Raw genomic sequence first — 65844 nt, 5'->3', positions numbered from 1 at the left:
CACTCCCCCTCGCCCGCAAGGCTGCCAATTCGCCCGGCCATCGCAGCCCTCAGGCACGCTGCCAACCCACCGGGGGAAACACCCGAGTGGGGTTCCCAGGACCCCAGAAGAAGCTAAGATTCACATGAGAGAGGCAGGTCTCGCCTGACAGGCAGCCCAGGCTAGCCTTGCCCTCCACCAACCGGGGCTCCATCGCACCTGGCTGCCTGCCTGGCTCCACAGGCGGGGGTCTGGGAGGAGGACACTCCGGGTCCCGGCACGGGGGTGGGGTGGGGGGACAGATCCGCCCACCACCTCCACACAGCCCACCGCTTGGAAGCAGTCCCAGAGGAACCAGGCTCCCACCCGAGCCCTCCACCACGCCCACCTCCCCCACTAGGAGCCCCCACGGGATGGGGTGGTGGTGCCCAGGGGCGTGCCTACGGGCCTGCCTGCCTGCCTTCCTGCCTCCCTGAGTGTGTTTACTTTGGGTGCGTGCATTGCTGTGGATATTACTCTATGTAAATAAAACACTGATGGCCAGTGACCAGGCAGGAAGTATAGGCGGGACAAAGAGAGAGGAGAATTGGGGAAACAGGAAGAAGGAGGGAGAGACACTGCAGCCACCGCCAGGAGAAGAGCATGTAAAGAAGCCGGTAAGCCACCAGCCACGTGGCAAGCTATAGATTTATAAAAATGGGTTAATTTAAGATATAAGAACAGTTAACAAGAAGCCTGCCACGGCCATACAGTTTATAAGTGATACAAGCGTCTGAGTGATTATTTTATAAGTGGATTGTGGGACTGCGGGGCTTGGGGAACCTGGAGAGAAGCTCTCCAGCAACATGCACAGGTGAGTAGGCCCGTGTGGGAGTGCGTGTGGGCCTGTGTGCGTGTGTGCTTGTGTGCGTGTGTGCGTGTGTGTGTGTGTCTGTGTGTTCGGATCGGCCGCATTGTCATCTTGTGTGCCTGTGTAGCCTCATTCCTGCATCCTTGCATGTTTTGTGTGTTGGGGGGGGGATCTCACGCAAGTGTATGTGTGTGTGTGTGTGTGTGTGTGTGTGTGTGTGTGTTCCTGCGGGCGCACACGCACGCGGGCCTCTGTGCCTGCAGGCACCCTGGCTCGTGCGTGGGTGTCTGTGTGTGTGCGCGTGCGTGCGTGTGCGGGGGCACACATGCCCGAGTGTGTTTCCGTGTGGGCGAGCGTGTGTGTGGAGGTCTACGTGTGTGCGTGCATGAGTGTGAGTCCACGTGAAGCGGTGCCCTGGGGGGCTGCGACGTGTCCGTGGGTGTGGCTGCGCGTGTCGCCGGTGGGATGGGATGCCAGAGAGCCACAGTTGGTTGCTTCCCGAGCCCGACCCGAGGGGCCAAGGCCTGGGCGCAGGCCAGTAGAGGAGTCAGTCAGTAGTGCGGTGGCCGAGCAGAGGACCCGGGTCCAAGATGGGCCCGACCTGGAACCTAGTGGTCCCAGGGCAAGAGGAAGTCTCGGCTCAGGCGCTGTCCCACTAAGGCGCCGGCGTCGGAGGCGGTGGCGGCGGTGCGGGAATTCTCTGTCTGTCGCGGAAGCAGGTCCCCCAGAGCGGAGGGGTCCGTGCTGGGGTTTGAGAGGCCATCAGACCCCCGGCACACAGTCCGGTCCAGCCGCGCGACCTTCGTCGCGCCCGCTCAGACCCTTGGCTCTTCCGTGATGGAGGCAGCTTTGGATGGGTGCGTGGCCGGGTGGCCGCGGGGCAGTAAGAGAATTCTGGCCCCGTGACCCGCCTCTACCCCCAACGTCCACGGAGCTGAGCGCCAAAGAGACCCGTGTTCCAACCTGCCCTGGACATCCTTGCCCGTTTATGTGTGTGTGGCGAGGCTCGGGCTCCGTGTCTGGGTGTGGATGTGTGCACGAGTGTGCGCATGTTTGTGCCTCTGGTTTTGTACGCTCTGGCTTGGCTGTGCGGCCGTCCCTCCTTGCTAGAGCACGGGTGCTCGCTCCATCCAGTGAAGACAGACAGACAGACAGACAGACTTTGTGGCTGCAGGGCCCTGCCCGAGCTGTCTCATCCATTGGCAAGGGAAGATGTTCCCGAGGAGTCGGGGCCTAGACACACGCTTCCTTCCTCGTCCGGGACTCTCCAGAGGACAGTACTCTCCACAGGCAAGGTGGGAGGAGGCCCGCTGGCCGGGTGGGACCGAGGATAGATAGTCCAAGAGACGCCTGGCCCGGACGGGACCCGCCTCTGCCCCCACCGTGCACGCGCAGAGCGCCAAGACCCAAGTTCCAAGTTCGCTGGGACCCATGGGCGCAGGATCATCTTGCGCGCCTTCGCCTTCCAGCGAGACATTCTCCCTTCTCCCGGGCGGGCGGGCTGAGCGGGGCGGCTCATCATCATCGCTGCCGCCGCCGCCGCCGCCGCCGCCGCCGCCGCCGCCGCCGCCGCTTCCCGGGGAGGGAGGCTTCTGCCACGGAGGAATGGATGGACGGGTTCTCCGTGGGGGTGGGGTGGGGGTGGGGGCAGAACCTGGAGCCCACGAGCTGGCATTCCAAGTTCCAGAGAGGGAACCAAGGTCCATCCAGGAGGTAGGGAAGGGTGTGTGAATGGGCGTGCATGTGTGTGTGTGTGCGTGTGTGTTTGTGCATGCCTTTGTGTGTGTGTGTGTGTGTGTGTGTCTGTCTGTCTGTCTGTCTGTCTGTCTGTCTGTGTCTGTCTGTGTCTCCTGGGGAGAGGAGGAAGAGGAGTAGGAAGGAGCAACGGGGGGGAGGAGGAGGAGGAGGAGGAGGAGGAGAAGCCGACAGTTCCCCAAGGTGAGAGATGACAGTCGGTGCGAGCACCCCATCCGTCCAGGCACCACCTCGGGGCAGCACCGTCAGGAGGGTGAGCACCCTGTCTGGACGGGTGGATGACCCACCCGAAGGATCCGGCCGCCTTGCCTGCGCCTCCCTGGGCACCTCCCCTCCCCGGGAAGCCAGGAAAGAAAGTGGCAGAGCGCAGCCCGGGCAGGGCCACCCTCACCCCCACTCCCCACCCCCCCACCTCCACCTCCCCACCAGGACCCCCGAAGGCACAGAAATGGCCTGCAGGTCAGAGGAGGGCTCCAACCTGCTTGGCACAAAGACCAGGGGCTGGCTACCTGGCAACGGGTGGGGCGAGTCGCGGAACCAAGGCAGCCCCTGCCCTGGAAGGAAGAAGGTCCTGAGGCTTCAGCGCCCGCAGCCGTGGAAAGCCGAGCGGGGGAGCGGGAGGTGCGGGCGCGTGCACACCGGACCGGCCCGAGGCCCAGGGAGAGGGAGGAGCAGGCTTGCGGGCGAGCCAAGGTGCCAGGGGCCCGCCGGGTGTGCCCGGTGGGAGAGTGCGTCCGGCCGATGAAGCAGGACCGGGAGAGGAGAAGGTCCCGGGGAAACGCTGGCCACTGCCGGCCCTGGGCCCCCGCTGCGGGCCACGGACCACGGGCCACGGAGGCGGGCAGAGGGCTGAGGAGGGCCTCGCTGGCGTGCCGTCGCGTTGAGGGTGGGGCGCGAGCCGGGCTCAGGGGCGGCGGGTGGGTGGGTGAGCTGCTGAGGGCAGCGGCGGAGGTGAGGCTCTTGAGGCTCCGCGGGCCGGGCGCCATCGTCTACGGCCATACCACCCTGAACGCGCCCGATCTCGTCTGATCTCGGAAGCTAAGCAGGGTCCGGCCTGGTTAGTACTTGGATGGGAGACCGCCTGGGAATACCGGGTGCTGTAGGCTTTTTTTTTGCCTTTGCCCCTTTTGGCCTTTGAAAGGCAGGCCCTTTGCGGCCGCGGGCCCCCATGGGGCGGGCCCCCGGACCCCTCCGCCTCCGCCTCCGCCTCCCACTCCCCCTCGCCCGCAAGGCTGCCAATTCGCCCGGCCATCGCAGCCCTCAGGCACGCTGCCAACCCACCGGGGGAAACACCCGAGTGGGGTTCCCAGGACCCCAGAAGAAGCTAAGATTCACATGAGAGAGGCAGGTCTCGCCTGACAGGCAGCCCAGGCTAGCCTTGCCCTCCACCAACCGGGGCTCCATCGCACCTGGCTGCCTGCCTGGCTCCACAGGCGGGGGTCTGGGAGGAGGACACTCCGGGTCCCGGCACGGGGGTGGGGTGGGGGGACAGATCCGCCCACCACCTCCACACAGCCCACCGCTTGGAAGCAGTCCCAGAGGAACCAGGCTCCCACCCGAGCCCTCCACCACGCCCACCTCCCCCACTAGGAGCCCCCACGGGATGGGGTGGTGGTGCCCAGGGGCGTGCCTACGGGCCTGCCTGCCTGCCTTCCTGCCTCCCTGAGTGTGTTTACTTTGGGTGCGTGCATTGCTGTGGATATTACTCTATGTAAATAAAACACTGATGGCCAGTGACCAGGCAGGAAGTATAGGCGGGACAAAGAGAGAGGAGAATTGGGGAAACAGGAAGAAGGAGGGAGAGACACTGCAGCCACCGCCAGGAGAAGAGCATGTAAAGAAGCCGGTAAGCCACCAGCCACGTGGCAAGCTATAGATTTATAAAAATGGGTTAATTTAAGATATAAGAACAGTTAACAAGAAGCCTGCCACGGCCATACAGTTTATAAGTGATACAAGCGTCTGAGTGATTATTTTATAAGTGGATTGTGGGACTGCGGGGCTTGGGGAACCTGGAGAGAAGCTCTCCAGCAACATGCACAGGTGAGTAGGCCCGTGTGGGAGTGCGTGTGGGCCTGTGTGCGTGTGTGCTTGTGTGCGTGTGTGCGTGTGTGTGTGTGTCTGTGTGTTCGGATCGGCCGCATTGTCATCTTGTGTGCCTGTGTAGCCTCATTCCTGCATCCTTGCATGTTTTGTGTGTTGGGGGGGGGATCTCACGCAAGTGTATGTGTGTGTGTGTGTGTGTGTGTGTGTGTGTGTTCCTGCGGGCGCACACGCACGCGGGCCTCTGTGCCTGCAGGCACCCTGGCTCGTGCGTGGGTGTCTGTGTGTGTGCGCGTGCGTGCGTGTGCGGGGGCACACATGCCCGAGTGTGTTTCCGTGTGGGCGAGCGTGTGTGTGGAGGTCTACGTGTGTGCGTGCATGAGTGTGAGTCCACGTGAAGCGGTGCCCTGGGGGGCTGCGACGTGTCCGTGGGTGTGGCTGCGCGTGTCGCCGGTGGGATGGGATGCCAGAGAGCCACAGTTGGTTGCTTCCCGAGCCCGACCCGAGGGGCCAAGGCCTGGGCGCAGGCCAGTAGAGGAGTCAGTCAGTAGTGCGGTGGCCGAGCAGAGGACCCGGGTCCAAGATGGGCCCGACCTGGAACCTAGTGGTCCCAGGGCAAGAGGAAGTCACGGGTCAGGCGCTGTCCCACTGAGGCGCCGGCGTCGGAGGCGGTGGCGGCGGTGCCGGAATTCTCTGTCTGTCGCGGAAGCAGGTCCCCCAGAGCGGAGGGGTCCGTGCTGGGGTTTGAGAGGCCATCAGACCCCCGGCACACAGTCCGGTCCAGCCGCGCGACCTTCGTCGCGCCCGCTCAGACCCTTGGCTCTTCCGTGATGGAGGCAGCTTTGGATGGGTGCGTGGCCGGGTGGCCGCGGGGCAGTAAGAGAATTCTGGCCCCGTGACCCGCCTCTACCCCCAACGTCCACGGAGCTGAGCGCCAAAGAGACCCGTGTTCCAACCTGCCCTGGACATCCTTGCCCGTTTATGTGTGTGTGGCGAGGCTCGGGCTCCGTGTCTGGGTGTGGATGTGTGCACGAGTGTGCGCATGTTTGTGCCTCTGGTTTTGTACGCTCTGGCTTGGCTGTGCGGCCGTCCCTCCTTGCTAGAGCACGGGTGCTCGCTCCATCCAGTGAAGACAGACAGACAGACAGACAGACTTTGTGGCTGCAGGGCCCTGCCCGAGCTGTCTCATCCATTGGCAAGGGAAGATGTTCCCGAGGAGTCGGGGCCTAGACACACGCTTCCTTCCTCGTCCGGGACTCTCCAGAGGACAGTACTCTCCACAGGCAAGGTGGGAGGAGGCCCGCTGGCCGGGTGGGACCGAGGATAGATAGTCCAAGAGACGCCTGGCCCGGACGGGACCCGCCTCTGCCCCCACCGTGCACGCGCAGAGCGCCAAGACCCAAGTTCCAAGTTCGCTGGGACCCATGGGCGCAGGATCATCTTGCGCGCCTTCGCCTTCCAGCGAGACATTCTCCCTTCTCCCGGGCGGGCGGGCTGAGCGGGGCGGCTCATCATCATCGCTGCCGCCGCCGCCGCCGCCGCCGCCGCCGCCGCCGCCGCCGCCGCTTCCCGGGGAGGGAGGCTTCTGCCACGGAGGAATGGATGGACGGGTTCTCCGTGGGGGTGGGGTGGGGGTGGGGGCAGAACCTGGAGCCCACGAGCTGGCATTCCAAGTTCCAGAGAGGGAACCAAGGTCCATCCAGGAGGTAGGGAAGGGTGTGTGAATGGGCGTGCATGTGTGTGTGTGTGCGTGTGTGTTTGTGCATGCCTTTGTGTGTGTGTGTGTGTGTGTGTCTGTCTGTCTGTCTGTCTGTCTGTCTGTGTCTGTCTGTGTCTCCTGGGGAGAGGAGGAAGAGGAGTAGGAAGGAGCAACGGGGGGGAGGAGGAGGAGGAGGAGGAGGAGGAGGAGGAGAAGCCGACAGTTCCCCAAGGTGAGAGATGACAGTCGGTGCGAGCACCCCATCCGTCCAGGCACCACCTCGGGGCAGCACCGTCAGGAGGGTGAGCACCCTGTCTGGACGGGTGGATGACCCACCCGAAGGATCCGGCCGCCTTGCCTGCGCCTCCCTGGGCACCTCCCCTCCCCGGGAAGCCAGGAAAGAAAGTGGCAGAGCGCAGCCCGGGCAGGGCCACCCTCACCCCCACTCCCCACCCCCCCACCTCCACCTCCCCACCAGGACCCCCGAAGGCACAGAAATGGCCTGCAGGTCAGAGGAGGGCTCCAACCTGCTTGGCACAAAGACCAGGGGCTGGCTACCTGGCAACGGGTGGGGCGAGTCGCGGAACCAAGGCAGCCCCTGCCCTGGAAGGAAGAAGGTCCTGAGGCTTCAGCGCCCGCAGCCGTGGAAAGCCGAGCGGGGGAGCGGGAGGTGCGGGCGCGTGCACACCGGACCCGCCCGAGGCCCAGGGAGAGGGAGGAGCAGGCTTGCGGGCGAGCCAAGGTGCCAGGGGCCCGCCGGGTGTGCCCGGTGGGAGAGTGCGTCCGGCCGATGAAGCAGGACCGGGAGAGGAGAAGGTCCCGGGGAAACGCTGGCCACTGCCGGCCCTGGGCCCCCGCTGCGGGCCACGGACCACGGGCCACGGAGGCGGGCAGAGGGCTGAGGAGGGCCTCGCTGGCGTGCCGTCGCGTTGAGGGTGGGGCGCGAGCCGGGCTCAGGGGCGGCGGGTGGGTGGGTGAGCTGCTGAGGGCAGCGGCGGAGGTGAGGCTCTTGAGGCTCCGCGGGCCGGGCGCCATCGTCTACGGCCATACCACCCTGAACGCGCCCGATCTCGTCTGATCTCGGAAGCTAAGCAGGGTCCGGCCTGGTTAGTACTTGGATGGGAGACCGCCTGGGAATACCGGGTGCTGTAGGCTTTTTTTTTGCCTTTGCCCCTTTTGGCCTTTGAAAGGCAGGCCCTTTGCGGCCGCGGGCCCCCATGGGGCGGGCCCCCGGACCCCTCCGCCTCCGCCTCCGCCTCCCACTCCCCCTCGCCCGCAAGGCTGCCAATTCGCCCGGCCATCGCAGCCCTCAGGCACGCTGCCAACCCACCGGGGGAAACACCCGAGTGGGGTTCCCAGGACCCCAGAAGAAGCTAAGATTCACATGAGAGAGGCAGGTCTCGCCTGACAGGCAGCCCAGGCTAGCCTTGCCCTCCACCAACCGGGGCTCCATCGCACCTGGCTGCCTGCCTGGCTCCACAGGCGGGGGTCTGGGAGGAGGACACTCCGGGTCCCGGCACGGGGGTGGGGTGGGGGGACAGATCCGCCCACCACCTCCACACAGCCCACCGCTTGGAAGCAGTCCCAGAGGAACCAGGCTCCCACCCGAGCCCTCCACCACGCCCACCTCCCCCACTAGGAGCCCCCACGGGATGGGGTGGTGGTGCCCAGGGGCGTGCCTACGGGCCTGCCTGCCTGCCTTCCTGCCTCCCTGAGTGTGTTTACTTTGGGTGCGTGCATTGCTGTGGATATTACTCTATGTAAATAAAACACTGATGGCCAGTGACCAGGCAGGAAGTATAGGCGGGACAAAGAGAGAGGAGAATTGGGGAAACAGGAAGAAGGAGGGAGAGACACTGCAGCCACCGCCAGGAGAAGAGCATGTAAAGAAGCCGGTAAGCCACCAGCCACGTGGCAAGCTATAGATTTATAAAAATGGGTTAATTTAAGATATAAGAACAGTTAACAAGAAGCCTGCCACGGCCATACAGTTTATAAGTGATACAAGCGTCTGAGTGATTATTTTATAAGTGGATTGTGGGACTGCGGGGCTTGGGGAACCTGGAGAGAAGCTCTCCAGCAACATGCACAGGTGAGTAGGCCCGTGTGGGAGTGCGTGTGGGCCTGTGTGCGTGTGTGCTTGTGTGCGTGTGTGCGTGTGTGTGTGTGTCTGTGTGTTCGGATCGGCCGCATTGTCATCTTGTGTGCCTGTGTAGCCTCATTCCTGCATCCTTGCATGTTTTGTGTGTTGGGGGGGGGATCTCACGCAAGTGTATGTGTGTGTGTGTGTGTGTGTGTGTGTGTGTGTGTTCCTGCGGGCGCACACGCACGCGGGCCTCTGTGCCTGCAGGCACCCTGGCTCGTGCGTGGGTGTCTGTGTGTGTGCGCGTGCGTGCGTGTGCGGGGGCACACATGCCGAGTGTGTTTCCGTGTGGGCGAGCGTGTGTGTGGAGGTCTACGTGTGTGCGTGCATGAGTGTGAGTCCACGTGAAGCGGTGCCCTGGGGGGCTGCGACGTGTCCGTGGGTGTGGCTGCGCGTGTCGCCGGTGGGATGGGATGCCAGAGAGCCACAGTTGGTTGCTTCCCGAGCCCGACCCGAGGGGCCAAGGCCTGGGCGCAGGCCAGTAGAGGAGTCAGTCAGTAGTGCGGTGGCCGAGCAGAGGACCCGGGTCCAAGATGGGCCCGACCTGGAACCTAGTGGTCCCAGGGCAAGAGGAAGTCTCGGCTCAGGCGCTGTCCCACTAAGGCGCCGGCGTCGGAGGCGGTGGCGGCGGTGCGGGAATTCTCTGTCTGTCGCGGAAGCAGGTCCCCCAGAGCGGAGGGGTCCGTGCTGGGGTTTGAGAGGCCATCAGACCCCCGGCACACAGTCCGGTCCAGCCGCGCGACCTTCGTCGCGCCCGCTCAGACCCTTGGCTCTTCCGTGATGGAGGCAGCTTTGGATGGGTGCGTGGCCGGGTGGCCGCGGGGCAGTAAGAGAATTCTGGCCCCGTGACCCGCCTCTACCCCCAACGTCCACGGAGCTGAGCGCCAAAGAGACCCGTGTTCCAACCTGCCCTGGACATCCTTGCCCGTTTATGTGTGTGTGGCGAGGCTCGGGCTCCGTGTCTGGGTGTGGATGTGTGCACGAGTGTGCGCATGTTTGTGCCTCTGGTTTTGTACGCTCTGGCTTGGCTGTGCGGCCGTCCCTCCTTGCTAGAGCACGGGTGCTCGCTCCATCCAGTGAAGACAGACAGACAGACAGACAGACTTTGTGGCTGCAGGGCCCTGCCCGAGCTGTCTCATCCATTGGCAAGGGAAGATGTTCCCGAGGAGTCGGGGCCTAGACACACGCTTCCTTCCTCGTCCGGGACTCTCCAGAGGACAGTACTCTCCACAGGCAAGGTGGGAGGAGGCCCGCTGGCCGGGTGGGACCGAGGATAGATAGTCCAAGAGACGCCTGGCCCGGACGGGACCCGCCTCTGCCCCCACCGTGCACGCGCAGAGCGCCAAGACCCAAGTTCCAAGTTCGCTGGGACCCATGGGCGCAGGATCATCTTGCGCGCCTTCGCCTTCCAGCGAGACATTCTCCCTTCTCCCGGGCGGGCGGGCTGAGCGGGGCGGCTCATCATCATCGCTGCCGCCGCCGCCGCCGCCGCCGCCGCCGCCGCCGCCGCCGCCGCTTCCCGGGGAGGGAGGCTTCTGCCACGGAGGAATGGATGGACGGGTTCTCCGTGGGGGTGGGGTGGGGGTGGGGGCAGAACCTGGAGCCCACGAGCTGGCATTCCAAGTTCCAGAGAGGGAACCAAGGTCCATCCAGGAGGTAGGGAAGGGTGTGTGAATGGGCGTGCATGTGTGTGTGTGTGCGTGTGTGTTTGTGCATGCCTTTGTGTGTGTGTGTGTGTGTGTGTGTCTGTCTGTCTGTCTGTCTGTCTGTCTGTGTCTGTCTGTGTCTCCTGGGGAGAGGAGGAAGAGGAGTAGGAAGGAGCAACGGGGGGGAGGAGGAGGAGGAGGAGGAGGAGGAGGAGAAGCCGACAGTTCCCCAAGGTGAGAGATGACAGTCGGTGCGAGCACCCCATCCGTCCAGGCACCACCTCGGGGCAGCACCGTCAGGAGGGTGAGTACCCTGTCTGGACGGGTGGATGACCCACCCGAAGGATCCGGCCGCCTTGCCTGCGCCTCCCTGGGCACCTCCCCTCCCCGGGAAGCCAGGAAAGAAAGTGGCAGAGCGCAGCCCGGGCAGGGCCACCCTCACCCCCACTCCCCACCCCCCCACCTCCACCTCCCCACCAGGACCCCCGAAGGCACAGAAATGGCCTGCAGGTCAGAGGAGGGCTCCAACCTGCTTGGCACAAAGACCAGGGGCTGGCTACCTGGCAACGGGTGGGGCGAGTCGCGGAACCAAGGCAGCCCCTGCCCTGGAAGGAAGAAGGTCCTGAGGCTTCAGCGCCCGCAGCCGTGGAAAGCCGAGCGGGGGAGCGGGAGGTGCGGGCGCGTGCACACCGGACCGGCCCGAGGCCCAGGGAGAGGGAGGAGCAGGCTTGCGGGCGAGCCAAGGTGCCAGGGGCCCGCCGGGTGTGCCCGGTGGGAGAGTGCGTCCGGCCGATGAAGCAGGACCGGGAGAGGAGAAGGTCCCGGGGAAACGCTGGCCACTGCCGGCCCTGGGCCCCCGCTGCGGGCCACGGACCACGGGCCACGGAGGCGGGCAGAGGGCTGAGGAGGGCCTCGCTGGCGTGCCGTCGCGTTGAGGGTGGGGCGCGAGCCGGGCTCAGGGGCGGCGGGTGGGTGGGTGAGCTGCTGAGGGCAGCGGCGGAGGTGAGGCTCTTGAGGCTCCGCGGGCCGGGCGCCATCGTCTACGGCCATACCACCCTGAACGCGCCCGATCTCGTCTGATCTCGGAAGCTAAGCAGGGTCCGGCCTGGTTAGTACTTGGATGGGAGACCGCCTGGGAATACCGGGTGCTGTAGGCTTTTTTTTTGCCTTTGCCCCTTTTGGCCTTTGAAAGGCAGGCCCTTTGCGGCCGCGGGCCCCCATGGGGCGGGCCCCCGGACCCCTCCGCCTCCGCCTCCGCCTCCCACTCCCCCTCGCCCGCAAGGCTGCCAATTCGCCCGGCCATCGCAGCCCTCAGGCACGCTGCCAACCCACCGGGGGAAACACCCGAGTGGGGTTCCCAGGACCCCAGAAGAAGCTAAGATTCACATGAGAGAGGCAGGTCTCGCCTGACAGGCAGCCCAGGCTAGCCTTGCCCTCCACCAACCGGGGCTCCATCGCACCTGGCTGCCTGCCTGGCTCCACAGGCGGGGGTCTGGGAGGAGGACACTCCGGGTCCCGGCACGGGGGTGGGGTGGGGGGACAGATCCGCCCACCACCTCCACACAGCCCACCGCTTGGAAGCAGTCCCAGAGGAACCAGGCTCCCACCCGAGCCCTCCACCACGCCCACCTCCCCCACTAGGAGCCCCCACGGGATGGGGTGGTGGTGCCCAGGGGCGTGCCTACGGGCCTGCCTGCCTGCCTTCCTGCCTCCCTGAGTGTGTTTACTTTGGGTGCGTGCATTGCTGTGGATATTACTCTATGTAAATAAAACACTGATGGCCAGTGACCAGGCAGGAAGTATAGGCGGGACAAAGAGAGAGGAGAATTGGGGAAACAGGAAGAAGGAGGGAGAGACACTGCAGCCACCGCCAGGAGAAGAGCATGTAAAGAAGCCGGTAAGCCACCAGCCACGTGGCAAGCTATAGATTTATAAAAATGGGTTAATTTAAGATATAAGAACAGTTAACAAGAAGCCTGCCACGGCCATACAGTTTATAAGTGATACAAGCGTCTGAGTGATTATTTTATAAGTGGATTGTGGGACTGCGGGGCTTGGGGAACCTGGAGAGAAGCTCTCCAGCAACATGCACAGGTGAGTAGGCCCGTGTGGGAGTGCGTGTGGGCCTGTGTGCGTGTGTGCTTGTGTGCGTGTGTGCGTGTGTGTGTGTGTCTGTGTGTTCGGATCGGCCGCATTGTCATCTTGTGTGCCTGTGTAGCCTCATTCCTGCATCCTTGCATGTTTTGTGTGTTGGGGGGGGGATCTCACGCAAGTGTATGTGTGTGTGTGTGTGTGTGTGTGTGTGTGTGTTCCTGCGGGCGCACACGCACGCGGGCCTCTGTGCCTGCAGGCACCCTGGCTCGTGCGTGGGTGTCTGTGTGTGTGCGCGTGCGTGCGTGTGCGGGGGCACACATGCCCGAGTGTGTTTCCGTGTGGGCGAGCGTGTGTGTGGAGGTCTACGTGTGTGCGTGCATGAGTGTGAGTCCACGTGAAGCGGTGCCCTGGGGGGCTGCGACGTGTCCGTGGGTGTGGCTGCGCGTGTCGCCGGTGGGATGGGATGCCAGAGAGCCACAGTTGGTTGCTTCCCGAGCCCGACCCGAGGGGCCAAGGCCTGGGCGCAGGCCAGTAGAGGAGTCAGTCAGTAGTGCGGTGGCCGAGCAGAGGACCCGGGTCCAAGATGGGCCCGACCTGGAACCTAGTGGTCCCAGGGCAAGAGGAAGTCACGGGTCAGGCGCTGTCCCACTGAGGCGCCGGCGTCGGAGGCGGTGGCGGCGGTGCCGGAATTCTCTGTCTGTCGCGGAAGCAGGTCCCCCAGAGCGGAGGGGTCCGTGCTGGGGTTTGAGAGGCCATCAGACCCCCGGCACACAGTCCGGTCCAGCCGCGCGACCTTCGTCGCGCCCGCTCAGACCCTTGGCTCTTCCGTGATGGAGGCAGCTTTGGATGGGTGCGTGGCCGGGTGGCCGCGGGGCAGTAAGAGAATTCTGGCCCCGTGACCCGCCTCTACCCCCAACGTCCACGGAGCTGAGCGCCAAAGAGACCCGTGTTCCAACCTGCCCTGGACATCCTTGCCCGTTTATGTGTGTGTGGCGAGGCTCGGGCTCCGTGTCTGGGTGTGGATGTGTGCACGAGTGTGCGCATGTTTGTGCCTCTGGTTTTGTACGCTCTGGCTTGGCTGTGCGGCCGTCCCTCCTTGCTAGAGCACGGGTGCTCGCTCCATCCAGTGAAGACAGACAGACAGACAGACAGACTTTGTGGCTGCAGGGCCCTGCCCGAGCTGTCTCATCCATTGGCAAGGGAAGATGTTCCCGAGGAGTCGGGGCCTAGACACACGCTTCCTTCCTCGTCCGGGACTCTCCAGAGGACAGTACTCTCCACAGGCAAGGTGGGAGGAGGCCCGCTGGCCGGGTGGGACCGAGGATAGATAGTCCAAGAGACGCCTGGCCCGGACGGGACCCGCCTCTGCCCCCACCGTGCACGCGCAGAGCGCCAAGACCCAAGTTCCAAGTTCGCTGGGACCCATGGGCGCAGGATCATCTTGCGCGCCTTCGCCTTCCAGCGAGACATTCTCCCTTCTCCCGGGCGGGCGGGCTGAGCGGGGCGGCTCATCATCATCGCTGCCGCCGCCGCCGCCGCCGCCGCCGCCGCCGCCGCCGCCGCCGCTTCCCGGGGAGGGAGGCTTCTGCCACGGAGGAATGGATGGACGGGTTCTCCGTGGGGGTGGGGTGGGGGTGGGGGCAGAACCTGGAGCCCACGAGCTGGCATTCCAAGTTCCAGAGAGGGAACCAAGGTCCATCCAGGAGGTAGGGAAGGGTGTGTGAATGGGCGTGCATGTGTGTGTGTGTGCGTGTGTGTTTGTGCATGCCTTTGTGTGTGTGTGTGTGTGTGTGTGTGTCTGTCTGTCTGTCTGTCTGTCTGTCTGTCTGTGTCTGTCTGTGTCTCCTGGGGAGAGGAGGAAGAGGAGTAGGAAGGAGCAACGGGGGGGAGGAGGAGGAGGAGGAGGAGGAGAAGCCGACAGTTCCCCAAGGTGAGAGATGACAGTCGGTGCGAGCACCCCATCCGTCCAGGCACCACCTCGGGGCAGCACCGTCAGGAGGGTGAGCACCCTGTCTGGACGGGTGGATGACCCACCCGAAGGATCCGGCCGCCTTGCCTGCGCCTCCCTGGGCACCTCCCCTCCCCGGGAAGCCAGGAAAGAAAGTGGCAGAGCGCAGCCCGGGCAGGGCCACCCTCACCCCCACTCCCCACCCCCCCACCTCCACCTCCCCACCAGGACCCCCGAAGGCACAGAAATGGCCTGCAGGTCAGAGGAGGGCTCCAACCTGCTTGGCACAAAGACCAGGGGCTGGCTACCTGGCAACGGGTGGGGCGAGTCGCGGAACCAAGGCAGCCCCTGCCCTGGAAGGAAGAAGGTCCTGAGGCTTCAGCGCCCGCAGCCGTGGAAAGCCGAGCGGGGGAGCGGGAGGTGCGGGCGCGTGCACACCGGACCGGCCCGAGGCCCAGGGAGAGGGAGGAGCAGGCTTGCGGGCGAGCCAAGGTGCCAGGGGCCCGCCGGGTGTGCCCGGTGGGAGAGTGCGTCCGGCCGATGAAGCAGGACCGGGAGAGGAGAAGGTCCCGGGGAAACGCTGGCCACTGCCGGCCCTGGGCCCCCGCTGCGGGCCACGGACCACGGGCCACGGAGGCGGGCAGAGGGCTGAGGAGGGCCTCGCTGGCGTGCCGTCGCGTTGAGGGTGGGGCGCGAGCCGGGCTCAGGGGCGGCGGGTGGGTGGGTGAGCTGCTGAGGGCAGCGGCGGAGGTGAGGCTCTTGAGGCTCCGCGGGCCGGGCGCCATCGTCTACGGCCATACCACCCTGAACGCGCCCGATCTCGTCTGATCTCGGAAGCTAAGCAGGGTCCGGCCTGGTTAGTACTTGGATGGGAGACCGCCTGGGAATACCGGGTGCTGTAGGCTTTTTTTTTGCCTTTGCCCCTTTTGGCCTTTGAAAGGCAGGCCCTTTGCGGCCGCGGGCCCCCATGGGGCGGGCCCCCGGACCCCTCCGCCTCCGCCTCCGCCTCCCACTCCCCCTCGCCCGCAAGGCTGCCAATTCGCCCGGCCATCGCAGCCCTCAGGCACGCTGCCAACCCACCGGGGGAAACACCCGAGTGGGGTTCCCAGGACCCCAGAAGAAGCTAAGATTCACATGAGAGAGGCAGGTCTCGCCTGACAGGCAGCCCAGGCTAGCCTTGCCCTCCACCAACCGGGGCTCCATCGCACCTGGCTGCCTGCCTGGCTCCACAGGCGGGGGTCTGGGAGGAGGACACTCCGGGTCCCGGCACGGGGGTGGGGTGGGGGGACAGATCCGCCCACCACCTCCACACAGCCCACCGCTTGGAAGCAGTCCCAGAGGAACCAGGCTCCCACCCGAGCCCTCCACCACGCCCACCTCCCCCACTAGGAGCCCCCACGGGATGGGGTGGTGGTGCCCAGGGGCGTGCCTACGGGCCTGCCTGCCTGCCTTCCTGCCTCCCTGAGTGTGTTTACTTTGGGTGCGTGCATTGCTGTGGATATTACTCTATGTAAATAAAACACTGATGGCCAGTGACCAGGCAGGAAGTATAGGCGGGACAAAGAGAGAGGAGAATTGGGGAAACAGGAAGAAGGAGGGAGAGACACTGCAGCCACCGCCAGGAGAAGAGCATGTAAAGAAGCCGGTAAGCCACCAGCCACGTGGCAAGCTATAGATTTATAAAAATGGGTTAATTTAAGATATAAGAACAGTTAACAAGAAGCCTGCCACGGCCATACAGTTTATAAGTGATACAAGCGTCTGAGTGATTATTTTATAAGTGGATTGTGGGACTGCGGGGCTTGGGGAACCTGGAGAGAAGCTCTCCAGCAACATGCACAGGTGAGTAGGCCCGTGTGGGAGTGCGTGTGGGCCTGTGTGCGTGTGTGCTTGTGTGCGTGTGTGCGTGTGTGTGTGTGTCTGTGTGTTCGGATCGGCCGCATTGTCATCTTGTGTGCCTGTGTAGCCTCATTCCTGCATCCTTGCATGTTTTGTGTGTTGGGGGGGGGATCTCACGCAAGTGTATGTGTGTGTGTGTGTGTGTGTGTGTGTGTGTGTGTGTTCCTGCGGGCGCACACGCACGCGGGCCTCTGTGCCTGCAGGCACCCTGGCTCGTGCGTGGGTGTCTGTGTGTGTGCGCGTGCGTGCGTGTGCGGGGGCACACATGCCGAGTGTGTTTCCGTGTGGGCGAGCGTGTGTGTGGAGGTCTACGTGTGTGCGTGCATGAGTGTGAGTCCACGTGAAGCGGTGCCCTGGGGGGCTGCGACGTGTCCGTGGGTGTGGCTGCGCGTGTCGCCGGTGGGATGGGATGCCAGAGAGCCACAGTTGGTTGCTTCCCGAGCCCGACCCGAGGGGCCAAGGCCTGGGCGCAGGCCAGTAGAGGAGTCAGTCAGTAGTGCGGTGGCCGAGCAGAGGACCCGGGTCCAAGATGGGCCCGACCTGGAACCTAGTGGTCCCAGGGCAAGAGGAAGTCACGGGTCAGGCGCTGTCCCACTGAGGCGCCGGCGTCGGAGGCGGTGGCGGCGGTGCCGGAATTCTCTGTCTGTCGCGGAAGCAGGTCCCCCAGAGCGGAGGGGTCCGTGCTGGGGTTTGAGAGGCCATCAGACCCCCGGCACACAGTCCGGTCCAGCCGCGCGACCTTCGTCGCGCCCGCTCAGACCCTTGGCTCTTCCGTGATGGAGGCAGCTTTGGATGGGTGCGTGGCCGGGTGGCCGCGGGGCAGTAAGAGAATTCTGGCCCCGTGACCCGCCTCTACCCCCAACGTCCACGGAGCTGAGCGCCAAAGAGACCCGTGTTCCAACCTGCCCTGGACATCCTTGCCCGTTTATGTGTGTGTGGCGAGGCTCGGGCTCCGTGTCTGGGTGTGGATGTGTGCACGAGTGTGCGCATGTTTGTGCCTCTGGTTTTGTACGCTCTGGCTTGGCTGTGCGGCCGTCCCTCCTTGCTAGAGCACGGGTGCTCGCTCCATCCAGTGAAGACAGACAGACAGACAGACAGACTTTGTGGCTGCAGGGCCCTGCCCGAGCTGTCTCATCCATTGGCAAGGGAAGATGTTCCCGAGGAGTCGGGGCCTAGACACACGCTTCCTTCCTCGTCCGGGACTCTCCAGAGGACAGTACTCTCCACAGGCAAGGTGGGAGGAGGCCCGCTGGCCGGGTGGGACCGAGGATAGATAGTCCAAGAGACGCCTGGCCCGGACGGGACCCGCCTCTGCCCCCACCGTGCACGCGCAGAGCGCCAAGACCCAAGTTCCAAGTTCGCTGGGACCCATGGGCGCAGGATCATCTTGCGCGCCTTCGCCTTCCAGCGAGACATTCTCCCTTCTCCCGGGCGGGCGGGCTGAGCGGGGCGGCTCATCATCATCGCTGCCGCCGCCGCCGCCGCCGCCGCCGCCGCCGCCGCCGCCGCCGCTTCCCGGGGAGGGAGGCTTCTGCCACGGAGGAATGGATGGACGGGTTCTCCGTGGGGGTGGGGTGGGGGTGGGGGCAGAACCTGGAGCCCACGAGCTGGCATTCCAAGTTCCAGAGAGGGAACCAAGGTCCATCCAGGAGGTAGGGAAGGGTGTGTGAATGGGCGTGCATGTGTGTGTGTGTGCGTGTGTGTTTGTGCATGCCTTTGTGTGTGTGTGTGTGTGTGTGTCTGTCTGTCTGTCTGTCTGTCTGTCTGTGTCTGTCTGTGTCTCCTGGGGAGAGGAGGAAGAGGAGTAGGAAGGAGCAACGGGGGGGAGGAGGAGGAGGAGGAGGAGGAGGAGGAGGAGAAGCCGACAGTTCCCCAAGGTGAGAGATGACAGTCGGTGCGAGCACCCCATCCGTCCAGGCACCACCTCGGGGCAGCACCGTCAGGAGGGTGAGCACCCTGTCTGGACGGGTGGATGACCCACCCGAAGGATCCGGCCGCCTTGCCTGCGCCTCCCTGGGCACCTCCCCTCCCCGGGAAGCCAGGAAAGAAAGTGGCAGAGCGCAGCCCGGGCAGGGCCACCCTCACCCCCACTCCCCACCCCCCCACCTCCACCTCCCCACCAGGACCCCCGAAGGCACAGAAATGGCCTGCAGGTCAGAGGAGGGCTCCAACCTGCTTGGCACAAAGACCAGGGGCTGGCTACCTGGCAACGGGTGGGGCGAGTCGCGGAACCAAGGCAGCCCCTGCCCTGGAAGGAAGAAGGTCCTGAGGCTTCAGCGCCCGCAGCCGTGGAAAGCCGAGCGGGGGAGCGGGAGGTGCGGGCGCGTGCACACCGGACCGGCCCGAGGCCCAGGGAGAGGGAGGAGCAGGCTTGCGGGCGAGCCAAGGTGCCAGGGGCCCGCCGGGTGTGCCCGGTGGGAGAGTGCGTCCGGCCGATGAAGCAGGACCGGGAGAGGAGAAGGTCCCGGGGAAACGCTGGCCACTGCCGGCCCTGGGCCCCCGCTGCGGGCCACGGACCACGGGCCACGGAGGCGGGCAGAGGGCTGAGGAGGGCCTCGCTGGCGTGCCGTCGCGTTGAGGGTGGGGCGCGAGCCGGGCTCAGGGGCGGCGGGTGGGTGGGTGAGCTGCTGAGGGCAGCGGCGGAGGTGAGGCTCTTGAGGCTCCGCGGGCCGGGCGCCATCGTCTACGGCCATACCACCCTGAACGCGCCCGATCTCGTCTGATCTCGGAAGCTAAGCAGGGTCCGGCCTGGTTAGTACTTGGATGGGAGACCGCCTGGGAATACCGGGTGCTGTAGGCTTTTTTTTTGCCTTTGCCCCTTTTGGCCTTTGAAAGGCAGGCCCTTTGCGGCCGCGGGCCCCCATGGGGCGGGCCCCCGGACCCCTCCGCCTCCGCCTCCGCCTCCCACTCCCCCTCGCCCGCAAGGCTGCCAATTCGCCCGGCCATCGCAGCCCTCAGGCACGCTGCCAACCCACCGGGGGAAACACCCGAGTGGGGTTCCCAGGACCCCAGAAGAAGCTAAGATTCACATGAGAGAGGCAGGTCTCGCCTGACAGGCAGCCCAGGCTAGCCTTGCCCTCCACCAACCGGGGCTCCATCGCACCTGGCTGCCTGCCTGGCTCCACAGGCGGGGGTCTGGGAGGAGGACACTCCGGGTCCCGGCACGGGGGTGGGGTGGGGGGACAGATCCGCCCACCACCTCCACACAGCCCACCGCTTGGAAGCAGTCCCAGAGGAACCAGGCTCCCACCCGAGCCCTCCACCACGCCCACCTCCCCCACTAGGAGCCCCCACGGGATGGGGTGGTGGTGCCCAGGGGCGTGCCTACGGGCCTGCCTGCCTGCCTTCCTGCCTCCCTGAGTGTGTTTACTTTGGGTGCGTGCATTGCTGTGGATATTACTCTATGTAAATAAAACACTGATGGCCAGTGACCAGGCAGGAAGTATAGGCGGGACAAAGAGAGAGGAGAATTGGGGAAACAGGAAGAAGGAGGGAGAGACACTGCAGCCACCGCCAGGAGAAGAGCATGTAAAGAAGCCGGTAAGCCACCAGCCACGTGGCAAGCTATAGATTTATAAAAATGGGTTAATTTAAGATATAAGAACAGTTAACAAGAAGCCTGCCACGGCCATACAGTTTATAAGTGATACAAGCGTCTGAGTGATTATTTTATAAGTGGATTGTGGGACTGCGGGGCTTGGGGAACCTGGAGAGAAGCTCTCCAGCAACATGCACAGGTGAGTAGGCCCGTGTGGGAGTGCGTGTGGGCCTGTGTGCGTGTGTGCTTGTGTGCGTGTGTGCGTGTGTGTGTGTGTCTGTGTGTTCGGATCGGCCGCATTGTCATCTTGTGTGCCTGTGTAGCCTCATTCCTGCATCCTTGCATGTTTTGTGTGTTGGGGGGGGGATCTCACGCAAGTGTATGTGTGTGTGTGTGTGTGTGTGTGTGTGTGTGTGTGTTCCTGCGGGCGCACACGCACGCGGGCCTCTGTGCCTGCAGGCACCCTGGCTCGTGCGTGGGTGTCTGTGTGTGTGCGCGTGCGTGCGTGTGCGGGGGCACACATGCCCGAGTGTGTTTCCGTGTGGGCGAGCGTGTGTGTGGAGGTCTACGTGTGTGCGTGCATGAGTGTGAGTCCACGTGAAGCGGTGCCCTGGGGGGCTGCGACGTGTCCGTGGGTGTGGCTGCGCGTGTCGCCGGTGGGATGGGATGCCAGAGAGCCACAGTTGGTTGCTTCCCGAGCCCGACCCGAGGGGCCAAGGCCTGGGCGCAGGCCAGTAGAGGAGTCAGTCAGTAGTGCGGTGGCCGAGCAGAGGACCCGGGTCCAAGATGGGCCCGACCTGGAACCTAGTGGTCCCAGGGCAAGAGGAAGTCACGGGTCAGGCGCTGTCCCACTAAGGCGCCGGCGTCGGAGGCGGTGGCGGCGGTGCGGGAATTCTCTGTCTGTCGCGGAAGCAGGTCCCCCAGAGCGGAGGGGTCCGTGCTGGGGTTTGAGAGGCCATCAGACCCCCGGCACACAGTCCGGTCCAGCCGCGCGACCTTCGTCGCGCCCGCTCAGACCCTTGGCTCTTCCGTGATGGAGGCAGCTTTGGATGGGTGCGTGGCCGGGTGGCCGCGGGGCAGTAAGAGAATTCTGGCCCCGTGACCCGCCTCTACCCCCAACGTCCACGGAGCTGAGCGCCAAAGAGACCCGTGTTCCAACCTGCCCTGGACATCCTTGCCCGTTTATGTGTGTGTGGCGAGGCTCGGGCTCCGTGTCTGGGTGTGGATGTGTGCACGAGTGTGCGCATGTTTGTGCCTCTGGTTTTGTACGCTCTGGCTTGGCTGTGCGGCCGTCCCTCCTTGCTAGAGCACGGGTGCTCGCTCCATCCAGTGAAGACAGACAGACAGACAGACAGACTTTGTGGCTGCAGGGCCCTGCCCGAGCTGTCTCATCCATTGGCAAGGGAAGATGTTCCCGAGGAGTCGGGGCCTAGACACACGCTTCCTTCCTCGTCCGGGACTCTCCAGAGGACAGTACTCTCCACAGGCAAGGTGGGAGGAGGCCCGCTGGCCGGGTGGGACCGAGGATAGATAGTCCAAGAGACGCCTGGCCCGGACGGGACCCGCCTCTGCCCCCACCGTGCACGCGCAGAGCGCCAAGACCCAAGTTCCAAGTTCGCTGGGACCCATGGGCGCAGGATCATCTTGCGCGCCTTCGCCTTCCAGCGAGACATTCTCCCTTCTCCCGGGCGGGCGGGCTGAGCGGGGCGGCTCATCATCATCGCTGCCGCCGCCGCCGCCGCCGCCGCCGCCGCCGCCGCCGCCGCCGCTTCCCGGGGAGGGAGGCTTCTGCCACGGAGGAATGGATGGACGGGTTCTCCGTGGGGGTGGGGTGGGGGTGGGGGCAGAACCTGGAGCCCACGAGCTGGCATTCCAAGTTCCAGAGAGGGAACCAAGGTCCATCCAGGAGGTAGGGAAGGGTGTGTGAATGGGCGTGCATGTGTGTGTGTGTGCGTGTGTGTTTGTGCATGCCTTTGTGTGTGTGTGTGTGTGTGTGTGTGTGTCTGTCTGTCTGTCTGTCTGTCTGTCTGTGTCTGTCTGTGTCTCCTGGGGAGAGGAGGAAGAGGAGTAGGAAGGAGCAACGGGGGGGAGGAGGAGGAGGAGGAGGAGGAGGAGGAGAAGCCGACAGTTCCCCAAGGTGAGAGATGACAGTCGGTGCGAGCACCCCATCCGTCCAGGCACCACCTCGGGGCAGCACCGTCAGGAGGGTGAGCACCCTGTCTGGACGGGTGGATGACCCACCCGAAGGATCCGGCCGCCTTGCCTGCGCCTCCCTGGGCACCTCCCCTCCCCGGGAAGCCAGGAAAGAAAGTGGCAGAGCGCAGCCCGGGCAGGGCCACCCTCACCCCCACTCCCCACCCCCCCACCTCCACCTCCCCACCAGGACCCCCGAAGGCACAGAAATGGCCTGCAGGTCAGAGGAGGGCTCCAACCTGCTTGGCACAAAGACCAGGGGCTGGCTACCTGGCAACGGGTGGGGCGAGTCGCGGAACCAAGGCAGCCCCTGCCCTGGAAGGAAGAAGGTCCTGAGGCTTCAGCGCCCGCAGCCGTGGAAAGCCGAGCGGGGGAGCGGGAGGTGCGGGCGCGTGCACACCGGACCGGCCCGAGGCCCAGGGAGAGGGAGGAGCAGGCTTGCGGGCGAGCCAAGGTGCCAGGGGCCCGCCGGGTGTGCCCGGTGGGAGAGTGCGTCCGGCCGATGAAGCAGGACCGGGAGAGGAGAAGGTCCCGGGGAAACGCTGGCCACTGCCGGCCCTGGGCCCCCGCTGCGGGCCACGGACCACGGGCCACGGAGGCGGGCAGAGGGCTGAGGAGGGCCTCGCTGGCGTGCCGTCGCGTTGAGGGTGGGGCGCGAGCCGGGCTCAGGGGCGGCGGGTGGGTGGGTGAGCTGCTGAGGGCAGCGGCGGAGGTGAGGCTCTTGAGGCTCCGCGGGCCGGGCGCCATCGTCTACGGCCATACCACCCTGAACGCGCCCGATCTCGTCTGATCTCGGAAGCTAAGCAGGGTCCGGCCTGGTTAGTACTTGGATGGGAGACCGCCTGGGAATACCGGGTGCTGTAGGCTTTTTTTTTGCCTTTGCCCCTTTTGGCCTTTGAAAGGCAGGCCCTTTGCGGCCGCGGGCCCCCATGGGGCGGGCCCCCGGACCCCTCCGCCTCCGCCTCCGCCTCCCACTCCCCCTCGCCCGCAAGGCTGCCAATTCGCCCGGCCATCGCAGCCCTCAGGCACGCTGCCAACCCACCGGGGGAAACACCCGAGTGGGGTTCCCAGGACCCCAGAAGAAGCTAAGATTCACATGAGAGAGGCAGGTCTCGCCTGACAGGCAGCCCAGGCTAGCCTTGCCCTCCACCAACCGGGGCTCCATCGCACCTGGCTGCCTGCCTGGCTCCACAGGCGGGGGTCTGGGAGGAGGACACTCCGGGTCCCGGCACGGGGGTGGGGTGGGGGGACAGATCCGCCCACCACCTCCACACAGCCCACCGCTTGGAAGCAGTCCCAGAGGAACCAGGCTCCCACCCGAGCCCTCCACCACGCCCACCTCCCCCACTAGGAGCCCCCACGGGATGGGGTGGTGGTGCCCAGGGGCGTGCCTACGGGCCTGCCTGCCTGCCTTCCTGCCTCCCTGAGTGTGTTTACTTTGGGTGCGTGCATTGCTGTGGATATTACTCTATGTAAATAAAACACTGATGGCCAGTGACCAGGCAGGAAGTATAGGCGGGACAAAGAGAGAGGAGAATTGGGGAAACAGGAAGAAGGAGGGAGAGACACTGCAGCCACCGCCAGGAGAAGAGCATGTAAAGAAGCCGGTAAGCCACCAGCCACGTGGCAAGCTATAGATTTATAAAAATGGGTTAATTTAAGATATAAGAACAGTTAACAAGAAGCCTGCCACGGCCATACAGTTTATAAGTGATACAAGCGTCTGAGTGATTATTTTATAAGTGGATTGTGGGACTGCGGGGCTTGGGGAACCTGGAGAGAAGCTCTCCAGCAACATGCACAGGTGAGTAGGCCCGTGTGGGAGTGCGTGTGGGCCTGTGTGCGTGTGTGCTTGTGTGCGTGTGTGCGTGTGTGTGTGTGTCTGTGTGTTCGGATCGGCCGCATTGTCATCTTGTGTGCCTGTGTAGCCTCATTCCTGCATCCTTGCATGTTTTGTGTGTTGGGGGGGGGATCTCACGCAAGTGTATGTGTGTGTGTGTGTGTGTGTGTGTGTGTGTGTGTGTTCCTGCGGGCGCACACGCACGCGGGCCTCTGTGCCTGCAGGCACCCTGGCTCGTGCGTGGGTGTCTGTGTGTGTGCGCGTGCGTGCGTGTGCGGGGGCACACATGCCCGAGTGTGTTTCCGTGTGGGCGAGCGTGTGTGTGGAGGTCTACGTGTGTGCGTGCATGAGTGTGAGTCCACGTGAAGCGGTGCCCTGGGGGGCTGCGACGTGTCCGTGGGTGTGGCTGCGCGTGTCGCCGGTGGGATGGGATGCCAGAGAGCCACAGTTGGTTGCTTCCCGAGCCCGACCCGAGGGGCCAAGGCCTGGGCGCAGGCCAGTAGAGGAGTCAGTCAGTAGTGCGGTGGCCGAGCAGAGGACCCGGGTCCAAGATGGGCCCGACCTGGAACCTAGTGGTCCCAGGGCAAGAGGAAGTCACGGGTCAGGCGCTGTCCCACTAAGGCGCCGGCGTCGGAGGCGGTGGCGGCGGTGCGGGAATTCTCTGTCTGTCGCGGAAGCAGGTCCCCCAGAGCGGAGGGGTCCGTGCTGGGGTTTGAGAGGCCATCAGACCCCCGGCACACAGTCCGGTCCAGCCGCGCGACCTTCGTCGCGCCCGCTCAGACCCTTGGCTCTTCCGTGATGGAGGCAGCTTTGGATGGGTGCGTGGCCGGGTGGCCGCGGGGCAGTAAGAGAATTCTGGCCCCGTGACCCGCCTCTACCCCCAACGTCCACGGAGCTGAGCGCCAAAGAGACCCGTGTTCCAACCTGCCCTGGACATCCTTGCCCGTTTATGTGTGTGTGGCGAGGCTCGGGCTCCGTGTCTGGGTGTGGATGTGTGCACGAGTGTGCGCATGTTTGTGCCTCTGGTTTTGTACGCTCTGGCTTGGCTGTGCGGCCGTCCCTCCTTGCTAGAGCACGGGTGCTCGCTCCATCCAGTGAAGACAGACAGACAGACAGACAGACTTTGTGGCTGCAGGGCCCTGCCCGAGCTGTCTCATCCATTGGCAAGGGAAGATGTTCCCGAGGAGTCGGGGCCTAGACACACGCTTCCTTCCTCGTCCGGGACTCTCCAGAGGACAGTACTCTCCACAGGCAAGGTGGGAGGAGGCCCGCTGGCCGGGTGGGACCGAGGATAGATAGTCCAAGAGACGCCTGGCCCGGACGGGACCCGCCTCTGCCCCCACCGTGCACGCGCAGAGCGCCAAGACCCAAGTTCCAAGTTCGCTGGGACCCATGGGCGCAGGATCATCTTGCGCGCCTTCGCCTTCCAGCGAGACATTCTCCCTTCTCCCGGGCGGGCGGGCTGAGCGGGGCGGCTCATCATCATCGCTGCCGCCGCCGCCGCCGCCGCCGCCGCCGCCGCCGCCGCCGCCGCTTCCCGGGGAGGGAGGCTTCTGCCACGGAGGAATGGATGGACGGGTTCTCCGTGGGGGTGGGGTGGGGGTGGGGGCAGAACCTGGAGCCCACGAGCTGGCATTCCAAGTTCCAGAGAGGGAACCAAGGTCCATCCAGGAGGTAGGGAAGGGTGTGTGAATGGGCGTGCATGTGTGTGTGTGTGCGTGTGTGTTTGTGCATGCCTTTGTGTGTGTGTGTGTGTGTGTGTGTCTGTCTGTCTGTCTGTCTGTCTGTCTGTCTGTGTCTGTCTGTGTCTCCTGGGGAGAGGAGGAAGAGGAGTAGGAAGGAGCAACGGGGGGGAGGAGGAGGAGGAGGAGGAGGAGGAGGAGAAGCCGACAGTTCCCCAAGGTGAGAGATGACAGTCGGTGCGAGCACCCCATCCGTCCAGGCACCACCTCGGGGCAGCACCGTCAGGAGGGTGAGCACCCTGTCTGGACGGGTGGATGACCCACCCGAAGGATCCGGCCGCCTTGCCTGCGCCTCCCTGGGCACCTCCCCTCCCCGGGAAGCCAGGAAAGAAAGTGGCAGAGCGCAGCCCGGGCAGGGCCACCCTCACCCCCACTCCCCACCCCCCCACCTCCACCTCCCCACCAGGACCCCCGAAGGCACAGAAATGGCCTGCAGGTCAGAGGAGGGCTCCAACCTGCTTGGCACAAAGACCAGGGGCTGGCTACCTGGCAACGGGTGGGGCGAGTCGCGGAACCAAGGCAGCCCCTGCCCTGGAAGGAAGAAGGTCCTGAGGCTTCAGCGCCCGCAGCCGTGGAAAGCCGAGCGGGGGAGCGGGAGGTGCGGGCGCGTGCACACCGGACCGGCCCGAGGCCCAGGGAGAGGGAGGAGCAGGCTTGCGGGCGAGCCAAGGTGCCAGGGGCCCGCCGGGTGTGCCCGGTGGGAGAGTGCGTCCGGCCGATGAAGCAGGACCGGGAGAGGAGAAGGTCCCGGGGAAACGCTGGCCACTGCCGGCCCTGGGCCCCCGCTGCGGGCCACGGACCACGGGCCACGGAGGCGGGCAGAGGGCTGAGGAGGGCCTCGCTGGCGTGCCGTCGCGTTGAGGGTGGGGCGCGAGCCGGGCTCAGGGGCGGCGGGTGGGTGGGTGAGCTGCTGAGGGCAGCGGCGGAGGTGAGGCTCTTGAGGCTCCGCGGGCCGGGCGCCATCGTCTACGGCCATACCACCCTGAACGCGCCCGATCTCGTCTGATCTCGGAAGCTAAGCAGGGTCCGGCCTGGTTAGTACTTGGATGGGAGACCGCCTGGGAATACCGGGTGCTGTAGGCTTTTTTTTTGCCTTTGCCCCTTTTGGCCTTTGAAAGGCAGGCCCTTTGCGGCCGCGGGCCCCCATGGGGCGGGCCCCCGGACCCCTCCGCCTCCGCCTCCGCCTCCCACTCCCCCTCGCCCGCAAGGCTGCCAATTCGCCCGGCCATCGCAGCCCTCAGGCACGCTGCCAACCCACCGGGGGAAACACCCGAGTGGGGTTCCCAGGACCCCAGAAGAAGCTAAGATTCACATGAGAGAGGCAGGTCTCGCCTGACAGGCAGCCCAGGCTAGCCTTGCCCTCCACCAACCGGGGCTCCATCGCACCTGGCTGCCTGCCTGGCTCCACAGGCGGGGGTCTGGGAGGAGGACACTCCGGGTCCCGGCACGGGGGTGGGGTGGGGGGACAGATCCGCCCACCACCTCCACACAGCCCACCGCTTGGAAGCAGTCCCAGAGGAACCAGGCTCCCACCCGAGCCCTCCACCACGCCCACCTCCCCCACTAGGAGCCCCCACGGGATGGGGTGGTGGTGCCCAGGGGCGTGCCTACGGGCCTGCCTGCCTGCCTTCCTGCCTCCCTGAGTGTGTTTACTTTGGGTGCGTGCATTGCTGTGGATATTACTCTATGTAAATAAAACACTGATGGCCAGTGACCAGGCAGGAAGTATAGGCGGGACAAAGAGAGAGGAGAATTGGGGAAACAGGAAGAAGGAGGGAGAGACACTGCAGCCACCGCCAGGAGAAGAGCATGTAAAGAAGCCGGTAAGCCACCAGCCACGTGGCAAGCTATAGATTTATAAAAATGGGTTAATTTAAGATATAAGAACAGTTAACAAGAAGCCTGCCACGGCCATACAGTTTATAAGTGATACAAGCGTCTGAGTGATTATTTTATAAGTGGATTGTGGGACTGCGGGGCTTGGGGAACCTGGAGAGAAGCTCTCCAGCAACATGCACAGGTGAGTAGGCCCGTGTGGGAGTGCGTGTGGGCCTGTGTGCGTGTGTGCTTGTGTGCGTGTGTGCGTGTGTGTGTGTGTCTGTGTGTTCGGATCGGCCGCATTGTCATCTTGTGTGCCTGTGTAGCCTCATTCCTGCATCCTTGCATGTTTTGTGTGTTGGGGGGGGGATCTCACGCAAGTGTATGTGTGTGTGTGTGTGTGTGTGTGTGTGTGTGTTCCTGCGGGCGCACACGCACGCGGGCCTCTGTGCCTGCAGGCACCCTGGCTCGTGCGTGGGTGTCTGTGTGTGTGCGCGTGCGTGCGTGTGCGGGGGCACACATGCCCGAGTGTGTTTCCGTGTGGGCGAGCGTGTGTGTGGAGGTCTACGTGTGTGCGTGCATGAGTGTGAGTCCACGTGAAGCGGTGCCCTGGGGGGCTGCGACGTGTCCGTGGGTGTGGCTGCGCGTGTCGCCGGTGGGATGGGATGCCAGAGAGCCACAGTTGGTTGCTTCCCGAGCCCGACCCGAGGGGCCAAGGCCTGGGCGCAGGCCAGTAGAGGAGTCAGTCAGTAGTGCGGTGGCCGAGCAGAGGACCCGGGTCCAAGATGGGCCCGACCTGGAACCTAGTGGTCCCAGGGCAAGAGGAAGTCACGGGTCAGGCGCTGTCCCACTGAGGCGCCGGCGTCGGAGGCGGTGGCGGCGGTGCCGGAATTCTCTGTCTGTCGCGGAAGCAGGTCCCCCAGAGCGGAGGGGTCCGTGCTGGGGTTTGAGAGGCCATCAGACCCCCGGCACACAGTCCGGTCCAGCCGCGCGACCTTCGTCGCGCCCGCTCAGACCCTTGGCTCTTCCGTGATGGAGGCAGCTTTGGATGGGTGCGTGGCCGGGTGGCCGCGGGGCAGTAAGAGAATTCTGGCCCCGTGACCCGCCTCTACCCCCAACGTCCACGGAGCTGAGCGCCAAAGAGACCCGTGTTCCAACCTGCCCTGGACATCCTTGCCCGTTTATGTGTGTGTGGCGAGGCTCGGGCTCCGTGTCTGGGTGTGGATGTGTGCACGAGTGTGCGCATGTTTGTGCCTCTGGTTTTGTACGCTCTGGCTTGGCTGTGCGGCCGTCCCTCCTTGCTAGAGCACGGGTGCTCGCTCCATCCAGTGAAGACAGACAGACAGACAGACAGACTTTGTGGCTGCAGGGCCCTGCCCGAGCTGTCTCATCCATTGGCAAGGGAAGATGTTCCCGAGGAGTCGGGGCCTAGACACACGCTTCCTTCCTCGTCCGGGACTCTCCAGAGGACAGTACTCTCCACAGGCAAGGTGGGAGGAGGCCCGCTGGCCGGGTGGGACCGAGGATAGATAGTCCAAGAGACGCCTGGCCCGGACGGGACCCGCCTCTGCCCCCACCGTGCACGCGCAGAGCGCCAAGACCCAAGTTCCAAGTTCGCTGGGACCCATGGGCGCAGGATCATCTTGCGCGCCTTCGCCTTCCAGCGAGACATTCTCCCTTCTCCCGGGCGGGCGGGCTGAGCGGGGCGGCTCATCATCATCGCTGCCGCCGCCGCCGCCGCCGCCGCCGCCGCCGCCGCCGCCGCCGCCGCCGCTTCCCGGGGAGGGAGGCTTCTGCCACGGAGGAATGGATGGACGGGTTCTCCGTGGGGGTGGGGTGGGGGTGGGGGCAGAACCTGGAGCCCACGAGCTGGCATTCCAAGTTCCAGAGAGGGAACCAAGGTCCATCCAGGAGGTAGGGAAGGGTGTGTGAATGGGCGTGCATGTGTGTGTGTGTGCGTGTGTGTTTGTGCATGCCTTTGTGTGTGTGTGTGTGTGTGTGTGTGTGTCTGTCTGTCTGTCTGTCTGTCTGTCTGTGTCTGTCTGTGTCTCCTGGGGAGAGGAGGAAGAGGAGTAGGAAGGAGCAACGGGGGGGAGGAGGAGGAGGAGGAGGAGGAGGAGGAGGAGAAGCCGACAGTTCCCCAAGGTGAGAGATGACAGTCGGTGCGAGCACCCCATCCGTCCAGGCACCACCTCGGGGCAGCACCGTCAGGAGGGTGAGCACCCTGTCTGGACGGGTGGATGACCCACCCGAAGGATCCGGCCGCCTTGCCTGCGCCTCCCTGGGCACCTCCCCTCCCCGGGAAGCCAGGAAAGAAAGTGGCAGAGCGCAGCCCGGGCAGGGCCACCCTCACCCCCACTCCCCACCCCCCCACCTCCACCTCCCCACCAGGACCCCCGAAGGCACAGAAATGGCCTGCAGGTCAGAGGAGGGCTCCAACCTGCTTGGCACAAAGACCAGGGGCTGGCTACCTGGCAACGGGTGGGGCGAGTCGCGGAACCAAGGCAGCCCCTGCCCTGGAAGGAAGAAGGTCCTGAGGCTTCAGCGCCCGCAGCCGTGGAAAGCCGAGCGGGGGAGCGGGAGGTGCGGGCGCGTGCACACCGGACCCGCCCGAGGCCCAGGGAGAGGGAGGAGCAGGCTTGCGGGCGAGCCAAGGTGCCAGGGGCCCGCCGGGTGTGCCCGGTGGGAGAGTGCGTCCGGCCGATGAAGCAGGACCGGGAGAGGAGAAGGTCCCGGGGAAACGCTGGCCACTGCCGGCCCTGGGCCCCCGCTGCGGGCCACGGACCACGGGCCACGGAGGCGGGCAGAGGGCTGAGGAGGGCCTCGCTGGCGTGCCGTCGCGTTCAGGGTGGGGCGCGAGCCGGGCTCCGGGGCGGCGGGTGGGTGGGTGAGCTGCTGAGGGCAGCGGCGGAGGTGAGGCTCTTGAGGCTCCGCGGGCCGGGCGCCATCGTCTACGGCCATACCACCCTGAACGCGCCCGATCTCGTCTGATCTCGGAAGCTAAGCAGGGTCGGGCCTGGTTAGTACTTGGATGGGAGACCGCCTGGGAATACCGGGTGCTGTAGGCTTTTTTTTTTGCCTTTGCCCCTTTTGGCCTTTGAAAGGCAGGCCCTTTGCGGCCGCGGGCCCCCATGGGGCGGGCCCCCGGACCCCTCCGCCTCCGCCTCCGCCTCCCACTCCCCCTCGCCCGCAAGGCTGCCAATTCGCCCGGCCATCGCAGCCCTCAGGCACGCTGCCAACCCACCGGGGGAAACACCCGAGTGGGGTTCCCAGGACCCCAGAAGAAGCTAAGATTCACATGAGAGAGGCAGGTCTCGCCTGACAGGCAGCCCAGGCTAGCCTTGCCCTCCACCAACCGGGGCTCCATCGCACCTGGCTGCCTGCCTGGCTCCACAGGCGGGGGTCTGGGAGGAGGACACTCCGGGTCCCGGCACGGGGGTGGGGTGGGGGGACAGATCCGCCCACCACCTCCACACAGCCCACCGCTTGGAAGCAGTCCCAGAGGAACCAGGCTCCCACCCGAGCCCTCCACCACGCCCACCTCCCCCACTAGGAGCCCCCACGGGATGGGGTGGTGGTGCCCAGGGGCGTGCCTACGGGCCTGCCTGCCTGCCTTCCTGCCTCCCTGAGTGTGTTTACTTTGGGTGCGTGCATTGCTGTGGATATTACTCTATGTAAATAAAACACTGATGGCCAGTGACCAGGCAGGAAGTATAGGCGGGACAAAGAGAGAGGAGAATTGGGGAAACAGGAAGAAGGAGGGAGAGACACTGCAGCCACCGCCAGGAGAAGAGCATGTAAAGAAGCCGGTAAGCCACCAGCCACGTGGCAAGCTATAGATTTATAAAAATGGGTTAATTTAAGATATAAGAACAGTTAACAAGAAGCCTGCCACGGCCATACAGTTTATAAGTGATACAAGCGTCTGAGTGATTATTTTATAAGTGGATTGTGGGACTGCGGGGCTTGGGGAACCTGGAGAGAAGCTCTCCAGCAACATGCACAGGTGAGTAGGCCCGTGTGGGAGTGCGTGTGGGCCTGTGTGCGTGTGTGCTTGTGTGCGTGTGTGCGTGTGTGTGTGTGTCTGTGTGTTCGGATCGGCCGCATTGTCATCTTGTGTGCCTGTGTAGCCTCATTCCTGCATCCTTGCATGTTTTGTGTGTTGGGGGGGGGATCTCACGCAAGTGTATGTGTGTGTGTGTGTGTGTGTGTGTGTGTGTGTTCCTGCGGGCGCACACGCACGCGGGCCTCTGTGCCTGCAGGCACCCTGGCTCGTGCGTGGGTGTCTGTGTGTGTGCGCGTGCGTGCGTGTGCGGGGGCACACATGCCCGAGTGTGTTTCCGTGTGGGCGAGCGTGTGTGTGGAGGTCTACGTGTGTGCGTGCATGAGTGTGAGTCCACGTGAAGCGGTGCCCTGGGGGGCTGCGACGTGTCCGTGGGTGTGGCTGCGCGTGTCGCCGGTGGGATGGGATGCCAGAGAGCCACAGTTGGTTGCTTCCCGAGCCCGACCCGAGGGGCCAAGGCCTGGGCGCAGGCCAGTAGAGGAGTCAGTCAGTAGTGCGGTGGCCGAGCAGAGGACCCGGGTCCAAGATGGGCCCGACCTGGAACCTAGTGGTCCCAGGGCAAGAGGAAGTCACGGGTCAGGCGCTGTCCCACTGAGGCGCCGGCGTCGGAGGCGGTGGCGGCGGTGCCGGAATTCTCTGTCTGTCGCGGAAGCAGGTCCCCCAGAGCGGAGGGGTCCGTGCTGGGGTTTGAGAGGCCATCAGACCCCCGGCACACAGTCCGGTCCAGCCGCGCGACCTTCGTCGCGCCCGCTCAGACCCTTGGCTCTTCCGTGATGGAGGCAGCTTTGGATGGGTGCGTGGCCGGGTGGCCGCGGGGCAGTAAGAGAATTCTGGCCCCGTGACCCGCCTCTACCCCCAACGTCCACGGAGCTGAGCGCCAAAGAGACCCGTGTTCCAACCTGCCCTGGACATCCTTGCCCGTTTATGTGTGTGTGGCGAGGCTCGGGCTCCGTGTCTGGGTGTGGATGTGTGCACGAGTGTGCGCATGTTTGTGCCTCTGGTTTTGTACGCTCTGGCTTGGCTGTGCGGCCGTCCCTCCTTGCTAGAGCACGGGTGCTCGCTCCATCCAGTGAAGACAGACAGACAGACAGACAGACTTTGTGGCTGCAGGGCCCTGCCCGAGCTGTCTCATCCATTGGCAAGGGAAGATGTTCCCGAGGAGTCGGGGCCTAGACACACGCTTCCTTCCTCGTCCGGGACTCTCCAGAGGACAGTACTCTCCACAGGCAAGGTGGGAGGAGGCCCGCTGGCCGGGTGGGACCGAGGATAGATAGTCCAAGAGACGCCTGGCCCGGACGGGACCCGCCTCTGCCCCCACCGTGCACGCGCAGAGCGCCAAGACCCAAGTTCCAAGTTCGCTGGGACCCATGGGCGCAGGATCATCTTGCGCGCCTTCGCCTTCCAGCGAGACATTCTCCCTTCTCCCGGGCGGGCGGGCTGAGCGGGGCGGCTCATCATCATCGCTGCCGCCGCCGCCGCCGCCGCCGCCGCCGCCGCCGCCGCCGCCGCTTCCCGGGGAGGGAGGCTTCTGCCACGGAGGAATGGATGGACGGGTTCTCCGTGGGGGTGGGGTGGGGGTGGGGGCAGAACCTGGAGCCCACGAGCTGGCATTCCAAGTTCCAGAGAGGGAACCAAGGTCCATCCAGGAGGTAGGGAAGGGTGTGTGAATGGGCGTGCATGTGTGTGTGTGTGCGTGTGTGTTTGTGCATGCCTTTGTGTGTGTGTGTGTGTGTGTGTGTGTGTCTGTCTGTCTGTCTGTCTGTCTGTCTGTGTCTGTCTGTGTCTCCTGGGGAGAGGAGGAAGAGGAGTAGGAAGGAGCAACGGGGGGGAGGAGGAGGAGGAGGAGGAGGAGGAGGAGGAGAAGCCGACAGTTCCCCAAGGTGAGAGATGACAGTCGGTGCGAGCACCCCATCCGTCCAGGCACCACCTCGGGGCAGCACCGTCAGGAGGGTGAGCACCCTGTCTGGACGGGTGGATGACCCACCCGAAGGATCCGGCCGCCTTGCCTGCGCCTCCCTGGGCACCTCCCCTCCCCGGGAAGCCAGGAAAGAAAGTGGCAGAGCGCAGCCCGGGCAGGGCCACCCTCACCCCCACTCCCCACCCCCCCACCTCCACCTCCCCACCAGGACCCCCGAAGGCACAGAAATGGCCTGCAGGTCAGAGGAGGGCTCCAACCTGCTTGGCACAAAGACCAGGGGCTGGCTACCTGGCAACGGGTGGGGCGAGTCGCGGAACCAAGGCAGCCCCTGCCCTGGAAGGAAGAAGGTCCTGAGGCTTCAGCGCCCGCAGCCGTGGAAAGCCGAGCGGGGGAGCGGGAGGTGCGGGCGCGTGCACACCGGACCCGCCCGAGGCCCAGGGAGAGGGAGGAGCAGGCTTGCGGGCGAGCCAAGGTGCCAGGGGCCCGCCGGGTGTGCCCGGTGGGAGAGTGCGTCCGGCCGATGAAGCAGGACCGGGAGAGGAGAAGGTCCCGGGGAAACGCTGGCCACTGCCGGCCCTGGGCCCCCGCTGCGGGCCACGGACCACGGGCCACGGAGGCGGGCAGAGGGCTGAGGAGGGCCTCGCTGGCGTGCCGTCGCGTTCAGGGTGGGGCGCGAGCCGGGCTCCGGGGCGGCGGGTGGGTGGGTGAGCTGCTGAGGGCAGCGGCGGAGGTGAGGCTCTTGAGGCTCCGCGGGCCGGGCGCCATCGTCTACGGCCATACCACCCTGAACGCGCCCGATCTCGTCTGATCTCGGAAGCTAAGCAGGGTCGGGCCTGGTTAGTACTTGGATGGGAGACCGCCTGGGAATACCGGGTGCTGTAGGCTTTTTTTTTTGCCTTTGCCCCTTTTGGCCTTTGAAAGGCAGGCCCTTTGCGGCCGCGGGCCCCCATGGGGCGGGCCCCCGGACCCCTCCGCCTCCGCCTCCGCCTCCCACTCCCCCTCGCCCGCAAGGCTGCCAATTCGCCCGGCCATCGCAGCCCTCAGGCACGCTGCCAACCCACCGGGGGAAACACCCGAGTGGGGTTCCCAGGACCCCAGAAGAAGCTAAGATTCACATGAGAGAGGCAGGTCTCGCCTGACAGGCAGCCCAGGCTAGCCTTGCCCTCCACCAACCGGGGCTCCATCGCACCTGGCTGCCTGCCTGGCTCCACAGGCGGGGGTCTGGGAGGAGGACACTCCGGGTCCCGGCACGGGGGTGGGGTGGGGGGACAGATCCGCCCACCACCTCCACACAGCCCACCGCTTGGAAGCAGTCCCAGAGGAACCAGGCTCCCACCCGAGCCCTCCACCACGCCCACCTCCCCCACTAGGAGCCCCCACGGGATGGGGTGGTGGTGCCCAGGGGCGTGCCTACGGGCCTGCCTGCCTGCCTTCCTGCCTCCCTGAGTGTGTTTACTTTGGGTGCGTGCATTGCTGTGGATATTACTCTATGTAAATAAAACACTGATGGCCAGTGACCAGGCAGGAAGTATAGGCGGGACAAAGAGAGAGGAGAATTGGGGAAACAGGAAGAAGGAGGGAGAGACACTGCAGCCACCGCCAGGAGAAGAGCATGTAAAGAAGCCGGTAAGCCACCAGCCACGTGGCAAGCTATAGATTTATAAAAATGGGTTAATTTAAGATATAAGAACAGTTAACAAGAAGCCTGCCACGGCCATACAGTTTATAAGTGATACAAGCGTCTGAGTGATTATTTTATAAGTGGATTGTGGGACTGCGGGGCTTGGGGAACCTGGAGAGAAGCTCTCCAGCAACATGCACAGGTGAGTAGGCCCGTGTGGGAGTGCGTGTGGGCCTGTGTGCGTGTGTGCTTGTGTGCGTGTGTGCGTGTGTGTGTGTGTCTGTGTGTTCGGATCGGCCGCATTGTCATCTTGTGTGCCTGTGTAGCCTCATTCCTGCATCCTTGCATGTTTTGTGTGTTGGGGGGGGGATCTCACGCAAGTGTATGTGTGTGTGTGTGTGTGTGTGTGTGTGTGTGTGTGTTCCTGCGGGCGCACACGCACGCGGGCCTCTGTGCCTGCAGGCACCCTGGCTCGTGCGTGGGTGTCTGTGTGTGTGCGCGTGCGTGCGTGTGCGGGGGCACACATGCCCGAGTGTGTTTCCGTGTGGGCGAGCGTGTGTGTGGAGGTCTACGTGTGTGCGTGCATGAGTGTGAGTCCACGTGAAGCGGTGCCCTGGGGGGCTGCGACGTGTCCGTGGGTGTGGCTGCGCGTGTCGCCGGTGGGATGGGATGCCAGAGAGCCACAGTTGGTTGCTTCCCGAGCCCGACCCGAGGGGCCAAGGCCTGGGCGCAGGCCAGTAGAGGAGTCAGTCAGTAGTGCGGTGGCCGAGCAGAGGACCCGGGTCCAAGATGGGCCCGACCTGGAACCTAGTGGTCCCAGGGCAAGAGGAAGTCACGGGTCAGGCGCTGTCCCACTGAGGCGCCGGCGTCGGAGGCGGTGGCGGCGGTGCGGGAATTCTCTGTCTGTCGCGGAAGCAGGTCCCCCAGAGCGGAGGGGTCCGTGCTGGGGTTTGAGAGGCCATCAGACCCCCGGCACACAGTCCGGTCCAGCCGCGCGACCTTCGTCGCGCCCGCTCAGACCCTTGGCTCTTCCGTGATGGAGGCAGCTTTGGATGGGTGCGTGGCCGGGTGGCCGCGGGGCAGTAAGAGAATTCTGGCCCCGTGACCCGCCTCTACCCCCAACGTCCACGGAGCTGAGCGCCAAAGAGACCCGTGTTCCAACCTGCCCTGGACATCCTTGCCCGTTTATGTGTGTGTGGCGAGGCTCGGGCTCCGTGTCTGGGTGTGGATGTGTGCACGAGTGTGCGCATGTTTGTGCCTCTGGTTTTGTACGCTCTGGCTTGGCTGTGCGGCCGTCCCTCCTTGCTAGAGCACGGGTGCTCGCTCCATCCAGTGAAGACAGACAGACAGACAGACAGACTTTGTGGCTGCAGGGCCCTGCCCGAGCTGTCTCATCCATTGGCAAGGGAAGATGTTCCCGAGGAGTCGGGGCCTAGACACACGCTTCCTTCCTCGTCCGGGACTCTCCAGAGGACAGTACTCTCCACAGGCAAGGTGGGAGGAGGCCCGCTGGCCGGGTGGGACCGAGGATAGATAGTCCAAGAGACGCCTGGCCCGGACGGGACCCGCCTCTGCCCCCACCGTGCACGCGCAGAGCGCCAAGACCCAAGTTCCAAGTTCGCTGGGACCCATGGGCGCAGGATCATCTTGCGCGCCTTCGCCTTCCAGCGAGACATTCTCCCTTCTCCCGGGCGGGCGGGCTGAGCGGGGCGGCTCATCATCATCGCTGCCGCCGCCGCCGCCGCCGCCGCCGCCGCCGCCGCCGCCGCCGCTTCCCGGGGAGGGAGGCTTCTGCCACGGAGGAATGGATGGACGGGTTCTCCGTGGGGGTGGGGTGGGGGTGGGGGCAGAACCTGGAGCCCACGAGCTGGCATTCCAAGTTCCAGAGAGGGAACCAAGGTCCATCCAGGAGGTAGGGAAGGGTGTGTGAATGGGCGTGCATGTGTGTGTGTGTGCGTGTGTGTTTGTGCATGCCTTTGTGTGTGTGTGTGTGTGTGTGTGTGTGTCTGTCTGTCTGTCTGTCTGTCTGTCTGTGTCTGTCTGTGTCTCCTGGGGAGAGGAGGAAGAGGAGTAGGAAGGAGCAACGGGGGGGAGGAGGAGGAGGAGGAGGAGGAGGAGGAGGAGAAGCCGACAGTTCCCCAAGGTGAGAGATGACAGTCGGTGCGAGCACCCCATCCGTCCAGGCACCACCTCGGGGCAGCACCGTCAGGAGGGTGAGCACCCTGTCTGGACGGGTGGATGACCCACCCGAAGGATCCGGCCGCCTTGCCTGCGCCTCCCTGGGCACCTCCCCTCCCCGGGAAGCCAGGAAAGAAAGTGGCAGAGCGCAGCCCGGGCAGGGCCACCCTCACCCCCACTCCCCACCCCCCCACCTCCACCTCCCCACCAGGACCCCCGAAGGCACAGAAATGGCCTGCAGGTCAGAGGAGGGCTCCAACCTGCTTGGCACAAAGACCAGGGGCTGGCTACCTGGCAACGGGTGGGGCGAGTCGCGGAACCAAGGCAGCCCCTGCCCTGGAAGGAAGAAGGTCCTGAGGCTTCAGCGCCCGCAGCCGTGGAAAGCCGAGCGGGGGAGCGGGAGGTGCGGGCGCGTGCACACCGGACCCGCCCGAGGCCCAGGGAGAGGGAGGAGCAGGCTTGCGGGCGAGCCAAGGTGCCAGGGGCCCGCCGGGTGTGCCCGGTGGGAGAGTGCGTCCGGCCGATGAAGCAGGACCGGGAGAGGAGAAGGTCCCGGGGAAACGCTGGCCACTGCCGGCCCTGGGCCCCCGCTGCGGGCCACGGACCACGGGCCACGGAGGCGGGCAGAGGGCTGAGGAGGGCCTCGCTGGCGTGCCGTCGCGTTCAGGGTGGGGCGCGAGCCGGGCTCCGGGGCGGCGGGTGGGTGGGTGAGCTGCTGAGGGCAGCGGCGGAGGTGAGGCTCTTGAGGCTCCGCGGGCCGGGCGCCATCGTCTACGGCCATACCACCCTGAACGCGCCCGATCTCGTCTGATCTCGGAAGCTAAGCAGGGTCGGGCCTGGTTAGTACTTGGATGGGAGACCGCCTGGGAATACCGGGTGCTGTAGGCTTTTTTTTTTGCCTTTGCCCCTTTTGGCCTTTGAAAGGCAGGCCCTTTGCGGCCGCGGGCCCCCATGGGGCGGGCCCCCGGACCCCTCCGCCTCCGCCTCCGCCTCCCACTCCCCCTCGCCCGCAAGGCTGCCAATTCGCCCGGCCATCGCAGCCCTCAGGCACGCTGCCAACCCACCGGGGGAAACACCCGAGTGGGGTTCCCAGGACCCCAGAAGAAGCTAAGATTCACATGAGAGAGGCAGGTCTCGCCTGACAGGCAGCCCAGGCTAGCCTTGCCCTCCACCAACCGGGGCTCCATCGCACCTGGCTGCCTGCCTGGCTCCACAGGCGGGGGTCTGGGAGGAGGACACTCCGGGTCCCGGCACGGGGGTGGGGTGGGGGGACAGATCCGCCCACCACCTCCACACAGCCCACCGCTTGGAAGCAGTCCCAGAGGAACCAGGCTCCCACCCGAGCCCTCCACCACGCCCACCTCCCCCACTAGGAGCCCCCACGGGATGGGGTGGTGGTGCCCAGGGGCGTGCCTACGGGCCTGCCTGCCTGCCTTCCTGCCTCCCTGAGTGTGTTTACTTTGGGTGCGTGCATTGCTGTGGATATTACTCTATGTAAATAAAACACTGATGGCCAGTGACCAGGCAGGAAGTATAGGCGGGACAAAGAGAGAGGAGAATTGGGGAAACAGGAAGAAGGAGGGAGAGACACTGCAGCCACCGCCAGGAGAAGAGCATGTAAAGAAGCCGGTAAGCCACCAGCCACGTGGCAAGCTATAGATTTATAAAAATGGGTTAATTTAAGATATAAGAACAGTTAACAAGAAGCCTGCCACGGCCATACAGTTTATAAGTGATACAAGCGTCTGAGTGATTATTTTATAAGTGGATTGTGGGACTGCGGGGCTTGGGGAACCTGGAGAGAAGCTCTCCAGCAACATGCACAGGTGAGTAGGCCCGTGTGGGAGTGCGTGTGGGCCTGTGTGCGTGTGTGCTTGTGTGCGTGTGTGCGTGTGTGTGTGTGTCTGTGTGTTCGGATCGGCCGCATTGTCATCTTGTGTGCCTGTGTAGCCTCATTCCTGCATCCTTGCATGTTTTGTGTGTTGGGGGGGGGATCTCACGCAAGTGTATGTGTGTGTGTGTGTGTGTGTGTGTGTGTGTGTGTGTTCCTGCGGGCGCACACGCACGCGGGCCTCTGTGCCTGCAGGCACCCTGGCTCGTGCGTGGGTGTCTGTGTGTGTGCGCGTGCGTGCGTGTGCGGGGGCACACATGCCCGAGTGTGTTTCCGTGTGGGCGAGCGTGTGTGTGGAGGTCTACGTGTGTGCGTGCATGAGTGTGAGTCCACGTGAAGCGGTGCCCTGGGGGGCTGCGACGTGTCCGTGGGTGTGGCTGCGCGTGTCGCCGGTGGGATGGGATGCCAGAGAGCCACAGTTGGTTGCTTCCCGAGCCCGACCCGAGGGGCCAAGGCCTGGGCGCAGGCCAGTAGAGGAGTCAGTCAGTAGTGCGGTGGCCGAGCAGAGGACCCGGGTCCAAGATGGGCCCGACCTGGAACCTAGTGGTCCCAGGGCAAGAGGAAGTCACGGGTCAGGCGCTGTCCCACTAAGGCGCCGGCGTCGGAGGCGGTGGCGGCGGTGCGGGAATTCTCTGTCTGTCGCGGAAGCAGGTCCCCCAGAGCGGAGGGGTCCGTGCTGGGGTTTGAGAGGCCATCAGACCCCCGGCACACAGTCCGGTCCAGCCGCGCGACCTTCGTCGCGCCCGCTCAGACCCTTGGCTCTTCCGTGATGGAGGCAGCTTTGGATGGGTGCGTGGCCGGGTGGCCGCGGGGCAGTAAGAGAATTCTGGCCCCGTGACCCGCCTCTACCCCCAACGTCCACGGAGCTGAGCGCCAAAGAGACCCGTGTTCCAACCTGCCCTGGACATCCTTGCCCGTTTATGTGTGTGTGGCGAGGCTCGGGCTCCGTGTCTGGGTGTGGATGTGTGCACGAGTGTGCGCATGTTTGTGCCTCTGGTTTTGTACGCTCTGGCTTGGCTGTGCGGCCGTCCCTCCTTGCTAGAGCACGGGTGCTCGCTCCATCCAGTGAAGACAGACAGACAGACAGACAGACTTTGTGGCTGCAGGGCCCTGCCCGAGCTGTCTCATCCATTGGCAAGGGAAGATGTTCCCGAGGAGTCGGGGCCTAGACACACGCTTCCTTCCTCGTCCGGGACTCTCCAGAGGACAGTACTCTCCACAGGCAAGGTGGGAGGAGGCCCGCTGGCCGGGTGGGACCGAGGATAGATAGTCCAAGAGACGCCTGGCCCGGACGGGACCCGCCTCTGCCCCCACCGTGCACGCGCAGAGCGCCAAGACCCAAGTTCCAAGTTCGCTGGGACCCATGGGCGCAGGATCATCTTGCGCGCCTTCGCCTTCCAGCGAGACATTCTCCCTTCTCCCGGGCGGGCGGGCTGAGCGGGGCGGCTCATCATCATCGCTGCCGCCGCCGCCGCCGCCGCCGCCGCCGCCGCCGCCGCCGCCGCTTCCCGGGGAGGGAGGCTTCTGCCACGGAGGAATGGATGGACGGGTTCTCCGTGGGGGTGGGGTGGGGGTGGGGGCAGAACCTGGAGCCCACGAGCTGGCATTCCAAGTTCCAGAGAGGGAACCAAGGTCCATCCAGGAGGTAGGGAAGGGTGTGTGAATGGGCGTGCATGTGTGTGTGTGTGCGTGTGTGTTTGTGCATGCCTTTGTGTGTGTGTGTGTGTGTGTGTGTGTGTCTGTCTGTCTGTCTGTCTGTCTGTCTGTGTCTGTCTGTGTCTCCTGGGGAGAGGAGGAAGAGGAGTAGGAAGGAGCAACGGGGGGGAGGAGGAGGAGGAGGAGGAGGAGGAGGAGAAGCCGACAGTTCCCCAAGGTGAGAGATGACAGTCGGTGCGAGCACCCCATCCGTCCAGGCACCACCTCGGGGCAGCACCGTCAGGAGGGTGAGCACCCTGTCTGGACGGGTGGATGACCCACCCGAAGGATCCGGCCGCCTTGCCTGCGCCTCCCTGGGCACCTCCCCTCCCCGGGAAGCCAGGAAAGAAAGTGGCAGAGCGCAGCCCGGGCAGGGCCACCCTCACCCCCACTCCCCACCCCCCCACCTCCACCTCCCCACCAGGACCCCCGAAGGCACAGAAATGGCCTGCAGGTCAGAGGAGGGCTCCAACCTGCTTGGCACAAAGACCAGGGGCTGGCTACCTGGCAACGGGTGGGGCGAGTCGCGGAACCAAGGCAGCCCCTGCCCTGGAAGGAAGAAGGTCCTGAGGCTTCAGCGCCCGCAGCCGTGGAAAGCCGAGCGGGGGAGCGGGAGGTGCGGGCGCGTGCACACCGGACCCGCCCGAGGCCCAGGGAGAGGGAGGAGCAGGCTTGCGGGCGAGCCAAGGTGCCAGGGGCCCGCCGGGTGTGCCCGGTGGGAGAGTGCGTCCGGCCGATGAAGCAGGACCGGGAGAGGAGAAGGTCCCGGGGAAACGCTGGCCACTGCCGGCCCTGGGCCCCCGCTGCGGGCCACGGACCACGGGCCACGGAGGCGGGCAGAGGGCTGAGGAGGGCCTCGCTGGCGTGCCGTCGCGTTGAGGGTGGGGCGCGAGCCGGGCTCAGGGGCGGCGGGTGGGTGGGTGAGCTGCTGAGGGCAGCGGCGGAGGTGAGGCTCTTGAGGCTCCGCGGGCCGGGCGCCATCGTCTACGGCCATACCACCCTGAACGCGCCCGATCTCGTCTGATCTCGGAAGCTAAGCAGGGTCCGGCCTGGTTAGTACTTGGATGGGAGACCGCCTGGGAATACCGGGTGCTGTAGGCTTTTTTTTTTGCCTTTGCCCCTTTTGGCCTTTGAAAGGCAGGCCCTTTGCGGCCGCGGGCCCCCATGGGGCGGGCCCCCGGACCCCTCCGCCTCCGCCTCCGCCTCCCACTCCCCCTCGCCCGCAAGGCTGCCAATTCGCCCGGCCATCGCAGCCCTCAGGCACGCTGCCAACCCACCGGGGGAAACACCCGAGTGGGGTTCCCAGGACCCCAGAAGAAGCTAAGATTCACATGAGAGAGGCAGGTCTCGCCTGACAGGCAGCCCAGGCTAGCCTTGCCCTCCACCAACCGGGGCTCCATCGCACCTGGCTGCCTGCCTGGCTCCACAGGCGGGGGTCTGGGAGGAGGACACTCCGGGTCCCGGCACGGGGGTGGGGTGGGGGGACAGATCCGCCCACCACCTCCACACAGCCCACCGCTTGGAAGCAGTCCCAGAGGAACCAGGCTCCCACCCGAGCCCTCCACCACGCCCACCTCCCCCACTAGGAGCCCCCACGGGATGGGGTGGTGGTGCCCAGGGGCGTGCCTACGGGCCTGCCTGCCTGCCTTCCTGCCTCCCTGAGTGTGTTTACTTTGGGTGCGTGCATTGCTGTGGATATTACTCTATGTAAATAAAACACTGATGGCCAGTGACCAGGCAGGAAGTATAGGCGGGACAAAGAGAGAGGAGAATTGGGGAAACAGGAAGAAGGAGGGAGAGACACTGCAGCCACCGCCAGGAGAAGAGCATGTAAAGAAGCCGGTAAGCCACCAGCCACGTGGCAAGCTATAGATTTATAAAAATGGGTTAATTTAAGATATAAGAACAGTTAACAAGAAGCCTGCCACGGCCATACAGTTTATAAGTGATACAAGCGTCTGAGTGATTATTTTATAAGTGGATTGTGGGACTGCGGGGCTTGGGGAACCTGGAGAGAAGCTCTCCAGCAACATGCACAGGTGAGTAGGCCCGTGTGGGAGTGCGTGTGGGCCTGTGTGCGTGTGTGCTTGTGTGCGTGTGTGCGTGTGTGTGTGTGTCTGTGTGTTCGGATCGGCCGCATTGTCATCTTGTGTGCCTGTGTAGCCTCATTCCTGCATCCTTGCATGTTTTGTGTGTTGGGGGGGGGATCTCACGCAAGTGTATGTGTGTGTGTGTGTGTGTGTGTGTGTGTGTGTGTGTTCCTGCGGGCGCACACGCACGCGGGCCTCTGTGCCTGCAGGCACCCTGGCTCGTGCGTGGGTGTCTGTGTGTGTGCGCGTGCGTGCGTGTGCGGGGGCACACATGCCCGAGTGTGTTTCCGTGTGGGCGAGCGTGTGTGTGGAGGTCTACGTGTGTGCGTGCATGAGTGTGAGTCCACGTGAAGCGGTGCCCTGGGGGGCTGCGACGTGTCCGTGGGTGTGGCTGCGCGTGTCGCCGGTGGGATGGGATGCCAGAGAGCCACAGTTGGTTGCTTCCCGAGCCCGACCCGAGGGGCCAAGGCCTGGGCGCAGGCCAGTAGAGGAGTCAGTCAGTAGTGCGGTGGCCGAGCAGAGGACCCGGGTCCAAGATGGGCCCGACCTGGAACCTAGTGGTCCCAGGGCAAGAGGAAGTCACGGGTCAGGCGCTGTCCCACTAAGGCGCCGGCGTCGGAGGCGGTGGCGGCGGTGCGGGAATTCTCTGTCTGTCGCGGAAGCAGGTCCCCCAGAGCGGAGGGGTCCGTGCTGGGGTTTGAGAGGCCATCAGACCCCCGGCACACAGTCCGGTCCAGCCGCGCGACCTTCGTCGCGCCCGCTCAGACCCTTGGCTCTTCCGTGATGGAGGCAGCTTTGGATGGGTGCGTGGCCGGGTGGCCGCGGGGCAGTAAGAGAATTCTGGCCCCGTGACCCGCCTCTACCCCCAACGTCCACGGAGCTGAGCGCCAAAGAGACCCGTGTTCCAACCTGCCCTGGACATCCTTGCCCGTTTATGTGTGTGTGGCGAGGCTCGGGCTCCGTGTCTGGGTGTGGATGTGTGCACGAGTGTGCGCATGTTTGTGCCTCTGGTTTTGTACGCTCTGGCTTGGCTGTGCGGCCGTCCCTCCTTGCTAGAGCACGGGTGCTCGCTCCATCCAGTGAAGACAGACAGACAGACAGACAGACTTTGTGGCTGCAGGGCCCTGCCCGAGCTGTCTCATCCATTGGCAAGGGAAGATGTTCCCGAGGAGTCGGGGCCTAGACACACGCTTCCTTCCTCGTCCGGGACTCTCCAGAGGACAGTACTCTCCACAGGCAAGGTGGGAGGAGGCCCGCTGGCCGGGTGGGACCGAGGATAGATAGTCCAAGAGACGCCTGGCCCGGACGGGACCCGCCTCTGCCCCCACCGTGCACGCGCAGAGCGCCAAGACCCAAGTTCCAAGTTCGCTGGGACCCATGGGCGCAGGATCATCTTGCGCGCCTTCGCCTTCCAGCGAGACATTCTCCCTTCTCCCGGGCGGGCGGGCTGAGCGGGGCGGCTCATCATCATCGCTGCCGCCGCCGCCGCCGCCGCCGCCGCCGCCGCCGCCGCCGCCGCTTCCCGGGGAGGGAGGCTTCTGCCACGGAGGAATGGATGGACGGGTTCTCCGTGGGGGTGGGGTGGGGGTGGGGGCAGAACCTGGAGCCCACGAGCTGGCATTCCAAGTTCCAGAGAGGGAACCAAGGTCCATCCAGGAGGTAGGGAAGGGTGTGTGAATGGGCGTGCATGTGTGTGTGTGTGCGTGTGTGTTTGTGCATGCCTTTGTGTGTGTGTGTGTGTGTGTGTGTGTGTCTGTCTGTCTGTCTGTCTGTCTGTCTGTGTCTGTCTGTGTCTCCTGGGGAGAGGAGGAAGAGGAGTAGGAAGGAGCAACGGGGGGGAGGAGGAGGAGGAGGAGGAGGAGGAGGAGAAGCCGACAGTTCCCCAAGGTGAGAGATGACAGTCGGTGCGAGCACCCCATCCGTCCAGGCACCACCTCGGGGCAGCACCGTCAGGAGGGTGAGCACCCTGTCTGGACGGGTGGATGACCCACCCGAAGGATCCGGCCGCCTTGCCTGCGCCTCCCTGGGCACCTCCCCTCCCCGGGAAGCCAGGAAAGAAAGTGGCAGAGCGCAGCCCGGGCAGGGCCACCCTCACCCCCACTCCCCACCCCCCCACCTCCACCTCCCCACCAGGACCCCCGAAGGCACAGAAATGGCCTGCAGGTCAGAGGAGGGCTCCAACCTGCTTGGCACAAAGACCAGGGGCTGGCTACCTGGCAACGGGTGGGGCGAGTCGCGGAACCAAGGCAGCCCCTGCCCTGGAAGGAAGAAGGTCCTGAGGCTTCAGCGCCCGCAGCCGTGGAAAGCCGAGCGGGGGAGCGGGAGGTGCGGGCGCGTGCACACCGGACCCGCCCGAGGCCCAGGGAGAGGGAGGAGCAGGCTTGCGGGCGAGCCAAGGTGCCAGGGGCCCGCCGGGTGTGCCCGGTGGGAGAGTGCGTCCGGCCGATGAAGCAGGACCGGGAGAGGAGAAGGTCCCGGGGAAACGCTGGCCACTGCCGGCCCTGGGCCCCCGCTGCGGGCCACGGACCACGGGCCACGGAGGCGGGCAGAGGGCTGAGGAGGGCCTCGCTGGCGTGCCGTCGCGTTGAGGGTGGGGCGCGAGCCGGGCTCAGGGGCGGCGGGTGGGTGGGTGAGCTGCTGAGGGCAGCGGCGGAGGTGAGGCTCTTGAGGCTCCGCGGGCCGGGCGCCATCGTCTACGGCCATACCACCCTGAACGCGCCCGATCTCGTCTGATCTCGGAAGCTAAGCAGGGTCCGGCCTGGTTAGTACTTGGATGGGAGACCGCCTGGGAATACCGGGTGCTGTAGGCTTTTTTTTTTGCCTTTGCCCCTTTTGGCCTTTGAAAGGCAGGCCCTTTGCGGCCGCGGGCCCCCATGGGGCGGGCCCCCGGACCCCTCCGCCTCCGCCTCCGCCTCCCACTCCCCCTCGCCCGCAAGGCTGCCAATTCGCCCGGCCATCGCAGCCCTCAGGCACGCTGCCAACCCACCGGGGGAAACACCCGAGTGGGGTTCCCAGGACCCCAGAAGAAGCTAAGATTCACATGAGAGAGGCAGGTCTCGCCTGACAGGCAGCCCAGGCTAGCCTTGCCCTCCACCAACCGGGGCTCCATCGCACCTGGCTGCCTGCCTGGCTCCACAGGCGGGGGTCTGGGAGGAGGACACTCCGGGTCCCGGCACGGGGGTGGGGTGGGGGGACAGATCCGCCCACCACCTCCACACAGCCCACCGCTTGGAAGCAGTCCCAGAGGAACCAGGCTCCCACCCGAGCCCTCCACCACGCCCACCTCCCCCACTAGGAGCCCCCACGGGATGGGGTGGTGGTGCCCAGGGGCGTGCCTACGGGCCTGCCTGCCTGCCTTCCTGCCTCCCTGAGTGTGTTTACTTTGGGTGCGTGCATTGCTGTGGATATTACTCTATGTAAATAAAACACTGATGGCCAGTGACCAGGCAGGAAGTATAGGCGGGACAAAGAGAGAGGAGAATTGGGGAAACAGGAAGAAGGAGGGAGAGACACTGCAGCCACCGCCAGGAGAAGAGCATGTAAAGAAGCCGGTAAGCCACCAGCCACGTGGCAAGCTATAGATTTATAAAAATGGGTTAATTTAAGATATAAGAACAGTTAACAAGAAGCCTGCCACGGCCATACAGTTTATAAGTGATACAAGCGTCTGAGTGATTATTTTATAAGTGGATTGTGGGACTGCGGGGCTTGGGGAACCTGGAGAGAAGCTCTCCAGCAACATGCACAGGTGAGTAGGCCCGTGTGGGAGTGCGTGTGGGCCTGTGTGCGTGTGTGCTTGTGTGCGTGTGTGCGTGTGTGTGTGTGTCTGTGTGTTCGGATCGGCCGCATTGTCATCTTGTGTGCCTGTGTAGCCTCATTCCTGCATCCTTGCATGTTTTGTGTGTTGGGGGGGGGATCTCACGCAAGTGTATGTGTGTGTGTGTGTGTGTGTGTGTGTGTGTGTGTGTTCCTGCGGGCGCACACGCACGCGGGCCTCTGTGCCTGCAGGCACCCTGGCTCGTGCGTGGGTGTCTGTGTGTGTGCGCGTGCGTGCGTGTGCGGGGGCACACATGCCCGAGTGTGTTTCCGTGTGGGCGAGCGTGTGTGTGGAGGTCTACGTGTGTGCGTGCATGAGTGTGAGTCCACGTGAAGCGGTGCCCTGGGGGGCTGCGACGTGTCCGTGGGTGTGGCTGCGCGTGTCGCCGGTGGGATGGGATGCCAGAGAGCCACAGTTGGTTGCTTCCCGAGCCCGACCCGAGGGGCCAAGGCCTGGGCGCAGGCCAGTAGAGGAGTCAGTCAGTAGTGCGGTGGCCGAGCAGAGGACCCGGGTCCAAGATGGGCCCGACCTGGAACCTAGTGGTCCCAGGGCAAGAGGAAGTCACGGGTCAGGCGCTGTCCCACTAAGGCGCCGGCGTCGGAGGCGGTGGCGGCGGTGCGGGAATTCTCTGTCTGTCGCGGAAGCAGGTCCCCCAGAGCGGAGGGGTCCGTGCTGGGGTTTGAGAGGCCATCAGACCCCCGGCACACAGTCCGGTCCAGCCGCGCGACCTTCGTCGCGCCCGCTCAGACCCTTGGCTCTTCCGTGATGGAGGCAGCTTTGGATGGGTGCGTGGCCGGGTGGCCGCGGGGCAGTAAGAGAATTCTGGCCCCGTGACCCGCCTCTACCCCCAACGTCCACGGAGCTGAGCGCCAAAGAGACCCGTGTTCCAACCTGCCCTGGACATCCTTGCCCGTTTATGTGTGTGTGGCGAGGCTCGGGCTCCGTGTCTGGGTGTGGATGTGTGCACGAGTGTGCGCATGTTTGTGCCTCTGGTTTTGTACGCTCTGGCTTGGCTGTGCGGCCGTCCCTCCTTGCTAGAGCACGGGTGCTCGCTCCATCCAGTGAAGACAGACAGACAGACAGACAGACTTTGTGGCTGCAGGGCCCTGCCCGAGCTGTCTCATCCATTGGCAAGGGAAGATGTTCCCGAGGAGTCGGGGCCTAGACACACGCTTCCTTCCTCGTCCGGGACTCTCCAGAGGACAGTACTCTCCACAGGCAAGGTGGGAGGAGGCCCGCTGGCCGGGTGGGACCGAGGATAGATAGTCCAAGAGACGCCTGGCCCGGACGGGACCCGCCTCTGCCCCCACCGTGCACGCGCAGAGCGCCAAGACCCAAGTTCCAAGTTCGCTGGGACCCATGGGCGCAGGATCATCTTGCGCGCCTTCGCCTTCCAGCGAGACATTCTCCCTTCTCCCGGGCGGGCGGGCTGAGCGGGGCGGCTCATCATCATCGCTGCCGCCGCCGCCGCCGCCGCCGCCGCCGCCGCCGCCGCCGCCGCTTCCCGGGGAGGGAGGCTTCTGCCACGGAGGAATGGATGGACGGGTTCTCCGTGGGGGTGGGGTGGGGGTGGGGGCAGAACCTGGAGCCCACGAGCTGGCATTCCAAGTTCCAGAGAGGGAACCAAGGTCCATCCAGGAGGTAGGGAAGGGTGTGTGAATGGGCGTGCATGTGTGTGTGTGTGCGTGTGTGTTTGTGCATGCCTTTGTGTGTGTGTGTGTGTGTGTGTGTGTGTCTGTCTGTCTGTCTGTCTGTCTGTCTGTGTCTGTCTGTGTCTCCTGGGGAGAGGAGGAAGAGGAGTAGGAAGGAGCAACGGGGGGGAGGAGGAGGAGGAGGAGGAGGAGGAGGAGAAGCCGACAGTTCCCCAAGGTGAGAGATGACAGTCGGTGCGAGCACCCCATCCGTCCAGGCACCACCTCGGGGCAGCACCGTCAGGAGGGTGAGCACCCTGTCTGGACGGGTGGATGACCCACCCGAAGGATCCGGCCGCCTTGCCTGCGCCTCCCTGGGCACCTCCCCTCCCCGGGAAGCCAGGAAAGAAAGTGGCAGAGCGCAGCCCGGGCAGGGCCACCCTCACCCCCACTCCCCACCCCCCCACCTCCACCTCCCCACCAGGACCCCCGAAGGCACAGAAATGGCCTGCAGGTCAGAGGAGGGCTCCAACCTGCTTGGCACAAAGACCAGGGGCTGGCTACCTGGCAACGGGTGGGGCGAGTCGCGGAACCAAGGCAGCCCCTGCCCTGGAAGGAAGAAGGTCCTGAGGCTTCAGCGCCCGCAGCCGTGGAAAGCCGAGCGGGGGAGCGGGAGGTGCGGGCGCGTGCACACCGGACCCGCCCGAGGCCCAGGGAGAGGGAGGAGCAGGCTTGCGGGCGAGCCAAGGTGCCAGGGGCCCGCCGGGTGTGCCCGGTGGGAGAGTGCGTCCGGCCGATGAAGCAGGACCGGGAGAGGAGAAGGTCCCGGGGAAACGCTGGCCACTGCCGGCCCTGGGCCCCCGCTGCGGGCCACGGACCACGGGCCACGGAGGCGGGCAGAGGGCTGAGGAGGGCCTCGCTGGCGTGCCGTCGCGTTCAGGGTGGGGCGCGAGCCGGGCTCAGGGGCGGCGGGTGGGTGGGTGAGCTGCTGAGGGCAGCGGCGGAGGTGAGGCTCTTGAGGCTCCGCGGGCCGGGCGCCATCGTCTACGGCCATACCACCCTGAACGCGCCCGATCTCGTCTGATCTCGGAAGCTAAGCAGGGTCCGGCCTGGTTAGTACTTGGATGGGAGACCGCCTGGGAATACCGGGTGCTGTAGGCTTTTTTTTTTGCCTTTGCCCCTTTTGGCCTTTGAAAGGCAGGCCCTTTGCGGCCGCGGGCCCCCATGGGGCGGGCCCCCGGACCCCTCCGCCTCCGCCTCCGCCTCCCACTCCCCCTCGCCCGCAAGGCTGCCAATTCGCCCGGCCATCGCAGCCCTCAGGCACGCTGCCAACCCACCGGGGGAAACACCCGAGTGGGGTTCCCAGGACCCCAGAAGAAGCTAAGATTCACATGAGAGAGGCAGGTCTCGCCTGACAGGCAGCCCAGGCTAGCCTTGCCCTCCACCAACCGGGGCTCCATCGCACCTGGCTGCCTGCCTGGCTCCACAGGCGGGGGTCTGGGAGGAGGACACTCCGGGTCCCGGCACGGGGGTGGGGTGGGGGGACAGATCCGCCCACCACCTCCACACAGCCCACCGCTTGGAAGCAGTCCCAGAGGAACCAGGCTCCCACCCGAGCCCTCCACCACGCCCACCTCCCCCACTAGGAGCCCCCACGGGATGGGGTGGTGGTGCCCAGGGGCGTGCCTACGGGCCTGCCTGCCTGCCTTCCTGCCTCCCTGAGTGTGTTTACTTTGGGTGCGTGCATTGCTGTGGATATTACTCTATGTAAATAAAACACTGATGGCCAGTGACCAGGCAGGAAGTATAGGCGGGACAAAGAGAGAGGAGAATTGGGGAAACAGGAAGAAGGAGGGAGAGACACTGCAGCCACCGCCAGGAGAAGAGCATGTAAAGAAGCCGGTAAGCCACCAGCCACGTGGCAAGCTATAGATTTATAAAAATGGGTTAATTTAAGATATAAGAACAGTTAACAAGAAGCCTGCCACGGCCATACAGTTTATAAGTGATACAAGCGTCTGAGTGATTATTTTATAAGTGGATTGTGGGACTGCGGGGCTTGGGGAACCTGGAGAGAAGCTCTCCAGCAACATGCACAGGTGAGTAGGCCCGTGTGGGAGTGCGTGTGGGCCTGTGTGCGTGTGTGCTTGTGTGCGTGTGTGCGTGTGTGTGTGTGTCTGTGTGTTCGGATCGGCCGCATTGTCATCTTGTGTGCCTGTGTAGCCTCATTCCTGCATCCTTGCATGTTTTGTGTGTTGGGGGGGGGATCTCACGCAAGTGTATGTGTGTGTGTGTGTGTGTGTGTGTGTGTGTGTGTGTTCCTGCGGGCGCACACGCACGCGGGCCTCTGTGCCTGCAGGCACCCTGGCTCGTGCGTGGGTGTCTGTGTGTGTGCGCGTGCGTGCGTGTGCGGGGGCACACATGCCCGAGTGTGTTTCCGTGTGGGCGAGCGTGTGTGTGGAGGTCTACGTGTGTGCGTGCATGAGTGTGAGTCCACGTGAAGCGGTGCCCTGGGGGGCTGCGACGTGTCCGTGGGTGTGGCTGCGCGTGTCGCCGGTGGGATGGGATGCCAGAGAGCCACAGTTGGTTGCTTCCCGAGCCCGACCCGAGGGGCCAAGGCCTGGGCGCAGGCCAGTAGAGGAGTCAGTCAGTAGTGCGGTGGCCGAGCAGAGGACCCGGGTCCAAGATGGGCCCGACCTGGAACCTAGTGGTCCCAGGGCAAGAGGAAGTCACGGGTCAGGCGCTGTCCCACTAAGGCGCCGGCGTCGGAGGCGGTGGCGGCGGTGCGGGAATTCTCTGTCTGTCGCGGAAGCAGGTCCCCCAGAGCGGAGGGGTCCGTGCTGGGGTTTGAGAGGCCATCAGACCCCCGGCACACAGTCCGGTCCAGCCGCGCGACCTTCGTCGCGCCCGCTCAGACCCTTGGCTCTTCCGTGATGGAGGCAGCTTTGGATGGGTGCGTGGCCGGGTGGCCGCGGGGCAGTAAGAGAATTCTGGCCCCGTGACCCGCCTCTACCCCCAACGTCCACGGAGCTGAGCGCCAAAGAGACCCGTGTTCCAACCTGCCCTGGACATCCTTGCCCGTTTATGTGTGTGTGGCGAGGCTCGGGCTCCGTGTCTGGGTGTGGATGTGTGCACGAGTGTGCGCATGTTTGTGCCTCTGGTTTTGTACGCTCTGGCTTGGCTGTGCGGCCGTCCCTCCTTGCTAGAGCACGGGTGCTCGCTCCATCCAGTGAAGACAGACAGACAGACAGACAGACTTTGTGGCTGCAGGGCCCTGCCCGAGCTGTCTCATCCATTGGCAAGGGAAGATGTTCCCGAGGAGTCGGGGCCTAGACACACGCTTCCTTCCTCGTCCGGGACTCTCCAGAGGACAGTACTCTCCACAGGCAAGGTGGGAGGAGGCCCGCTGGCCGGGTGGGACCGAGGATAGATAGTCCAAGAGACGCCTGGCCCGGACGGGACCCGCCTCTGCCCCCACCGTGCACGCGCAGAGCGCCAAGACCCAAGTTCCAAGTTCGCTGGGACCCATGGGCGCAGGATCATCTTGCGCGCCTTCGCCTTCCAGCGAGACATTCTCCCTTCTCCCGGGCGGGCGGGCTGAGCGGGGCGGCTCATCATCATCGCTGCCGCCGCCGCCGCCGCCGCCGCCGCCGCCGCCGCCGCCGCCGCTTCCCGGGGAGGGAGGCTTCTGCCACGGAGGAATGGATGGACGGGTTCTCCGTGGGGGTGGGGTGGGGGTGGGGGCAGAACCTGGAGCCCACGAGCTGGCATTCCAAGTTCCAGAGAGGGAACCAAGGTCCATCCAGGAGGTAGGGAAGGGTGTGTGAATGGGCGTGCATGTGTGTGTGTGTGCGTGTGTGTTTGTGCATGCCTTTGTGTGTGTGTGTGTGTGTGTGTGTGTGTGTGTCTGTCTGTCTGTCTGTCTGTCTGTGTCTGTCTGTGTCTCCTGGGGAGAGGAGGAAGAGGAGTAGGAAGGAGCAACGGGGGGGAGGAGGAGGAGGAGGAGGAGGAGGAGGAGGAGAAGCCGACAGTTCCCCAAGGTGAGAGATGACAGTCGGTGCGAGCACCCCATCCGTCCAGGCACCACCTCGGGGCAGCACCGTCAGGAGGGTGAGCACCCTGTCTGGACGGGTGGATGACCCACCCGAAGGATCCGGCCGCCTTGCCTGCGCCTCCCTGGGCACCTCCCCTCCCCGGGAAGCCAGGAAAGAAAGTGGCAGAGCGCAGCCCGGGCAGGGCCACCCTCACCCCCACTCCCCACCCCCCCACCTCCACCTCCCCACCAGGACCCCCGAAGGCACAGAAATGGCCTGCAGGTCAGAGGAGGGCTCCAACCTGCTTGGCACAAAGACCAGGGGCTGGCTACCTGGCAACGGGTGGGGCGAGTCGCGGAACCAAGGCAGCCCCTGCCCTGGAAGGAAGAAGGTCCTGAGGCTTCAGCGCCCGCAGCCGTGGAAAGCCGAGCGGGGGAGCGGGAGGTGCGGGCGCGTGCACACCGGACCCGCCCGAGGCCCAGGGAGAGGGAGGAGCAGGCTTGCGGGCGAGCCAAGGTGCCAGGGGCCCGCCGGGTGTGCCCGGTGGGAGAGTGCGTCCGGCCGATGAAGCAGGACCGGGAGAGGAGAAGGTCCCGGGGAAACGCTGGCCACTGCCGGCCCTGGGCCCCCGCTGCGGGCCACGGACCACGGGCCACGGAGGCGGGCAGAGGGCTGAGGAGGGCCTCGCTGGCGTGCCGTCGCGTTCAGGGTGGGGCGCGAGCCGGGCTCCGGGGCGGCGGGTGGGTGGGTGAGCTGCTGAGGGCAGCGGCGGAGGTGAGGCTCTTGAGGCTCCGCGGGCCGGGCGCCATCGTCTACGGCCATACCACCCTGAACGCGCCCGATCTCGTCTGATCTCGGAAGCTAAGCAGGGTCCGGCCTGGTTAGTACTTGGATGGGAGACCGCCTGGGAATACCGGGTGCTGTAGGCTTTTTTTTTTGCCTTTGCCCCTTTTGGCCTTTGAAAGGCAGGCCCTTTGCGGCCGCGGGCCCCCATGGGGCGGGCCCCCGGACCCCTCCGCCTCCGCCTCCGCCTCCCACTCCCCCTCGCCCGCAAGGCTGCCAATTCGCCCGGCCATCGCAGCCCTCAGGCACGCTGCCAACCCACCGGGGGAAACACCCGAGTGGGGTTCCCAGGACCCCAGAAGAAGCTAAGATTCACATGAGAGAGGCAGGTCTCGCCTGACAGGCAGCCCAGGCTAGCCTTGCCCTCCACCAACCGGGGCTCCATCGCACCTGGCTGCCTGCCTGGCTCCACAGGCGGGGGTCTGGGAGGAGGACACTCCGGGTCCCGGCACGGGGGTGGGGTGGGGGGACAGATCCGCCCACCACCTCCACACAGCCCACCGCTTGGAAGCAGTCCCAGAGGAACCAGGCTCCCACCCGAGCCCTCCACCACGCCCACCTCCCCCACTAGGAGCCCCCACGGGATGGGGTGGTGGTGCCCAGGGGCGTGCCTACGGGCCTGCCTGCCTGCCTTCCTGCCTCCCTGAGTGTGTTTACTTTGGGTGCGTGCATTGCTGTGGATATTACTCTATGTAAATAAAACACTGATGGCCAGTGACCAGGCAGGAAGTATAGGCGGGACAAAGAGAGAGGAGAATTGGGGAAACAGGAAGAAGGAGGGAGAGACACTGCAGCCACCGCCAGGAGAAGAGCATGTAAAGAAGCCGGTAAGCCACCAGCCACGTGGCAAGCTATAGATTTATAAAAATGGGTTAATTTAAGATATAAGAACAGTTAACAAGAAGCCTGCCACGGCCATACAGTTTATAAGTGATACAAGCGTCTGAGTGATTATTTTATAAGTGGATTGTGGGACTGCGGGGCTTGGGGAACCTGGAGAGAAGCTCTCCAGCAACATGCACAGGTGAGTAGGCCCGTGTGGGAGTGCGTGTGGGCCTGTGTGCGTGTGTGCTTGTGTGCGTGTGTGCGTGTGTGTGTGTGTCTGTGTGTTCGGATCGGCCGCATTGTCATCTTGTGTGCCTGTGTAGCCTCATTCCTGCATCCTTGCATGTTTTGTGTGTTGGGGGGGGGATCTCACGCAAGTGTATGTGTGTGTGTGTGTGTGTGTGTGTTCCTGCGGGCGCACACGCACGCGGGCCTCTGTGCCTGCAGGCACCCTGGCTCGTGCGTGGGTGTCTGTGTGTGTGCGCGCGTGCGTGTGCGGGGGCACACATGCCCGAGTGTGTTTCCGTGTGGGCGAGCGTGTGTGTGGAGGTCTACGTGTGTGCGTGCATGAGTGTGAGTCCACGTGAAGCGGTGCCCTGGGGGGCTGCGACGTGTCCGTGGGTGTGGCTGCGCGTGTCGCCGGTGGGATGGGATGCCAGAGAGCCACAGTTGGTTGCTTCCCGAGCCCGACCCGAGGGGCCAAGGCCTGGGCGCAGGCCAGTAGAGGAGTCAGTCAGTAGTGCGGTGGCCGAGCAGAGGACCCGGGTCCAAGATGGGCCCGACCTGGAACCTAGTGGTCCCAGGGCAAGAGGAAGTCACGGGTCAGGCGCTGTCCCACTAAGGCGCCGGCGTCGGAGGCGGTGGCGGCGGTGCGGGAATTCTCTGTCTGTCGCGGAAGCAGGTCCCCCAGAGCGGAGGGGTCCGTGCTGGGGTTTGAGAGGCCATCAGACCCCCGGCACACAGTCCGGTCCAGCCGCGCGACCTTCGTCGCGCCCGCTCAGACCCTTGGCTCTTCCGTGATGGAGGCAGCTTTGGATGGGTGCGTGGCCGGGTGGCCGCGGGGCAGTAAGAGAATTCTGGCCCCGTGACCCGCCTCTACCCCCAACGTCCACGGAGCTGAGCGCCAAAGAGACCCGTGTTCCAACCTGCCCTGGACATCCTTGCCCGTTTATGTGTGTGTGGCGAGGCTCGGGCTCCGTGTCTGGGTGTGGATGTGTGCACGAGTGTGCGCATGTTTGTGCCTCTGGTTTTGTACGCTCTGGCTTGGCTGTGCGGCCGTCCCTCCTTGCTAGAGCACGGGTGCTCGCTCCATCCAGTGAAGACAGACAGACAGACAGACAGACTTTGTGGCTGCAGGGCCCTGCCCGAGCTGTCTCATCCATTGGCAAGGGAAGATGTTCCCGAGGAGTCGGGGCCTAGACACACGCTTCCTTCCTCGTCCGGGACTCTCCAGAGGACAGTACTCTCCACAGGCAAGGTGGGAGGAGGCCCGCTGGCCGGGTGGGACCGAGGATAGATAGTCCAAGAGACGCCTGGCCCGGACGGGACCCGCCTCTGCCCCCACCGTGCACGCGCAGAGCGCCAAGACCCAAGTTCCAAGTTCGCTGGGACCCATGGGCGCAGGATCATCTTGCGCGCCTTCGCCTTCCAGCGAGACATTCTCCCTTCTCCCGGGCGGGCGGGCTGAGCGGGGCGGCTCATCATCATCGCTGCCGCCGCCGCCGCCGCCGCCGCCGCCGCCGCCGCCGCCGCCGCTTCCCGGGGAGGGAGGCTTCTGCCACGGAGGAATGGATGGACGGGTTCTCCGTGGGGGTGGGGTGGGGGTGGGGGCAGAACCTGGAGCCCACGAGCTGGCATTCCAAGTTCCAGAGAGGGAACCAAGGTCCATCCAGGAGGTAGGGAAGGGTGTGTGAATGGGCGTGCATGTGTGTGTGTGTGCGTGTGTGTTTGTGCATGCCTTTGTGTGTGTGTGTGTGTGTGTGTGTGTGTCTGTCTGTCTGTCTGTCTGTCTGTCTGTGTCTGTCTGTGTCTCCTGGGGAGAGGAGGAAGAGGAGTAGGAAGGAGCAACGGGGGGGAGGAGGAGGAGGAGGAGGAGGAGGAGGAGGAGAAGCCGACAGTTCCCCAAGGTGAGAGATGACAGTCGGTGCGAGCACCCCATCCGTCCAGGCACCACCTCGGGGCAGCACCGTCAGGAGGGTGAGCACCCTGTCTGGACGGGTGGATGACCCACCCGAAGGATCCGGCCGCCTTGCCTGCGCCTCCCTGGGCACCTCCCCTCCCCGGGAAGCCAGGAAAGAAAGTGGCAGAGCGCAGCCCGGGCAGGGCCACCCTCACCCCCACTCCCCACCCCCCCACCTCCACCTCCCCACCAGGACCCCCGAAGGCACAGAAATGGCCTGCAGGTCAGAGGAGGGCTCCAACCTGCTTGGCACAAAGACCAGGGGCTGGCTACCTGGCAACGGGTGGGGCGAGTCGCGGAACCAAGGCAGCCCCTGCCCTGGAAGGAAGAAGGTCCTGAGGCTTCAGCGCCCGCAGCCGTGGAAAGCCGAGCGGGGGAGCGGGAGGTGCGGGCGCGTGCACACCGGACCCGCCCGAGGCCCAGGGAGAGGGAGGAGCAGGCTTGCGGGCGAGCCAAGGTGCCAGGGGCCCGCCGGGTGTGCCCGGTGGGAGAGTGCGTCCGGCCGATGAAGCAGGACCGGGAGAGGAGAAGGTCCCGGGGAAACGCTGGCCACTGCCGGCCCTGGGCCCCCGCTGCGGGCCACGGACCACGGGCCACGGAGGCGGGCAGAGGGCTGAGGAGGGCCTCGCTGGCGTGCCGTCGCGTTCAGGGTGGGGCGCGAGCCGGGCTCCGGGGCGGCGGGTGGGTGGGTGAGCTGCTGAGGGCAGCGGCGGAGGTGAGGCTCTTGAGGCTCCGCGGGCCGGGCGCCATCGTCTACGGCCATACCACCCTGAACGCGCCCGATCTCGTCTGATCTCGGAAGCTAAGCAGGGTCGGGCCTGGTTAGTACTTGGATGGGAGACCGCCTGGGAATACCGGGTGCTGTAGGCTTTTTTTTTTGCCTTTGCCCCTTTTGGCCTTTGAAAGGCAGGCCCTTTGCGGCCGCGGGCCCCCATGGGGCGGGCCCCCGGACCCCTCCGCCTCCGCCTCCGCCTCCCACTCCCCCTCGCCCGCAAGGCTGCCAATTCGCCCGGCCATCGCAGCCCTCAGGCACGCTGCCAACCCACCGGGGGAAACACCCGAGTGGGGTTCCCAGGACCCCAGAAGAAGCTAAGATTCACATGAGAGAGGCAGGTCTCGCCTGACAGGCAGCCCAGGCTAGCCTTGCCCTCCACCAACCGGGGCTCCATCGCACCTGGCTGCCTGCCTGGCTCCACAGGCGGGGGTCTGGGAGGAGGACACTCCGGGTCCCGGCACGGGGGTGGGGTGGGGGGACAGATCCGCCCACCACCTCCACACAGCCCACCGCTTGGAAGCAGTCCCAGAGGAACCAGGCTCCCACCCGAGCCCTCCACCACGCCCACCTCCCCCACTAGGAGCCCCCACGGGATGGGGTGGTGGTGCCCAGGGGCGTGCCTACGGGCCTGCCTGCCTGCCTTCCTGCCTCCCTGAGTGTGTTTACTTTGGGTGCGTGCATTGCTGTGGATATTACTCTATGTAAATAAAACACTGATGGCCAGTGACCAGGCAGGAAGTATAGGCGGGACAAAGAGAGAGGAGAATTGGGGAAACAGGAAGAAGGAGGGAGAGACACTGCAGCCACCGCCAGGAGAAGAGCATGTAAAGAAGCCGGTAAGCCACCAGCCACGTGGCAAGCTATAGATTTATAAAAATGGGTTAATTTAAGATATAAGAACAGTTAACAAGAAGCCTGCCACGGCCATACAGTTTATAAGTGATACAAGCGTCTGAGTGATTATTTTATAAGTGGATTGTGGGACTGCGGGGCTTGGGGAACCTGGAGAGAAGCTCTCCAGCAACATGCACAGGTGAGTAGGCCCGTGTGGGAGTGCGTGTGGGCCTGTGTGCGTGTGTGCTTGTGTGCGTGTGTGCGTGTGTGTGTGTGTCTGTGTGTTCGGATCGGCCGCATTGTCATCTTGTGTGCCTGTGTAGCCTCATTCCTGCATCCTTGCATGTTTTGTGTGTTGGGGGGGGGATCTCACGCAAGTGTATGTGTGTGTGTGTGTGTGTGTGTGTGTGTGTGTGTGTTCCTGCGGGCGCACACGCACGCGGGCCTCTGTGCCTGCAGGCACCCTGGCTCGTGCGTGGGTGTCTGTGTGTGTGCGCGTGCGTGCGTGTGCGGGGGCACACATGCCCGAGTGTGTTTCCGTGTGGGCGAGCGTGTGTGTGGAGGTCTACGTGTGTGCGTGCATGAGTGTGAGTCCACGTGAAGCGGTGCCCTGGGGGGCTGCGACGTGTCCGTGGGTGTGGCTGCGCGTGTCGCCGGTGGGATGGGATGCCAGAGAGCCACAGTTGGTTGCTTCCCGAGCCCGACCCGAGGGGCCAAGGCCTGGGCGCAGGCCAGTAGAGGAGTCAGTCAGTAGTGCGGTGGCCGAGCAGAGGACCCGGGTCCAAGATGGGCCCGACCTGGAACCTAGTGGTCCCAGGGCAAGAGGAAGTCACGGGTCAGGCGCTGTCCCACTGAGGCGCCGGCGTCGGAGGCGGTGGCGGCGGTGCGGGAATTCTCTGTCTGTCGCGGAAGCAGGTCCCCCAGAGCGGAGGGGTCCGTGCTGGGGTTTGAGAGGCCATCAGACCCCCGGCACACAGTCCGGTCCAGCCGCGCGACCTTCGTCGCGCCCGCTCAGACCCTTGGCTCTTCCGTGATGGAGGCAGCTTTGGATGGGTGCGTGGCCGGGTGGCCGCGGGGCAGTAAGAGAATTCTGGCCCCGTGACCCGCCTCTACCCCCAACGTCCACGGAGCTGAGCGCCAAAGAGACCCGTGTTCCAACCTGCCCTGGACATCCTTGCCCGTTTATGTGTGTGTGGCGAGGCTCGGGCTCCGTGTCTGGGTGTGGATGTGTGCACGAGTGTGCGCATGTTTGTGCCTCTGGTTTTGTACGCTCTGGCTTGGCTGTGCGGCCGTCCCTCCTTGCTAGAGCACGGGTGCTCGCTCCATCCAGTGAAGACAGACAGACAGACAGACAGACTTTGTGGCTGCAGGGCCCTGCCCGAGCTGTCTCATCCATTGGCAAGGGAAGATGTTCCCGAGGAGTCGGGGCCTAGACACACGCTTCCTTCCTCGTCCGGGACTCTCCAGAGGACAGTACTCTCCACAGGCAAGGTGGGAGGAGGCCCGCTGGCCGGGTGGGACCGAGGATAGATAGTCCAAGAGACGCCTGGCCCGGACGGGACCCGCCTCTGCCCCCACCGTGCACGCGCAGAGCGCCAAGACCCAAGTTCCAAGTTCGCTGGGACCCATGGGCGCAGGATCATCTTGCGCGCCTTCGCCTTCCAGCGAGACATTCTCCCTTCTCCCGGGCGGGCGGGCTGAGCGGGGCGGCTCATCATCATCGCTGCCGCCGCCGCCGCCGCCGCCGCCGCCGCCGCCGCCGCCGCTTCCCGGGGAGGGAGGCTTCTGCCACGGAGGAATGGATGGACGGGTTCTCCGTGGGGGTGGGGTGGGGGTGGGGGCAGAACCTGGAGCCCACGAGCTGGCATTCCAAGTTCCAGAGAGGGAACCAAGGTCCATCCAGGAGGTAGGGAAGGGTGTGTGAATGGGCGTGCATGTGTGTGTGTGTGCGTGTGTGTTTGTGCATGCCTTTGTGTGTGTGTGTGTGTGTGTGTGTGTGTCTGTCTGTCTGTCTGTCTGTCTGTCTGTGTCTGTCTGTGTCTCCTGGGGAGAGGAGGAAGAGGAGTAGGAAGGAGCAACGGGGGGGAGGAGGAGGAGGAGGAGGAGGAGGAGGAGGAGAAGCCGACAGTTCCCCAAGGTGAGAGATGACAGTCGGTGCGAGCACCCCATCCGTCCAGGCACCACCTCGGGGCAGCACCGTCAGGAGGGTGAGCACCCTGTCTGGACGGGTGGATGACCCACCCGAAGGATCCGGCCGCCTTGCCTGCGCCTCCCTGGGCACCTCCCCTCCCCGGGAAGCCAGGAAAGAAAGTGGCAGAGCGCAGCCCGGGCAGGGCCACCCTCACCCCCACTCCCCACCCCCCCACCTCCACCTCCCCACCAGGACCCCCGAAGGCACAGAAATGGCCTGCAGGTCAGAGGAGGGCTCCAACCTGCTTGGCACAAAGACCAGGGGCTGGCTACCTGGCAACGGGTGGGGCGAGTCGCGGAACCAAGGCAGCCCCTGCCCTGGAAGGAAGAAGGTCCTGAGGCTTCAGCGCCCGCAGCCGTGGAAAGCCGAGCGGGGGAGCGGGAGGTGCGGGCGCGTGCACACCGGACCCGCCCGAGGCCCAGGGAGAGGGAGGAGCAGGCTTGCGGGCGAGCCAAGGTGCCAGGGGCCCGCCGGGTGTGCCCGGTGGGAGAGTGCGTCCGGCCGATGAAGCAGGACCGGGAGAGGAGAAGGTCCCGGGGAAACGCTGGCCACTGCCGGCCCTGGGCCCCCGCTGCGGGCCACGGACCACGGGCCACGGAGGCGGGCAGAGGGCTGAGGAGGGCCTCGCTGGCGTGCCGTCGCGTTGAGGGTGGGGCGCGAGCCGGGCTCCGGGGCGGCGGGTGGGTGGGTGAGCTGCTGAGGGCAGCGGCGGAGGTGAGGCTCTTGAGGCTCCGCGGGCCGGGCGCCATCGTCTACGGCCATACCACCCTGAACGCGCCCGATCTCGTCTGATCTCGGAAGCTAAGCAGGGTCGGGCCTGGTTAGTACTTGGATGGGAGACCGCCTGGGAATACCGGGTGCTGTAGGCTTTTTTTTTTGCCTTTGCCCCTTTTGGCCTTTGAAAGGCAGGCCCTTTGCGGCCGCGGGCCCCCATGGGGCGGGCCCCCGGACCCCTCCGCCTCCGCCTCCGCCTCCCACTCCCCCTCGCCCGCAAGGCTGCCAATTCGCCCGGCCATCGCAGCCCTCAGGCACGCTGCCAACCCACCGGGGGAAACACCCGAGTGGGGTTCCCAGGACCCCAGAAGAAGCTAAGATTCACATGAGAGAGGCAGGTCTCGCCTGACAGGCAGCCCAGGCTAGCCTTGCCCTCCACCAACCGGGGCTCCATCGCACCTGGCTGCCTGCCTGGCTCCACAGGCGGGGGTCTGGGAGGAGGACACTCCGGGTCCCGGCACGGGGGTGGGGTGGGGGGACAGATCCGCCCACCACCTCCACACAGCCCACCGCTTGGAAGCAGTCCCAGAGGAACCAGGCTCCCACCCGAGCCCTCCACCACGCCCACCTCCCCCACTAGGAGCCCCCACGGGATGGGGTGGTGGTGCCCAGGGGCGTGCCTACGGGCCTGCCTGCCTGCCTTCCTGCCTCCCTGAGTGTGTTTACTTTGGGTGCGTGCATTGCTGTGGATATTACTCTATGTAAATAAAACACTGATGGCCAGTGACCAGGCAGGAAGTATAGGCGGGACAAAGAGAGAGGAGAATTGGGGAAACAGGAAGAAGGAGGGAGAGACACTGCAGCCACCGCCAGGAGAAGAGCATGTAAAGAAGCCGGTAAGCCACCAGCCACGTGGCAAGCTATAGATTTATAAAAATGGGTTAATTTAAGATATAAGAACAGTTAACAAGAAGCCTGCCACGGCCATACAGTTTATAAGTGATACAAGCGTCTGAGTGATTATTTTATAAGTGGATTGTGGGACTGCGGGGCTTGGGGAACCTGGAGAGAAGCTCTCCAGCAACATGCACAGGTGAGTAGGCCCGTGTGGGAGTGCGTGTGGGCCTGTGTGCGTGTGTGCTTGTGTGCGTGTGTGCGTGTGTGTGTGTGTCTGTGTGTTCGGATCGGCCGCATTGTCATCTTGTGTGCCTGTGTAGCCTCATTCCTGCATCCTTGCATGTTTTGTGTGTTGGGGGGGGGATCTCACGCAAGTGTATGTGTGTGTGTGTGTGTGTGTGTGTGTGTGTGTGTGTTCCTGCGGGCGCACACGCACGCGGGCCTCTGTGCCTGCAGGCACCCTGGCTCGTGCGTGGGTGTCTGTGTGTGTGCGCGTGCGTGCGTGTGCGGGGGCACACATGCCCGAGTGTGTTTCCGTGTGGGCGAGCGTGTGTGTGGAGGTCTACGTGTGTGCGTGCATGAGTGTGAGTCCACGTGAAGCGGTGCCCTGGGGGGCTGCGACGTGTCCGTGGGTGTGGCTGCGCGTGTCGCCGGTGGGATGGGATGCCAGAGAGCCACAGTTGGTTGCTTCCCGAGCCCGACCCGAGGGGCCAAGGCCTGGGCGCAGGCCAGTAGAGGAGTCAGTCAGTAGTGCGGTGGCCGAGCAGAGGACCCGGGTCCAAGATGGGCCCGACCTGGAACCTAGTGGTCCCAGGGCAAGAGGAAGTCACGGGTCAGGCGCTGTCCCACTGAGGCGCCGGCGTCGGAGGCGGTGGCGGCGGTGCGGGAATTCTCTGTCTGTCGCGGAAGCAGGTCCCCCAGAGCGGAGGGGTCCGTGCTGGGGTTTGAGAGGCCATCAGACCCCCGGCACACAGTCCGGTCCAGCCGCGCGACCTTCGTCGCGCCCGCTCAGACCCTTGGCTCTTCCGTGATGGAGGCAGCTTTGGATGGGTGCGTGGCCGGGTGGCCGCGGGGCAGTAAGAGAATTCTGGCCCCGTGACCCGCCTCTACCCCCAACGTCCACGGAGCTGAGCGCCAAAGAGACCCGTGTTCCAACCTGCCCTGGACATCCTTGCCCGTTTATGTGTGTGTGGCGAGGCTCGGGCTCCGTGTCTGGGTGTGGATGTGTGCACGAGTGTGCGCATGTTTGTGCCTCTGGTTTTGTACGCTCTGGCTTGGCTGTGCGGCCGTCCCTCCTTGCTAGAGCACGGGTGCTCGCTCCATCCAGTGAAGACAGACAGACAGACAGACAGACTTTGTGGCTGCAGGGCCCTGCCCGAGCTGTCTCATCCATTGGCAAGGGAAGATGTTCCCGAGGAGTCGGGGCCTAGACACACGCTTCCTTCCTCGTCCGGGACTCTCCAGAGGACAGTACTCTCCACAGGCAAGGTGGGAGGAGGCCCGCTGGCCGGGTGGGACCGAGGATAGATAGTCCAAGAGACGCCTGGCCCGGACGGGACCCGCCTCTGCCCCCACCGTGCACGCGCAGAGCGCCAAGACCCAAGTTCCAAGTTCGCTGGGACCCATGGGCGCAGGATCATCTTGCGCGCCTTCGCCTTCCAGCGAGACATTCTCCCTTCTCCCGGGCGGGCGGGCTGAGCGGGGCGGCTCATCATCATCGCTGCCGCCGCCGCCGCCGCCGCCGCCGCCGCCGCCGCCGCCGCCGCTTCCCGGGGAGGGAGGCTTCTGCCACGGAGGAATGGATGGACGGGTTCTCCGTGGGGGTGGGGTGGGGGTGGGGGCAGAACCTGGAGCCCACGAGCTGGCATTCCAAGTTCCAGAGAGGGAACCAAGGTCCATCCAGGAGGTAGGGAAGGGTGTGTGAATGGGCGTGCATGTGTGTGTGTGTGCGTGTGTGTTTGTGCATGCCTTTGTGTGTGTGTGTGTGTGTGTGTGTGTGTCTGTCTGTCTGTCTGTCTGTCTGTCTGTGTCTGTCTGTGTCTCCTGGGGAGAGGAGGAAGAGGAGTAGGAAGGAGCAACGGGGGGGAGGAGGAGGAGGAGGAGGAGGAGGAGGAGGAGAAGCCGACAGTTCCCCAAGGTGAGAGATGACAGTCGGTGCGAGCACCCCATCCGTCCAGGCACCACCTCGGGGCAGCACCGTCAGGAGGGTGAGCACCCTGTCTGGACGGGTGGATGACCCACCCGAAGGATCCGGCCGCCTTGCCTGCGCCTCCCTGGGCACCTCCCCTCCCCGGGAAGCCAGGAAAGAAAGTGGCAGAGCGCAGCCCGGGCAGGGCCACCCTCACCCCCACTCCCCACCCCCCCACCTCCACCTCCCCACCAGGACCCCCGAAGGCACAGAAATGGCCTGCAGGTCAGAGGAGGGCTCCAACCTGCTTGGCACAAAGACCAGGGGCTGGCTACCTGGCAACGGGTGGGGCGAGTCGCGGAACCAAGGCAGCCCCTGCCCTGGAAGGAAGAAGGTCCTGAGGCTTCAGCGCCCGCAGCCGTGGAAAGCCGAGCGGGGGAGCGGGAGGTGCGGGCGCGTGCACACCGGACCCGCCCGAGGCCCAGGGAGAGGGAGGAGCAGGCTTGCGGGCGAGCCAAGGTGCCAGGGGCCCGCCGGGTGTGCCCGGTGGGAGAGTGCGTCCGGCCGATGAAGCAGGACCGGGAGAGGAGAAGGTCCCGGGGAAACGCTGGCCACTGCCGGCCCTGGGCCCCCGCTGCGGGCCACGGACCACGGGCCACGGAGGCGGGCAGAGGGCTGAGGAGGGCCTCGCTGGCGTGCCGTCGCGTTGAGGGTGGGGCGCGAGCCGGGCTCAGGGGCGGCGGGTGGGTGGGTGAGCTGCTGAGGGCAGCGGCGGAGGTGAGGCTCTTGAGGCTCCGCGGGCCGGGCGCCATCGTCTACGGCCATACCACCCTGAACGCGCCCGATCTCGTCTGATCTCGGAAGCTAAGCAGGGTCCGGCCTGGTTAGTACTTGGATGGGAGACCGCCTGGGAATACCGGGTGCTGTAGGCTTTTTTTTTTGCCTTTGCCCCTTTTGGCCTTTGAAAGGCAGGCCCTTTGCGGCCGCGGGCCCCCATGGGGCGGGCCCCCGGACCCCTCCGCCTCCGCCTCCGCCTCCCACTCCCCCTCGCCCGCAAGGCTGCCAATTCGCCCGGCCATCGCAGCCCTCAGGCACGCTGCCAACCCACCGGGGGAAACACCCGAGTGGGGTTCCCAGGACCCCAGAAGAAGCTAAGATTCACATGAGAGAGGCAGGTCTCGCCTGACAGGCAGCCCAGGCTAGCCTTGCCCTCCACCAACCGGGGCTCCATCGCACCTGGCTGCCTGCCTGGCTCCACAGGCGGGGGTCTGGGAGGAGGACACTCCGGGTCCCGGCACGGGGGTGGGGTGGGGGGACAGATCCGCCCACCACCTCCACACAGCCCACCGCTTGGAAGCAGTCCCAGAGGAACCAGGCTCCCACCCGAGCCCTCCACCACGCCCACCTCCCCCACTAGGAGCCCCCACGGGATGGGGTGGTGGTGCCCAGGGGCGTGCCTACGGGCCTGCCTGCCTGCCTTCCTGCCTCCCTGAGTGTGTTTACTTTGGGTGCGTGCATTGCTGTGGATATTACTCTATGTAAATAAAACACTGATGGCCAGTGACCAGGCAGGAAGTATAGGCGGGACAAAGAGAGAGGAGAATTGGGGAAACAGGAAGAAGGAGGGAGAGACACTGCAGCCACCGCCAGGAGAAGAGCATGTAAAGAAGCCGGTAAGCCACCAGCCACGTGGCAAGCTATAGATTTATAAAAATGGGTTAATTTAAGATATAAGAACAGTTAACAAGAAGCCTGCCACGGCCATACAGTTTATAAGTGATACAAGCGTCTGAGTGATTATTTTATAAGTGGATTGTGGGACTGCGGGGCTTGGGGAACCTGGAGAGAAGCTCTCCAGCAACATGCACAGGTGAGTAGGCCCGTGTGGGAGTGCGTGTGGGCCTGTGTGCGTGTGTGCTTGTGTGCGTGTGTGCGTGTGTGTGTGTGTCTGTGTGTTCGGATCGGCCGCATTGTCATCTTGTGTGCCTGTGTAGCCTCATTCCTGCATCCTTGCATGTTTTGTGTGTTGGGGGGGGGATCTCACGCAAGTGTATGTGTGTGTGTGTGTGTGTGTGTGTGTGTGTGTGTGTTCCTGCGGGCGCACACGCACGCGGGCCTCTGTGCCTGCAGGCACCCTGGCTCGTGCGTGGGTGTCTGTGTGTGTGCGCGTGCGTGCGTGTGCGGGGGCACACATGCCCGAGTGTGTTTCCGTGTGGGCGAGCGTGTGTGTGGAGGTCTACGTGTGTGCGTGCATGAGTGTGAGTCCACGTGAAGCGGTGCCCTGGGGGGCTGCGACGTGTCCGTGGGTGTGGCTGCGCGTGTCGCCGGTGGGA

General features: G+C 64.9%; 17 non-coding genes across 17 annotated transcripts; all 17 read left to right on the top strand.

The window, feature by feature from the left end:
- Window positions 1-3571: 3571 nt before the first annotated feature.
- On the top strand, window positions 3572-3690 carry LOC143273609 (5S ribosomal RNA). Its single transcript, XR_013051792.1, has one exon. It is a non-coding gene; the product is annotated as a 5S ribosomal RNA (ribosomal RNA).
- A 3672-nt stretch (window positions 3691-7362) lies between these two features.
- Window positions 7363-7481, top strand: LOC143273608 (5S ribosomal RNA). Its single transcript, XR_013051791.1, has one exon. It is a non-coding gene; the product is annotated as a 5S ribosomal RNA (ribosomal RNA).
- Window positions 7482-11153: 3672 nt separating this feature from the next.
- LOC143273607 (5S ribosomal RNA) lies at window positions 11154-11272 on the top strand. Its single transcript, XR_013051790.1, has one exon. It is a non-coding gene; the product is annotated as a 5S ribosomal RNA (ribosomal RNA).
- A 3671-nt stretch (window positions 11273-14943) lies between these two features.
- Window positions 14944-15062, top strand: LOC143273606 (5S ribosomal RNA). Its single transcript, XR_013051789.1, has one exon. It is a non-coding gene; the product is annotated as a 5S ribosomal RNA (ribosomal RNA).
- A 3675-nt stretch (window positions 15063-18737) lies between these two features.
- Window positions 18738-18856, top strand: LOC143273605 (5S ribosomal RNA). Its single transcript, XR_013051788.1, has one exon. It is a non-coding gene; the product is annotated as a 5S ribosomal RNA (ribosomal RNA).
- Window positions 18857-22535: 3679 nt separating this feature from the next.
- On the top strand, window positions 22536-22654 carry LOC143273604 (5S ribosomal RNA). The gene has a single exon (XR_013051787.1). It is a non-coding gene; the product is annotated as a 5S ribosomal RNA (ribosomal RNA).
- A 3679-nt stretch (window positions 22655-26333) lies between these two features.
- Window positions 26334-26452, top strand: LOC143273603 (5S ribosomal RNA). Its single transcript, XR_013051786.1, has one exon. It is a non-coding gene; the product is annotated as a 5S ribosomal RNA (ribosomal RNA).
- A 3684-nt stretch (window positions 26453-30136) lies between these two features.
- On the top strand, window positions 30137-30255 carry LOC143273546 (5S ribosomal RNA). Its single transcript, XR_013051728.1, has one exon. It is a non-coding gene; the product is annotated as a 5S ribosomal RNA (ribosomal RNA).
- A 3679-nt stretch (window positions 30256-33934) lies between these two features.
- LOC143273695 (5S ribosomal RNA) lies at window positions 33935-34053 on the top strand. Its single transcript, XR_013051882.1, has one exon. It is a non-coding gene; the product is annotated as a 5S ribosomal RNA (ribosomal RNA).
- Window positions 34054-37736: 3683 nt separating this feature from the next.
- LOC143273683 (5S ribosomal RNA) lies at window positions 37737-37855 on the top strand. The gene has a single exon (XR_013051870.1). It is a non-coding gene; the product is annotated as a 5S ribosomal RNA (ribosomal RNA).
- A 3680-nt stretch (window positions 37856-41535) lies between these two features.
- LOC143273602 (5S ribosomal RNA) lies at window positions 41536-41654 on the top strand. The gene has a single exon (XR_013051785.1). It is a non-coding gene; the product is annotated as a 5S ribosomal RNA (ribosomal RNA).
- A 3680-nt stretch (window positions 41655-45334) lies between these two features.
- On the top strand, window positions 45335-45453 carry LOC143273601 (5S ribosomal RNA). Its single transcript, XR_013051784.1, has one exon. It is a non-coding gene; the product is annotated as a 5S ribosomal RNA (ribosomal RNA).
- A 3680-nt stretch (window positions 45454-49133) lies between these two features.
- On the top strand, window positions 49134-49252 carry LOC143273600 (5S ribosomal RNA). The gene has a single exon (XR_013051783.1). It is a non-coding gene; the product is annotated as a 5S ribosomal RNA (ribosomal RNA).
- Window positions 49253-52935: 3683 nt separating this feature from the next.
- Window positions 52936-53054, top strand: LOC143273598 (5S ribosomal RNA). The gene has a single exon (XR_013051781.1). It is a non-coding gene; the product is annotated as a 5S ribosomal RNA (ribosomal RNA).
- A 3669-nt stretch (window positions 53055-56723) lies between these two features.
- Window positions 56724-56842, top strand: LOC143273671 (5S ribosomal RNA). The gene has a single exon (XR_013051857.1). It is a non-coding gene; the product is annotated as a 5S ribosomal RNA (ribosomal RNA).
- Window positions 56843-60522: 3680 nt separating this feature from the next.
- Window positions 60523-60641, top strand: LOC143273642 (5S ribosomal RNA). The gene has a single exon (XR_013051825.1). It is a non-coding gene; the product is annotated as a 5S ribosomal RNA (ribosomal RNA).
- Window positions 60642-64324: 3683 nt separating this feature from the next.
- Window positions 64325-64443, top strand: LOC143273597 (5S ribosomal RNA). Its single transcript, XR_013051780.1, has one exon. It is a non-coding gene; the product is annotated as a 5S ribosomal RNA (ribosomal RNA).
- Window positions 64444-65844: the final 1401 nt, after the last annotated feature.

The sequence above is a fragment of the Peromyscus maniculatus genome, chromosome 5 (genome assembly GCF_049852395.1).
Source record: "Peromyscus maniculatus bairdii isolate BWxNUB_F1_BW_parent chromosome 5, HU_Pman_BW_mat_3.1, whole genome shotgun sequence".
Lineage (NCBI taxonomy): Eukaryota > Metazoa > Chordata > Mammalia > Rodentia > Cricetidae > Peromyscus > Peromyscus maniculatus.
Note: the sequence above shows the minus strand (reverse complement) of the source record. Positions and strands in the feature narration are given on the sequence as shown.